At 43.6% G+C, this 64,243-nt stretch overlaps 1 protein-coding gene across 1 annotated transcript; it reads right to left on the bottom strand.

The window, feature by feature from the left end:
- Positions 1-205: 205 nt before the first annotated feature.
- Positions 206-57,712, bottom strand: gpat2 (glycerol-3-phosphate acyltransferase 2, mitochondrial). The gene is made up of 24 exons (XM_052040754.1): positions 57,675-57,712; positions 56,366-56,501; positions 44,966-45,040; positions 43,910-44,023; positions 43,327-43,400; positions 41,916-42,023; positions 41,671-41,796; positions 39,603-39,702; positions 38,897-39,033; positions 38,011-38,104; positions 32,872-33,081; positions 30,833-30,940; positions 28,565-28,650; positions 25,796-25,914; positions 23,810-23,880; positions 23,197-23,458; positions 22,503-22,651; positions 20,356-20,433; positions 18,657-18,785; positions 18,142-18,262; positions 2,584-2,643; positions 2,160-2,215; positions 1,637-1,725; positions 206-741 (listed from the first exon to the last, which is right to left on the bottom strand). The coding sequence occupies exons 1-24, from the start codon at positions 57,710-57,712 to the stop codon at positions 717-719; spliced, it is 2,565 nt and encodes an 854-aa protein (XP_051896714.1). The 3' UTR covers positions 206-716.
- Between the last annotated feature and the right edge of the window lie 6,531 nt (positions 57,713-64,243).

Raw genomic sequence — 64,243 nt, forward strand, 5'->3', positions numbered from 1 at the left:
GCTTCCACACTGTATGACTAGGACTCCATCACTGATTGTATCTGTCCTTTAAAAAGCAGAGGATTGGTTGCATGACTTTAGTTTGTTACTCTTAGCACTCAAAGCGTAAAACCTCAACATGAATTGAAAAAGAGCACCAAGTAAAACGCTCAACTTCATTATTGTGATGAAGAACGTGCACTGAGGTTGGTCTCACCAATTATACCTCACCTTGCTTTATTCAAACACTGAACAGAAAAATCAGCTTCAACAGAAAATCAGAAATAATCAAATTCAGAACAAAGGCAGGCCCAGTTTATTTTCCAATTGCATAAAAAAAAGACTTTTTTGACATACTGAAGTGTCAAAAATTTCCTCTGAAAGCTTTTCTCTCAGCCACGATTACGGACTAGTAATCTGTTCACAACCAGCCATCCTTGATGCTGGTTGAGAAACTAAGTCTTTACACCTTCATCCATCATCAATCCTTCATCAATGTGTCCACTGAGAAAATGCAAACAGGAAGCAGTTTTCGTTCTGAGCCAGACGAAAAGGCATGGAATCGTGCAGTCTGACACAACCTGAAGGTCTCTCCTGATTCTGAAGCAACTGTGACTTCTGACAGAATCAAACTGTTTACAGGCAGTACTCTTAACAGAATTGTTGAATGTATTGCTGAAGTTTCAGTCTGTTATCAGATCGCTGAAAAATGTCACTGAGTTCCAGCAATGGCCCCGTCACTCCCGTCTCCACTTTGAAAACCTACAGAAGAAAAGAAATCATGCGGGTTAAAAAAAAACAATGTTGGAAACACCCTGCAGGTCGGGCAGCACCTGTGGAAAGAGAATCAGAGTTAATGTTTCTGGCCCGAGGCCTTCATTCTGCTTCAAGGACATGAGCTGTTCACTGCTTCTCTTTCCACAGATGCTGCACGACCAGCATTTTCTGTTTTTTATTTCAGATTTCCAGCATCTGCAGTTTTTAATTTGATTTTCAGAATCCATTTGGGTTACCGCTTCCTTCACATTTGCAATATGTAGCACTAACATATCAAAGTTCAACATGTGAAAAATATAATGAAAAATACAAAGAAATTCACTAAAAACTAAATTAAACACAGTTTAATTTAAAATGTACACTCCAATAAATGAATCTGAAACAATTTCTGTCCAACCACACGAAGCTCATAATGCATCCAAGAAAATTTAAATGTCAAAACCTCCCATCTTTCCAAGTCGCTGTCACTGATCTCAGCTTGTTTTCACCATCCTGGGCAACAGACATTTAATGCTGTGTCTGGACTCATACACAGTTGATAGTTGTGAGCTGTGTACTGCAAGAGCAACTCAAAGTTCAACAAGAGTCAATGCCAAACTCTGCAGCACAGTAAAACTCAGATAATCCTCTGTTCAGATGTTTGGAAATCCTGATGGTTATCTGGCTCGCTGGGACCTTGTTTCTCCTGCTCCCTTTAAACTCGCAGAGCCCTATTTCCTCACATTCCCTTTAAACTCACCCAGGCCCAGTTTCCCATGCTCCCAAGTCTCACCAGGGGACCCATTTCTTGCACTCCATTGAAACTCACCTAGGCCTCACTTCCCACACTCCCTTAAACCACCTCCCCAAGGACCATTTCCCACAATCTCTTTCAACTCACCAGGTCTCTGTTCCTACGCTCTCTTTACATGCACTGGGTTCCCAGTTTACCAAGTTCACTGGAAAATGTATTATACCGCTGTGTAACATCTAAAGTAAATGAAATACAAAGGGTACAAAAGAAATAACATCCAATAGTGTTGAAGATCTGCCAGCCTGGCACCATGGTCCTGAGGGTGCTGGATTATTGGGGGTAGTGACCCATGCGGATATTAAATTGTGCATGAGCCCAGGTGCCAAGCCGACTGCCTGATCAGATGCATGGAGAACTGCGTGTCACCCAAATGCATTCTCGATTAATGATGAAACACTTCCACTGTCAGCAGCAGTGATCAAGAGCAGAACACCACCCCCACCCAGCACAGTTTTCTCTAACCAACACAGATCACTGAGCCAGTTCTAGAGCCGTCAGAATCTAACTCGGCATATTTGTGGTACTGAACTATGGCTCATCTATCTGCTGAATAAACTTGATATCTAGACAGTAGTAGAAAGCTCCCTTACTACAAGAACTTAGCACTCACCCCTAACTCCTTGAAGGTCCTTACAGCACTGTTAGCAAGGTAGAGTGTGGCACTTCCTGCAAAATATTAAAAACGTAGCTCGAGCCAAATTTATCTCTGCTTTCAAAGCTTAGAACTTATTTATAACATTTCAATGATCTAACAGTTTGTATACTGTTCATAGATTTTACAACTGCCAGGAACAACAACGTTCCCAAACGCTCCTCCTGAATCCTGCAACTCAGCTCAGAGGTATTACACTGAGTGAGTAATGCTTCACATCTGTTCCTATAGCCCCACAAGCCACCCAAATTAGAGTGAGCAAGTCAATATCTTTTCATTCACGCTGTTATAAGTCTTCCCCAATACTCATCCCTTCTTGTCTCTGCTTTGGTCTTTGAAATGTCCATCAATTAAAATCATTCAGTTGTTTCAACAGACTCACCAGGGTGCTCCTCTACCTGTGCCTGTAAAAACTTAAACATCTTCAACACACACTGTGGCTCTGAAAGAAAGAGCACAGAAATTAGATCATCTTCGAACATAGGCATTATTATATAATACCAATAGAAGGACTTTAATTTTATTTCAGGGGATACAAATTGAAGAACCAAGTGCTACACAGAAGGCCATTTCAGAAACAACCAGGTTAAAAGCTACAGAAGATCTTAAAAGGTCTAACAAATGGGCTACTGGAACATAGGTTCATTCACTCCGCATGACAAGATTCAGGTCTTCACACTCAGATTTCCCAACAACACAGCACTTAACTGATTGCTGGTAGGAAGAAGAAAATACTTCCATAGTTTCCTACCCAGAGCCCATTGGTGATATTAAAAAATTTGAAGACAGAAGAACAGGAAAACACTGGAGCATACCTACAACTCTGCCAATTTTTAACACATGGAATTATCAGTTTTGGATGAATATTTTCTTTACCCAATTACCCTGATCTACAGAATAAGATTAATTAACATAAATCAACTACTTCAAGTAGGCCAGGTTGGGGTCAGTGCCATGTGACAGTATGGCAGGTGAGCTCAGTCCTGTGTGTCGTAGAGCTTGCAGCATGTGTAATTCCTGAGACACACCTTGTAGTCTGGATGATTACATCTACAGTGTGGTCAGCTAGAGAATCAGGTTTCTGAAGGTGGGCACCAACTGGAGGCACTATGGTACATCTACAAGGGTGAAAATTAGCACAGTTTAGAGGAGGTTACTCTGCAGCTTAAAGAAAGGATGCCAGAGAAAGAATGGGTGACCAGCAGGCAGAGGAAGTGGAGCTCGCAGACAGCAGGGAAACGTAAGGGTATACTTACACTGCAAATGATTTCTTCATTTTGGAAAATGGTGGGGTGAATGTGTCTCTGAGGAGTCCAGCCAGAGGAAAAATCACAGCACCACAGGTGGCTCAGCTGCACAGGGAAGGAGCAAGTCCAAGGGCAATAATGGTAGGAAACTCAATGGTGAGGGGTATAGACATGCACCTCTGCTGCAACATATGTGAACCAAGATGGTGTGTTGTCTCCTTGGTGCCAGGGTCAAGGATGTCATGTAGTAATTGCAGGGCATTCCATAAGGAGAAGGTAAACAGCCGGAGGTTGTAGTCCACTTTGGTACTAACAACCTAGGTTAAAAGGATGAGGTCCTGCAACATGAATTTAGGAAGCGTGGTTGAAGGACCTCTAAGGTTGTAATCTCTGGATTACTACCTGTGCCAGATGCTAGTTAGTATAGTTCAGATGGCTGAAGGGATGGTGTAGGAGGAAGGGCTTCGATATCTGGATCACCAAGACTATTCCTGGGGAAGTACCAGCTGGAGGGGTTGCACACCAATCAGAAGGGGCCCAGCATCCTTGCAGGGAGATTTACAGGTGCTGCTGGGAAGGGTTCCAGCTAACTTGAAACGGGAATGGGACAAAGAGTAGAAGAACACTTGAATCATTTGAGCAGAGAGGGCTATAGACCAAGTGCTTGGCAATGGAGTTAATACAATCTTGAGCCAAATAGCCTGTTTCCACACTGTACAATTCTATTACACAGCACAGAAACAGGTCCTTCAGCCCATCATGTCAATGACAACCATCTCATCTATACTGATCCAAATTTCCTGCATTAATTGCATATCACTCTATGCTTTGCTCTTAAATGCTGCTACTGTTCCTGCCTCCATCACCTCCTCTGGCAACTCATTCCAGATACCAACTACTCACTGGAAAAATTTACCCCTCAGATCTCCTTTAAACCTCCTCTAGTTTAAAGCCCCCACTATGGAGAACAGACATTGCCTATCTACCCTACCTATGCCCCTCATGATTTTACATACCTCTATCATGTCACCTCTCCATCACCTTTGCTCCAGGAAGAACAGACCAGTCTATCCAAACTCTCCTTATAACTCAAGCCCTCTAATCCTTGGGAATCTTTTCTGCACCCTCTCCAGCTTACTCACGTCCTTCCTATAGTGTGGTGGCCAGAACTGCACACAGTCCTCCAAGTTCAGCCTTACCAACAATTTTTACAACTGTAACATGATGTCCCAACTCTTATACTCAATAATGCAGCCGATGGAGGCAAGCATGCCGCGCACCTTCTGCACCACTCTGTCTACCCGTGTACCCATTTGCTATGTAATTGTACCCCAAAGTCTCTTTCAACAACACTACCCAGGGCCCTGCCATTCACTGTGTCCTGACCTGCTTTAACTTCCACTTGCAGAGTTAACTTTCATCAGCCATTCCTTGCCCACTTTCCCAGTTGATCCAGATCCTGGTGTAACATGAGACAACCTTCTTCACTGATTCTATGCTAGTCAGAGATGCAGTTAACTATCAAATAACTGCAAACCTTTTTATTTGCCTTATCAACTCATTTCATTATTTATTTCACTACTAATCAAATCTACCCCTCACTTCCAGATAATTACAGCCCTAATTTACCCACTTTGGTAATTTTACTAATTCATAGAATATAGAACACTACAGAACAGTACAGGCCCTTTGGCCCAATGTTGTGCCGGCATTTTATGCTGCTCTAAGATCTAACCCTTCCCTACCATATAGCCCTCATTTCGCTATCATTCATGTGTCTATCTAAGAGTCTCTTAAATGTCCCTAATGTATCTGCCCCCACAACCTTTGCCGGCAGTGTATTCCATGCACCCACTGAGGAGGTGTAGGATTAATAAACTATAAATGTATTTATTCATATCTTAAGACGGATGAGAATTATGGCTGCTCAAAATACTGATTTAAAGTGTCCTTCAGGCCAGAACAGCCACACCACTGCTTTCCTGGGCTGGGTGCTGTGTGGTAATTGCTGTGTCTGGAACTTAATTGGATTCCCATTATGTTTGACTAGGGAGATGACAGTCAACCTTAACGGGAAATGGGAAGGCTGTCTCAAACAATGAAGGTGATACCTGCCTTTGTCTCACCCGACTGCAAAACAATGAGCTGAACCTGGGGTGTGAGGCTGCTCTTTGTCCATCTGCAGTAGCCCTTTGTCCGTTTTCTGCTCAACCCAGAACTGTGGAGCCTGGCTAACTAAAGTGTGCGTGGCAATGTTTGTATAACTAACTGCTTACTCCTTTGTACTTCGGAGAACTCCGCAGCAGGCTCCACGATAGAGTAAGGAGATTTCTCCCCAGCAATATATTGCTAAATAAACACATTTGAAGTAAACTGTGGCACTGTGTGATCTTCCAACAGACAGAAGGGGAACTTCAAAATCGGGCTAACAATTTGGCGAGCCAGCCAGGAGTCCAAGACGAGGTTTCGGAAGTGGAGTGAGCGATCGACAGGGACAACGACTACCCGAGACGGAAGGGCCGACAAGGTAAACTTCATCTTGATCCCTCTCGGGCAGCCAGACTCCTGACCGATCCCTTCGCTTATCGAAAACCCTCTGACGGACTCCTCGCGAACCTGTCTGAGTGCCACAGGTAAGAGAACTGGGGTTAAAATCAAGGTTATTCGAGGTTCATTTGCGGTTTGCATTGGGCAAGTTTTATATATTTGGGCTTGGATGCCCCTGTTAATGTCAAGGTTCATGTGGTTTGCCTTGGGCAAGTTTTATATGTTTGGGCTTGGACGCCCCTGTTAATGTCAAGGTCCATTTGTGGTTTGCCTTGGGCAAGTTTTAAATGCTTGGGCTTGGACGCCCCTGTTAATGTCAAGGTCCATTTGTGGTTTGCCTTGGGCAAGTTTTAAATGATTGGGCTTGGACACCCGTTAATGCCAAGGTTCATTTGTGGTTTGCCTTGGGCAAGTTTTATATGTTTGGGCTTGGACGCCCCTGTTAATGTCAAGGTCCATTTGTGGTTTGCCTTGGGCAAGTTTTATATGTTTGGGCTTGGACACCCCTGTTAATGTCAAGGTCCATTTGTGGTTTGCCTTGGGCAAGTTTTAAATGATTGGGCTTGGACATCCCTGTTAATGCCAAGGTTCATTTGTGGTTTGCCTTGGGCAAGTTTTATACGATTGGGCTTGGACGCCCCTGTTAACGTCAAGGGTCAATTTAAGGTTTGGGTTCGAGTCCCCAGTCAGGGTTAGTTTAAGTTCACGAATTTTAAAGTTTAGAGCTCTAAGTATTGAGATCAGTTCTCTGGTACTACCACCCTGCCTTAGACCAGTTCTTAAGAGGGGAAATCCCCCACGGAAAGGTCAGGAACCTGAAGGGGCTGAAGGAAAGAGACCGGTCATAAGATAATCGCAGCAATCTGTACCGTACGGTTAAAGAGAAAAGGAGAGCGAGAGAGAGAGCGAGAGAGGGCAAGAGAGGAAAAAAAAGGGACAAACCCTCGATAAGTCTGGGTCCAATACCCCACTATCTAAACTATGTAAAGACGATCCGAAAAATGAGTATCTTCCGCAAATTATCGGCATGCCTCAATAAAAAATTGGGAAATGAAATATGGCCATTTGGGGGGAACCTGGGATTTGGATAAGTGCCAAAAGGCAGAAAAGGCGATTTGGGAAAGCAATACTGGGGAAAAATGGCAAATATTAATGTCTACTTGGAGAAAAACGGCCGAAGACCTAACAAATAGGTCTCAACAGAATAGTTGGGAACATAATGCATGTAGGAGAGGGATTAGTGTATGTGATGAGAAAGGCAATCCCAAGAGTTGGGAAGTTCTGAGGTCTCAGTGCGGAGACCACGATGAGGAGAGAAGCAGAAGGGAAAGGGAAGGGATAGATCAGAAGAATGAGGAAAAACGTAGAAATAGTAATAAAAAGAATAATAGCAAGGAGAAAGTGGAGGTACCTCCTGACATGTTTGGTGTGCCCCTGTTGTTCCAAAATAACGATACGGACGAGAGTGAGGAGGATCGGAGGGTTCGACCCACAGCCCCTATCTACCCCCCAATTTCACTGCCGCCCCCATATAATGTGGCTAGTCCGCAAACCATTACTGCCAGCCAAGTCCCGTCATAAGAACAGTCCCTTGACCTTGTCACATCCCGAACCAGAAATCAGCTCAGACAGAGAGGGCGCCTCCGAACGGTTCGAAAGCCACAGACATACAACGGAACCTTTTGGTAGGGGACAGACTGACAATGATTACGACTCCGATTCTACCACTAATAATGACGACCCTAGAGGTCCCGACCCATCACCTATACCGAATAAGGGAAAGGGAATTAAGGCTAAAAGACAGCTCCCCAATAGGAGTGTCCCCAATCCCGATCCAGCCCGAGCGCCCGCTAATCCCACGATCCAAATTTACACCCCTTGGAAACCTCAGGAGATGTGCCTAATCATGAGTCAGGTGCCCAACCGTAAAACCAACCCGGAGGATTTTTATAGATTATGTCATTAGGACAATTCAGATGAACCAGGCGCCTGGTACAAGACCTGCGTAAGGTCAATGATATAGTGGAGCCACTGCATCCCGTGGTCCCGAACCCCGCTACCATCCTCAATAACATCCCAGCCAACTCCTGTATTTTTACACTCATAGATCTCCAGCACGCATTTTTTGCAATTCCCTTATCCCCCGAATCGCAGTACCTGTTTGCTTTCACCTTCCAAGGTCAGCAACACACCTGGACGCGTCTCCTGCAAGGTTTTACACACTCCCTGACTATTTTCTCCCAAGTTTTGCTTAAACGACTCCAAGAGTTACAACTTTCTGACGAATCCACTGTTGTCCAGTATGTCGATGACCTTTTATTAGCAAGTCCCTCGGAGCCCGCCAACATCGCGGACACCAACAGGTTACTTAACACACTCCACTCCTGGGGATACGTGATACCTCCACAGAAAGTAAAATGAACCCAGCACCAGGTAAAATTTCTGGGCACCCTTTTAAGCACCACTGAGCGGCAGCTCACCCATGAACGTATTGCTCCCATCATTGCTACCCCACCGCCCGCTACCCCGAAGGGTATGCGCGCCTTCTTAGGTTTAGTAAATTTCTGCAGGCAGTGGCTACCTAATGTGGCCCTCCTTACTAAGCACCACACACCCCTGGCTTCAAGCCAGTCCGTGGGACCTTTTGAACTTACGGAGGAACAAAAGGAGGCCTTTGATAAGCTCAAACAGGACCTTGCCAGCGCCCCAGCCCTGGGACAATCCCTATATGATCGCCCATTCCAGCTTCTTGTGAATGTTCTGGAGGACTGCGCCACAGCCGTCCTTACTCAAGCCCATGGGGACAGAAAAAGACCAGTGGCATATTACTCTACTCGGCTGGACTTGGTTGCTCGGGGACTTCCACCGTGCTCTCAGATGCTTCCAGCAATCTACTCCCTCGTAACAGCAGCCTCCAATATAACCCTGCAACTGTCCGTGGTTGTTTCTTCTTCCCATACCGTAACGGCACTCCTGACCTCCCATCAGACCCAACACCTTAACCAGGCCCGCTTAAACCAATACGAGATAGCGCTCCTGAATAACCCCCTCCTCTCCTTTGCATACTGTACCACCATTAACCCTGCCACCTTCCTAGAGACCCCACCTGAGGATCTTGAAGACCCATCACATGACTGTTTACCACGTAACCATTTTTTGACTACACCCCATCTGGACCTTTCAGATAAAGCCTTCCAGCCAGCAGACTTAAACCTGTATGTCGATGGCAGTTCCTCCGTTTCGGAACAGGGAATGCACCTTTGCGGTTACGCTACAGTAGATGACTCAGTCTCTGTCCAAAAGGCAGAACTTTTCGCCCTTACCAGAGCCTGTGTTTTAGCCAAGGACAAAGAGGCTAATATCTTTACTGATTCCCACTATGCTTTTGGAGTCGCCCATGATTTTGGTCAACCATGGGCGCACAGAGGATTTCTGACGTCTACAGGCAGCCCCATACAGAATGCGGCTTACATGAAGAACCTCCTCCAAGCCATCCTCCTCCTTAATAAATTGGCCATCATCAAATGCTCAGCCCACCAGTCAGACGCCTCCCTAATAACACAGGGCAATAACAGAGCAGATGCAGCGGCAAAATTGGCAGCACACCGGGGGACTAATATCATTTCGACTGCGGAAAAACAGGCGGTTGTTTATAAACTGACAATAGCAACGCAGGGCACCCCAGACATGGTTACTGTGCAGCACTTACAGGGGGACGCCCCTGACTTAGAAAAGCAAGTATGGAAGGTGCACGGGTGTACACACTCTGCGCCACATGGCCTCTGGACCACTCCAGTCGGTCAAGTACGTATACCTGATTCTTTGTTACCAATGCTTATTGACTGCCTGCATTCCGACACCCACCTTGGCAAGGGGGGAATGAGTAATATTTTACTACGTACCTGGTGGCACCCCAGATTGCAGGAAGCAGCACAAGGCAAAATACGATCATGTTTAATATGCCAACAAACCAATGCTGGGAAAGGGGTGAGGTGCACCGCAGGCAGAACCCCCTTGCCAGGAGGACCTTTTGAATGTATACAACTTGATTTTATTGAATTACCACTAGTACATTGCTATAACCAATGTCTTATTATTCGATGTATTTAGTAGATGTATTGAAGCTTTTCCAACCACTAACAATAAGGCCTCAACAGTGGTGAAATTATTGCTTACAGAGATCATACCAAGGTTTGGGGTACCTCGACAGATTAGTTCAGACAATGGTCCTCACTTCGTAGGGAAAATAAATAAGGAGTTGTGTGAAGCACTGCATATCAAACAGCAGTTCCATTGCACCTACCACCCTTAGGCAGTGGGTATAGTAGAACAAGCCAACGGCACCCTGAAGAATATATTAACTAAATTAGTGTCAGAAGACAGGTCTAAATTGGCTGAAGGTTCTCCCATTAGCTTTATACCACATGAAAATTACTTCCCACTCGGCCGCCGAGGTGTCGGCTGCCGAAATCGTCTATGGACACCTGGGAAGAACCCCCATGGGATAGAACATAGAATTACAGCACAATTCAGGACTTTTGGCCCACAAAGCTGTGCCGAACATGTCCCTACCATAGAAATTACTAGGCTTACCCATAGCCCTCTATTTTACTCAGCTCCATGTACCTATCTAACAGTCTCTTGAAAGACCCTATCGTATCCGCCTCCACCACCATCTCCGGCAGCCCATTCCACGCACTCACCACTCTGAGTAAAAAACTTACCCCTGACATCCCCTCTATATCTACTCCCCAGCACCTTAAACCTATGTCCTCTTGAGGCCACCAATTCAGCCCTGGGGAAAAGCCTCTGACTATCTACCCTATCAATACCTCTCATCATCTTATACACCTCTATCAGGTTCCCCCTTATCCTCCGTCTCTCCAAGGAGAAAAGGCCGAGTTCCCTCAACCTGCTTTCATAAGGCATGCTCCGCATTCCAGGCAGCATCCTTGTAAATCTCCTCTGCACCCTCTCTATGGCTTCCACATCTTTCCTGTAGTGAGGCGACCAGAACTGAGCACAGTACTCCAAGTGGGGTCTGCCCAGGGACCTATATTGCTGCAACAATACCTCCCGGCTCCTAAATTCAACTCCACGATTGATGAAGGACAATACACCATATGCCGCCTTAACCACAGAGTCAACCTGCGCCACCACTTTGAGCGTCCTATGGACTCGGACCCCAAGATCCCTCTGATCCTCCACACTGCCAAGAGTCCTACCATTAAGACTATATTCCGCCAACATATTTGACCTACCAAAATGAACCACTTCACACTTATCTGGGTTGAACTCCATCTGCCACTTTTCAGCCCAAGTCTGCATCCTACCTATATCCCTCTGTAACCTCTGACAGCTCTCCAAACTATCCACAAGACCCCCAACCTTCGTGTCATCCGCACACTTACTAACCCACCCCTCCACTTCCTCATCCAGGTCGTTTATAAAAATCACAAATAGTAAGGGTCCCAAGTACAGATCCCTGAGGTACACCACTGGTCACCGAACTCCACTCAGAATATGACCCCTCAACAACCACTTTTTGCCTTCTACGGGCCAGCCAGTTCTGGATCCACACTGCAATGTCCCATTGGATCCCATGTCTCCTCACCTTCTCCATAAGCCTCGCATGGACTACCTTATCAAACACCTTGCTGAGGTCCATATACACTACATCTACTGCTCTCCTTTCATCGATGTGCTTAGTCACATCCTCAAAAAATTCAATCAGGCTCATAAGGCAGGACCTGCCCTTGACGAAGCCATGCTCACTATTCCTAATCATATTATACCTCTCCAAATGTTCATAAATCCTGCCTCTCAGGATCTTCTCCATCAGCTTACCAACCACTGAGGTAAGACTCACCGGTCTATAACTTCCTGGGCTATCCCTACTTCCCTTCTTGAATAAGGGAACAACATCCGCAACCCTCCAATCTTCCGGAATCTCTCCCATCTCCATGTACGACACAAAGATCATCGTCAGAGGTTCCGCAATCTCCTCCCTCACCTCCCACAGCAACCTGGGGTACATCTCATCCGGTCCTGGCGACTTATCTAACTTGATGCTTTCCAAAAGTTTCAGTACCACCTCTTTTCTAATATCTACATGCTCAAGCTTTTCAGGCCACTGCAAGTCCCCACTACAATCCCCCAGATCTTTATCCGTGGTGAATACTGACGTATTCATTAAGTACCTCCGCTATTTCTTCCGGATCCATACCCACTTTCCCACTGCTGCACTTGATAGGCCCTATCCTTCCGCATCTCATCCTCTTACTCTTCACCTACTTGTAGAACGCCTTGGGGTTTTCCTTAATCCTGCCTGCCAAGGCCTTCTCATGTCCCCTTCTGGCTCTCCTAATCTCTTTCTTAAGTTCCTTCCTTTTAGCCTTGTACTCCTCCAGATCTCTAACATTACCTAGCTCTCCGTACCTTTTGTATGCTTTTCTTTTCCTTTTGACTAGATTTATTATAGCCTTCGTACACCACGGTTCCTGTATCCTATCACGACTCCCGTCTCATCGGAACATGTCTGTTCAGAGCTCCACACAAATATCCCCTGAATATTTGCCACATATCTTCTGTACTTTTCCCAGAGAACATCTGTTCCCAATTTAATCTTCCAATTTCCTGCCTGAGAGCCTCATAATTCCCTTTACTCCAAGTAAACATCTTTCTAGCCTGTCTGTTCCTATCCCTCTCTAGTGCTAACGTAAAGGAGATAGAATTAAGATCACTATCACCAAAATGTTCACCCACTGAGAGATCTGACACCTGACCAGGTTCATTACCCAATGTCAAATCAAGCACAGCCTCTCCTCTTGTGGGTCTATCTACTTACTGTGTCAAGAACCCTTCCTGAACACACCTAACGAACTCCACCCCATCTAAATCCCTCACTGTCTGGAGATGCCAATCGATGTTTGGGAAATTAAAATCTCCCATCACGACAACTCTGTTATTCTCACACCTTTCCAGGATCTGCTTCCTTATCTGCTCCTCAATAACCCTGTCACTATTGGGCGGCCCATAAAAAACAACCAGCACTGTTATCGACCCCTTCCTGTCCCTAACCTCCACCCACAGAGACTCCGTAGACAATCCCTCCACAATGTCCACCTTTTCCGCAGCCATGACACTATCTCTGATCAACAGTGCCACTCCCCCACCGCTCTTGCCTCCCTCCCTGTCCTTCCTGAAACATCTAAAACCCGGCACTTGAATCAACCATTCCAGCCCCAGAGCCATCCAAGTCTCCGGAATGGCCACCACATCATAGCTCCAAGCATCGATCCAAGCTCTAAGCTCATCCGCCTTGTTCACAACACTCCTTGCGTTAAAATAGACACATCTCAAGCCTGTCTAAACACGTCCCTTCTCTATCACCTGCCCACGGCACCGTCCTAGCCTCCTCCACTCGAGAGCCAAACACCTCCTCCCCAGTCTCTCCAATACAGATCCCACCTCCCAACAATTCTAGTTTAAACTCTCCCCAGTGGCCTTAGCAAACCTCCCAGCCAGTATGTTGGTCCCCCTGGGATTCAAGTGCAACCCATCCTCTTTGAACAGGTCATACCTGCCCCAAAAGAGGCCCCAATGATCCAGAAAACTGAATCCCTGCTCCTTACTCCAATCCCTCAGCCACGCATTTAACCTCCTCCTCATTCTGTTCCTATACCCACTGTCGCTTAGCACAGGCAGTAATCCGGAAATTACTACCTTTGAGGTCCTGCTTCTCAACTTCCTTCCTAATTCTCTATAGTCTCTTTTCAGGACCTCATTCCTTTCCCTACCTATGTCGTTGGTACCAATATGTACCACGACCTCTGGCTGTTCTCCCTCCCACTTCAGGATATCTTGGACGCGATCCGAAACATCCTGGACCCTGGCACCTGGGAGGCAAACTACCTTCCGAGTTTCTTTCCTGCGTCCACAGAATCGCTTGTCTGCCCACCTAACTATAGAGTCCCCTATCACTAGTGCCCTCCTCACTCCTTCCCTACCCATCTGAGCCACAGGGCCGGGCTCTGTGCCAGAGACACTGCCACTGTTGCTTCCCCCAGGTAGGCTGTCTCCCCCAACAGTACCCAAGCAGGAGTACTTATTGTCAAGGGGTACAGCCACAGGGGTACTCTCTAGTACCTATCTCTTCCCCTTCCCCCACCTGATTCCGATGGTCCCGGAATCAGGACCCAATTGCCTGATTCCGATGGTCCCGGCGTGACCACCTGCCTATAACTCCTCTCTATCACCTCCTCACTCTCCCTGACCAGATGAAGGTCATCGAGCTGCATCTCCAGTTCCCTAACACGGTCCCTCAGGAGCTGCAGTTCGACACACCGGGTGCAGATGTAGCCCTCCCGGAGGCAGGGAGACTCCGGGAACTCCCATATCTGACACTGAGTACAGGAAACTGCACTCATACTCCTTCCCTAACTAAAGTCACCTACCTGTCAGCTGGGATGCTGACACCCAGCTCCCCACCCAGGTTGACCTTAATATTATGGGGAATGAACTACAAAGATATTTCAGGCAACTTACGACCTCTCTGAAGTTCCTTCATTCACAGGTAAAGAGCACCTTTACGCAGCAGGAGGGAAAGGATGCGGAGATGCCTAACCTGGAAATTGGAGAGTCTGTGCTGATACGGGACTGGGAACGACCTAAGCTGGGACCTCGGTGGGAAGGCCCCTTCCAGATACTACTCCAGACCCTGACAGCGGTGAAAGTACAGGGCCAGGAACGCTGGATTCATCTAAGTGACTGTAAATGATGGCCACCAGAGGGAAAATGACACTTCTTAAATTTGGACTCTTCATCATTACCGGTACTTGTGTGTGGGTATTAGAGGACAATTTATTTTACAAAGCCCATATACAACTGCATGGCAATCGCACCACTTGCTACCCCTTGGCAGAATCAGTAAAAGGTCTTTTTGTAGCCACACCAAGCTGGAGCCCCAAGGCTCTCTTAAGTTATGAATACTCGAAAACGAAGTGCATTGGGCAGAGGGGATCTTACGGGAGGGTGCTGCCAGGTAAATGTTTGCAAGGAACCACAGCAGACCTAAGCAGCACAACTAGCCACCAGTCCTTCCCCCATTGCTTCAACAGTAAGGGATGGGGTTGTGGGCTAGCGATAGTACAGCACCCGCTATCATGTGCCACCACCACTTGTAGAGAGAGAAAGTGTGCATTAAGGGGAGGATGGTTTAGGTGTGAGTGTGCCAACACTAGGTGTGTTGAACTACTTGCAGGGGACCGATGGGTTTGTGGGGAAGGGAACGGTACCCAGGTGAAAGTGTCAAATGTCTCTTTGGAATGGCTAACCAGGGAAAGTCATCTGAGAATTCATTGGGGGAGAGTTGCTGGAATCACTTGGTATTCTCAGATGCCTAGTCCACAGTAAACGGGCAATATAACCTGTTACCGGGCCAAGGAAGGGTATGTGCTCATTTTCAATGGTACCTATACCACCGCCACCCCCACTCTGCCAGCCTGGTTCGCAATAGGAGTGATTGGGCCAGTCACGGTCCCCTGCCCCCAGAAGGCTCGTATCCGACGAACACTTGCAGCACAGTCAGTAAGTAAGGAATTCTGCAAAGAATGGATGGATCCTATGGTAGTGGGATCATCGTCAGGCTATGCGTTTCTGAGTGCTCTCTCTCAAGGGGGTTTGGCAGAGACCATGGCTGCAAACAATCGGAACTACTTCGTCTGCAGACTGACCGTCCTGGGAAACAGCATTATCAAGGGCCTGGACGCAGTGAACCAGGAAATGGCGGAACTTTGACTTTATGCCCAACAGACCCAGTATGCTGTGGACTACCTGTTGGGTCAGAAAGGGGGAGTATGTGCCATGATAGGGGATTAATGTGTCACCAATGTTAGGGATGAGACCTACAATATTTCCCATGCCATTCTGGATATTCAGAAACAAGTAGATAACTTTGGGCAGGGACTTGCAGGAGGGAAGGGTTGGTTGGGGTGGCTGATGGGAGGGTCAGTGGCATCATACCTGCTGCATGGAGCAGTAGGGCTTATAGTTATTATAATAATATGCTGTGTGGTGCTGAGCTGCCTGAATACTCGTTGCAAGGTCCTTATTAATAAAATCTCAACCCCGTTCTAAGCACTCCTCTAGGTTATCATGATATGATAAAAGGGGGGAATGAGGAGGTGTAGGATTAATAAACTATAAATGTATTTATTCATATCTTAAGACGGATGAGAATTACGGCTGCTCAAAATACTGATTTAAAGTGTCCTTCAGGCCAGAACAGCCACACCACTGCTTTCCTGGACTGGGTGCTGTGTGGTAATTGCTGTGTCTGGAACTTAATTGGATTCCCATTATGTTTGACTAGGGAGATGACAGTCAACCTTAACGGGAAATGGGAAGGCTGTCTCAAACAATGAAGGTGATACCTGCCTTTGTCTCACCCGACTGCAAAACGATGAGCTGAACCTGGGGTGTGAGGCTGCTCTTTGTCCATCTGCAGTAGCCCTTTGTCCGTTTTCTGCTCAACCCAGAACTGTGGAGCCTGGCTAACTAAAGTGGGCGTGACAATGTTTGTATAAGTAACTGCTTACTCCTTTGTACTTCAGAGAACTCCGCAGCAGGCTCCACGATAGAGTAAGGAGATTTCTCCCCAGCAATATATTGCTAAATAAACACATTTGAAGTAAACTGTGGCACTGTGTGATCTTCCAACAGACAGAAGGGGAACTTCAAAATCGGGTTAACACCACCACTCTCTGTGTAAAGATATCTTTAGTCGTCACATGTACATCAAAACACAGTGAAATACATCTTTTTGCGTAGCGTTCTGGGGGCAGCCCACAAGTGTCACCATGTTTTCGGCACCAACATAGCGTACCCACAACTTCCTAACCCGTACGTCTTTGGAATGTGGGAGGAAACCGAAGCACCCTGAGGAAACCCACGCAGACACGGGGAGAACGTACAAACTCCTTACAGACAGAGGCCGGATTTGAACCTGGGTTGCTGGCACTGTAAAGCGTTACACTAATCGCAGCACTACCATGCCTGACCCCTGACATCTCCCTTATATCTTCCTCCAATCACCTTAAAATTATGTCTCCTCATGTTAGCCATTGTCATACTGGGAAAAAGTCTCTGATTGCCCACTCGATCTACGCCTCTTATCATCTTGTACACCTCTATCAAGTCACCTCTCATCCTCCTCCTCTCCAAAGACAAAAGCCTCAGCTCGCTCAATTTATCCTCTCCAATCCAGGCAACATCCTGATAAATCTCCTCTGCACCCTCTCTAAAGCTTCCACATCCTTCCTATAATGAGGCAACCAGATCTGAACACAATATCCCAAATGTGGTCTAACCAGAGTTCTATAGAGCTGCAACATCACCACGCAGCTCTTGAGCTCAATACCCTGACTAATGAAGGCCAACACACCATATGCCGTCTTGATAACCCTATCGACCTGCGCGGCAACCTTGAGGAATCTATGGACGTGGAACCCAAGATTCCTCTATTCCTCCACACTGCTAAGAGTCCTGCCATTAACCTTGTATTCTGCCTTCAAATTCGATTTCCCGAAGTGCACCACTTCACACTTATCTGGGTTGAACTCCATCTGCCACTTCTCAGCCCAGCTCTGCATTCTATCAATATCCTGTTGTAATCTACAGAAACCTTCTACACTATCCACAACACCGTCAACCTTTGTATCGTCAGCAAACTTACTAACCCACCCTTCCACATCCTCATCCAAGTCATTTATAAAAAAATCGCAAAGAGCAGGGGTCCCAGAACAGATCCCTGCGGAACACCACTGGTCACCGACCTCCAGGCAGAACATGCTCCAATTCACTTCACTAATTTTTCAGAACAGTGTTTTCCTGGTGAATTGTTGTTGAATTTTCTCCATTCTGCACATAAGTATGGCAATATAATATTTTCCACCTCCTGGGATGACAGAGAAATGCAATGGGAATCTCATTTATACACTTTTAATAGAGGAATTAATTATTATATTTGAAGTACACATCGTGGTACATAAAGAAAAAAAGGCAACATCACAAATAAAAACTAAAGTCCTAACCACTGTAACCTGCACATCATCTGACCACCATAGTTTAGCATCACACTAACGTACCTTCCATTGGGAAGTCGAATTTGTGGAGCAGACCTGCTACCATCTCATAGGCCTTCAACACAGGCTGCAGCAAACTACAGAGGAGGATGAAAAACGTGTGGCTCTCAGCGGTTTGTCCAAGCTGGAAATGAGATGATAAGAACATGTCTGAACTGTGGGAAACACGAGTGTAGCTGAAGACTACTCTTGTTATTTCTATAAGGATTTATTAATGCCCATGAGATCAAAAGATACACTGATGAAATGTACATAACTTTTTCCAAATCAACTTCCACTCAGTGTGCCCATTAAGGGAAGTGCTCCAGTAATTCTATGAATCAAACTCTTGAGGTCATTCTGTAATTTGGACTCAGTGAAGCTGCCCACAACTGATTATCTTCGCTTTCTCTAGCATTGTCCCAATATTCTGAATTATCCTGATCAGAAACCCTCAGTGGATTCTTCGCCATACTCTGAGACCAAAACCCTCCAGAAATATTATTATTGAAGCTGTATTTCTAAATGAGACAACATACCTTGAAATAACACTTTAAGGTACCTTCACAATCACTGTCAGAGTCATCAAAATCATCCAACACCTTCCATGTCAGTTCCTTAGCAAACCGCTTCCGCCAAGTGTCACAAGTTGTTTGGCTGTTCTCATTCTACCAACAGGAGACAAAACAGGAACTTCATTCTGCTTCTATGTGTGGTGATTACAGCTGACTGATGGTGAAACTGCATCAGCCAAAGATGCTGAGCAGTATCTAAGTGCCCATCAGCCACCTGTTTAAATTGTAACTCGAAAGTCAGTCAGTTCACCGTCACTGAAGGTTGCTGGGGTCAGTGTACAATTCTCACCACCTCCGAGTTAGGTTCAGCTACTCAGCACACAGGAGTTTAAAATCAGGCCTTCAATCTGTATGGATCATTCCACACTGGGAAGTAGACTTGCTAACCAAGCCATCAGCTCAGCCAGAAAATAAAATACACAATAGAAATTGGTGCTGAGGCCAATTAGATCCCACAATATTATGTTCCACATTAAACTCCTCCCAAGCTATATACTTCCTCATGCATTTATCTAATTTTCCCTTCATTCAATCTATGCTGTTTGTCTCAGCCATTCTGGAGTATAATATTTCCAACCCGTTTGAGCAACTTTCCTGGTGCCCTCGTACTTATGGCTCCCAGTTTTAGATTATTGGTTTCGTTACCCCTAAGAGGCAACTTTCCCAACTGCACAATGCACTACCGAAATTTATCATCTAAATCACCTATATGTACATACAAAATCATGTAAACCAATTATATGCATTGTTTGGGCCCCCAAGTCCAGGATAAGGAGATAAAGAGCCTCTCACTGGCAGTACGATACAGCTCCAAGTTCAGATCACCCCACAAACTTTGTTCAGATTCATAAAATACATTCTTTCAAGTGAGCATAAAGTTCAGGACTATAAAATGGATACAGACAGGCGCCCTATTATTACGTGAACAACTAAAAGATTCCTTCAGATTAACTACTTCAAAGTGTCACAGACGTAAAACTGTTACAAACAGAAGGCCCTTCCACCCAAGGGTCTATGCTAGCTCCTTGCAGAACAATCTTTTTAACTCCACTCCCCTCTTTCCCCATGTTTCTGCAAATTTTTCCTTCAAGTGCCTATCCAATTCTGTTTTTAAAAGCCCCGACTGTTTATAAGGATGGTGGAAACGTTAAGTTCCAGATCATGTAAAAATACATTTCCTCACACCTTCCATGTTTTCTGCCCAAGACTTTGAAGCTGTAATCTTAACTTATCCATTAAATGGTAACTGCTTTTCTCTATGCACCCTAGCTAAACCCAAACTGATGTTTTACACCTCTCTAACCTCCTCTCAACTTTCTCTGCTCCAGCTTGTCCAGTCTAATCTAGATAAAATCCCTCATGCTGGAATCCATACCAATAGATCTCTTCCATATGCTCTCTAGGGCCTTCACATCTTCAAACGTTGGTATCAGAACTGGATGCAATTCTCCAGCTCTGGCCTAACCAATGATCTATAAACTGCAGGAAACCTCTTTCATTCTGGCAAGTACGAGACCGGTGTCCTGGGATGGAGTTTATCAACAGGAAGCACTCTTTATATTGCTATATACCATTAGTGAATTCAAGTTTTCCCTACCCCCTCTCTAAACAAAATAAGAGGCCCCAGTAACCAGCCTTTACACACACTACAATAAGCTCTCACCTCCTCCACAATGAGAATCTCGCAGTAGGTGAGTTTGTCCACTGCTTCCTGTGAAAACTGGTACACCGACTGGCAAGGCTGAAAGGAGTTTAAGCAAATTACAGGCAGTTATGGAAAACACAGGGCAAAAATTGAAAGCACATTTTGAAAAGAGAAATTGTTAGAAAGAGGCAAAGACCATTATTCATAAAAAGCCTGCTTCTATTTTTCCAGAGAACAGCTCTGCATACAACAAAATCTTCTGTTCTGATTTTACAGATAAAAGATTCACTCAATACTATGTGGTAGGGATAAACAAATTCAGTCGATGTAATGCATTAACCTGGAAAGAATGTCCTAAGGTGTTTATCATAGCAGTTTAATCAGACCAGAAATCAATGCTACAGCAAAGAAAATCAAGTTTGATTTGGTTAAACGTGTGGAGTTTAAGAATCTTAGAAGAGAAAAGGAATGTGGAGAAGTTTAGGGAGAGAATTCCAGATGTCAGAACCTGAACTGCTGAAGGTATAGCCACCATGAATGAGTTGAAAGAAGTGGGGGTTGCATAAGGAGGGCTGATGTGAAGAGTTGTAATACTGGAGGAGGATAGACAGAAGCGAGGCAAAGAAACAATCCACACAAGACTGAGAATATTACAATTTTGGGATTCAGGTTGAGTATGCCAGCATAGACAGAGGTGAGGTGAGAGTGACTGGCATTGACATCAAGGTAGCATTTGATCAAGTAGCTCTGGTAAATTAACAATGTGGTAAAAGTGGGCATCAAGGCGAAAACACTCTCATGGTTGGATTCACACTTTGTAGAAGGGAAAATGAAAATAGCTGTTGGAAATCAAACCTCTTAGCCCTACGACATCAATGCAGGAGTTCCTCAGGGCAGTATTTTAGGTCCAACCATCTTCTGCTGCTTTATCAATAACGACAGAAGAGGGACAGTCACTGATTTTTTTTTAATGTATTCATTTTTTGGGATCTAGGCATTACTGGCTAGGCCAGCTTTTATTAGGTTTATTTCACAGAGTTATACAGCATGGAAACAGGCCCTTCAGCCCAACTGGTCCATGCCAACCAAGATGCCCCATTTGCCAGAGTTTGGCCCATAACCTTCTAAACCTTTCCAATCCATGTACCTGTCCAACTGTCTTCTAAAAGTTGTTATTGCTCACGCCTAACTGCTATTGAGAAGGTGGTGCTGACCCAGTGCCTTGAAATGCTGCAGTCCCAGTGGTGAAGATTCCCATAGTTCTGCTGTGGTTGGAGTTCCAGGATTTAAACCCAGTGACAGTGAAGGAATGATAATATATTTCCAGGTCAGGACAGTGTGACTTGGAGAGAATTCCTCATGCATTCTCATGTGCCTGAACTCTTGTCCTTCCTGGTAGTAGGAATCATGGGTTTGAGAGGTGCTATCAGAGTAACCCAAGTGACTTCATCATACATTAGACAGTACACACTAGTGTCATTGTACACCAGTGGTGCAGCAAATTAATGTTTAAGGTGGTTGACGGGCTACCTGGATGGTGCTGAGCTTCTTGAGTGCTTGGAGGGTACTCCTGGAATTTCACCTAGCCAGGCATGTGGACAGCACTTCATCACACTCCTGACTTGTGTCTTACAGATGGCCGAAAAGTTTTGGGATGTCAGATGATGAGTCACTTGTTGCACAACACCCAGCCTCCAACCTTCTTAACTGATTTGATTTTTTTTTAAAAACAGATTTCAACACCAATCAATTTGGTATTGAACAAATCGTTGTTGTACAGTCAATGGAGTTGTCCCATTAATGAACCCTGTAGGACATCTCTAAGCTAAATGCCCAACACCTTTTGCCAATTCCCGTATCCACATAATAATCCATTTGCTATCATCCACCTATTTTCATATCCTTTAACTTTCTAGACAGTTTCTGTGTGATATTTGATCAAAACCTCTGGGCACACTACATCATTGCCTTCCCCCATCTGTCAGGTGTATTACCTCTTCAAAAAACATCTACGAATGTTTGGCTTCCATGTACAGTCCCTTTAGTGACTTCTAACTCTGTATTGACATCAAAATCAATGTTGCCAATTCCCTTCACTTAAAATCTCTTATTTTCCAAAACAACATGTGCTTTTTGAAAATCTGTAAAGTAGATTTCGCTCTTACTGGTAGAAGTAGGACTTCACTGGGCAGCAAGTGACACAACTGAACAGTTTTGCAGATAAGTTCTTCCTGGCTGATTACAACCTCCACATTGGAGTCCCAGTCTGTCACGTGCCTAGCCACTTCCCTCAAAAGGGAACTTAAAGCACAGGCTGAGAAGAAATATGAAAAACAATTTAAATACAGAAACAATCCACAGTACAATCTTGCCCTGTCAGTTGTATAGTGTATTAACCACTGCATGTTTCACATCCCCATTCACATCCTCCTTGTCAGCCAGCAATTCTCCCGTAATCAGGCAACAAAGTAGTCAACTGGGGCATCAACAGCTTTACGTTTTGTTCCTTTCCATGGGACGGCTTACTCCCACACAGCACCTTCAACCGGAGTAACAAAACCTAGCAAAGCTGTGAATTAGCATAAAAATCCATCAGTACTCTCCAGATCAATTCAAAACTGAGAAAAGTAAAACAGACAATAAACTATAATATTGCAAATAAAAAATAAGGAACTGCACAGTTGGTCAGTTAGCACCAGGTACTAGGCATAATTATGTTCTTGGCATAATCCTTTAATAGGAAAGTAGATTGAAGGTTCTTACTCAAAACGTCATTCTAAACTCTCTCAGAACCTGAACAACCTGCTGCAAATTTTGGCATTTGTATTTTTACTGAACACATAGATCAGAGTCACTTACCAGCCACAGCTTCACAGATAAAGACAGGGAGGATAGCATTGCTATAAAAACTAAGCTGTTTTACAGCCTCTTTGGTTGTCTTTGGTATCACAATGAGATTGGTCAGCGAAAAGCTCCTGAACATCACACAATCTCTCAGCAAGGAAAGGGCATGCAGCATTATGTCCTGGAGCTTCCCTGAAAAACCCACATCGAAATGTCTTGCAAGAACTTTATTCATTAGCCAGCAGAAATCCTTTGCCAACGTGGTAAGGAAGACACCCTGTGAAAAGGCACTCGGTTGAATTAACATAATGGGTATGTACAATACATAGAAAACATCCAACAGCAAAAAGCAAAGTAGCCATAAACTTGAAATCACTGCCTTAAAGAATAGCAGAAATATTTTCAATTGTAACTTTCAAAGAGCAACTGAATAGGAAGAAACCACAGAGAAGGACTGGGGAATGCAAATGATGAAACTATTCTTGAAGAGAAATAACAGGGCCTCCTTATAAGGTTTATTGATTCTATTTTGCTCACTCCAATAAGGAGGAATGCTGCAGCTGCACACCTCTCAGGATTTATTTTCAGTGTCAGTGTACTTGGTGCAACAATGGAAACAACAGCCTACCTGTTGGTGCTTGTGGAGGAGGAGGCAGGCCACGAGGGTGGTCGACATGACAGCTGAGCAGCAAGTTGCAGCTGTCGGGCAGGAAAGATTGGATGTTAGTTTCACCAAATCACAGCCCACAGCTCCCCCCACCGAGTGCTGTTCACATGGAATCAATCAGCCTAATGGTTATTCACAGAACGAGCTTGTGTCTAGTTCAGTCTTACAACTTGGATTCTGCACTAATTACCATGCAATTTCCCTAACTACCTTTCGAAAGTTCCACAGAATCCAATTTCTATCAATTTTTAACCAGATACATCTCTGCATAAAGTAATTTCTCAAATCTCCTTTAATTCACTTCCAAATTACTTAAAAGCCATGACTTTCGATTGCCAGCATCTTAAATTACCAAAGCACAACTTCCCCACTTTTGTGTTCAATTCTCAAAAATAATGTTCCATTGTGTTGCATTCTTTTAGCTTTCCCAATTACTTGCAGTGCCTACATACCAGGCTTTTGCACCTTTCCATCTTAGTGCTCTTTAATCTTCAACTATTTGGATAATGTGGTTTTTTTTTGCTTTATGCTTTTCTGCCATAATGGACTTCTTTTAGGTTTCCCCTTTAACCTTCTCTAATCAATGGAAAACAATGTAATTTTCTAGAGTTTCATCACACAACTCCACCCCTCATCCCTAGAATTATCCTGGTAATCCTCTTCAGCATCCTCTACAAAATCTTTGCAATACTTTCTCAAAGCACATACCCAGGATGTTACAGTAAACTCCAGGACATACAAAGGTTTTATTATGACCTACACGCTTCCGTAATCAATGCCCCTATTTCTAACTTATAGACTGCTGTCAAAAGTTGCTGGCTTCAGGTGTTAAAGCTCTGGCAATAATTATTAACCACATCATTGCTTCCTTGGGAACACAAACATCTTCCTTGAGAATGCAGGGTTTTCCACAACAGCTTAGTTCCCCTGCACAAGGACATAACTACATTGCATTTGTCCTGAACAGGATTATTTTGACCACCTAACAAGTAATGAATTCCTCACACAAGGTATATAAGGATACGAATTTAATGCAGGCAAATGGGATTAGTATAGATCCCAGTTGGCATAGACGTGGTGGGCCAAATGGCCTGCTTGTGCCGTATGACTCAATGACAAGCTTCACACACAAATTACAGGCTGCTTTCAGATAATCTGTTGTGCTTGTTCAAATACCCAATATTTTAAACTGATAAAGATTCCAGAAACAAGTAAAGAAATCAACTTAATGCAGCCTTAAAGAGATGCATTGGGAGTTAAGAGGCAAGCTTTAAAAACCTGGGGGGGGGGGGGGGGGGGGAGAAAGAGGGTGGGCAGGAAAGCCTCAATCTTCCAATATGACAAAAAAAAGGAATGAGATGACGTAAAGCATTTGGACAGAAAACAATCAGCACTCTGTCGAGACAGAGGTGGGCACAACCAGACACTACACCAATTCAGTTTAATGGTACTCAGCAGGACCAAGAGAATTAAGCAATTAGGTCAGATGGGATCAAGCAGCTCTTTAAGAATAACACCTCATGTAGGATTGAGGCCCATTTAATGATTCACTTCCAAACCACAGGTGAACCAACTCCAAGGTCCACTCTGGATACAATTCACAAGTTTTTTTATCCCCCATGTGAGTTCAGTTCAAGCTATTCTAACACACAAAACCTCAACCTGCTGGGAGGACAAGGACGCCATAGCAATATAATCAAGACACAACTTCATGCAGACCAGAGCCTGACTAAACTTTTGTCCCAGTCACAAGTTACATCACTAAAGTACTCACAGCCAGAATAACATATTTTCTGCACTGATATTAAACAGTGAAATTCATTGTGTTCAACAATGTGAAACGAGCAACAAATTTAATGAAATAACTGGATAGATGAAGAAACGTGTGGTAAAGTTAGTGTCCTCAATTAGCCATGGCAAGTGTTTATGAATGTCAGTCAATCTTACTGTAAAGCACGTGCTTTCCCAGATCAGCCACCAGTGCTTGGTGACGTTTGCTGAGTTGAGTCCAACCTTCATTATTCAAAAGCCAGTCCTGAGACTTCTCGCAGTACACAGAATCAGAGCTGAAATAGAATGCCTTTTATCAAGATACTAAGAACTTGTCCTACACAGCTCTGGTTTTTCCAAGTTTATTTTACAATCAACAGGGAACCAATCTCCATTGAGAAAAGTAACGTTAGGTTAGGTTAATCACAACTTTACTTGAGTGATTACTGTATTTTTTGATCTTTAACATTCAGGTTCTTATCCACGTTATCTTGCATTCCTTCACTGGGTTTCAAAAGAGTATGCAAGAAGCAGCCGGGTACTGCTGCTCTAACTGCTCTGTTCCTCAAGCTCGCATTGAGCCTCGTGATAACTGCAGGAAACCACTGACAGATAGATCAGAGTGAGAGTGGGAATAGGACTGAGAGCACTGGTATTGCCAAATCATCTGAAGGGAATGGCTTAAGAATCCCCATTTTCTCAGGTCGAATAACATCCCATCATGTTATTGTGTTTTCTGTATTAATTTAATTAAAATTGCATCTTGAATCAGAGAATTTATAACAAACCAATTACTTATCTTTCCTACAGCCATTTCTTTAAATGAAAATTAAAACTGCTGAGGCTGAAAATTTGAAATAAAAACAAAGTGCTGGAACCACGCAGCAGGTCAGGCTGCAGGTAGAAAGACAGAGGTAAAATTTCAGGTCAAAGACCACAGAACTGGGAAAGAGAAAACAAGTTGGTTTTAAGTTGCAGAGAAGGTGGCAAAGGGATAGGATAAAGAGATCATCTCTGATAAGGCAAGGCCAGGCTTGTCATGGGGAATAAGCTGTAAACAAGGTCATTTCCTCAACAGGGCAATGAGAGCGCGAGCAAAGGAACATGAAAGTTACGAAATGAGGACAGTGAGAGAGCAAGAACACAAAAGGAATGTAAAATACAGAGCTGTAGGACAAGTATGGTTGAGAGTGAAAATCGGATCCAATATCACAGCTCTGACGCAGGCAGAGAAGGCAAGTTACCTGAAGTTGTAGAATTCAATCTTGAGTTTGGAAGGCTGCAACATGCCCAGATGAGGTGCAGTTCCTTGGCCCCAGTATAACAGTGCAGGAGACCACAGACAAATAGGTCAGAGTGAGGGTGGAATGGAGCAGTATTGGTGACAGGCAACAGGAAGATTCACCCCTGCAGAGTGAGCACATATGCTCCACAGATCAGTCACCCAATCTGCGTTTGGTTTCTCCGATACTGAGGATACTACATTGTGAACACAAACATCTCACTAGGTCGGACGACAAGCAAGTGAATCGCTGCTTCACCTGGAAGAACTATTTGGGTCCCTGAATGGTGGGAAGGGAAGAAGTGAAAGGACAGATGCTGCATCTCACGTGGTTGCATGGTAAAGTGTCATAAGAATGGGAGCGGTTCGTTGAAACAGAACCACAGGCCAGGGAGTTGCAAAGTGGACAGCCTGTTCTAAATGCTGAAAGGGGAGATGGGTTTGGTGGTGGAATTTCATTGAAGATGGACAAGGGGAACTTCATCTTTGCTCTGTCCAGTGTGTGTGAACAGAGTGTGGAAAATAGATGAGGTCAAGGCTTCGTTAACTACAGTTCAGTCAAAATGAAGATGCCTCAGAGGCATCTGTGTGAATGTCTAGTCATCAGAGCAAATACAATGGAGATGGTGGAACTGAGAGAATGGAATGGAATCCTTATGGGAAGCTGAGCGAGAGGAGCTATAGTCGAGACAGCTGTGGGAGTCGTCTATGGAGCTGTGAATGGTTACGGCTAGCCTATCCCTCGAGTTGGTGGTGAAGAGATTTAGAAAGGGAAGATAAGTCAGAGGTGGAACACATGAAGGAGGGAGTAGGGTGGAAATTGCCAGCAGAAGTGATGATATATTTAACTTCTGTATGAGTGCAGGCAGCTGTACCAATACAGTTGCTGATGTATTGGAAAAAAATGTTTACAGAAGTGGCCCAAACAGGACTGAAACAGAGCGTTCCACACATGCCACAATGGATTGGGCGTAGCTTGGACCCACATGTTCCCATAGACATACCGTTGATCTGGAGAAAGTGAGTATAGCTGAAGAAGTCAATTTTAATTTTAAACCCCATTTTTCTGAAGTTTGAGGGAACTTAATGTTCTTCATTTTTTTCTTAAATTATACAGTATCTGCCTCAAAGGCCAACAGTAATTAAGCATGCCATCTTATAATATCTCAATGAAACATATTTCTTAGTTTCCCTCTTCATGTTTGTAATGCTAACCCCTAAGACAATGCCCCCAGCTTAATGATTGCTAACTAACAGAAACAATCTTCTACAGTTGACTCTGTTAAAAGCTTCACTCTTAACCTTTTCTTGTGCAGTGGAAATAAGCTTCAATTTTTATATCTTTCTAAACAATGTTCTCTTTCACATGAAATGTATTGCTTCACATTCGCTCAATGAACTGTATCTGTGACCACCATAAATAGCTGAGAGCAGACCAGATTTGAACAAGGTACCTGAAGACTGCTAATACTTACACACTGGCAGCTAACATACATTTCAAGTAAGAAAATTACGAAAAATGAAGTTGTGTTTTCATTTATTCCACAATTACCCAATAAATGGAGTCTTTTATTTAACAGACTGAATACACACTATAAGGTAGCGTTGCCATGAAGATGGTCAACCAACTCACTTGATGATTAACTCATAAGATTGTTTCTCACCTGTATCCAAGTACACATGGTAGCAAGATTCTCTGTAGTGGAATTGCAGAAGTACGGAAATGGATACCTTCATTTTCGAGGTAATCCTGGAGGACAGAAAACACAAATAAACCAGATACTACAAACAGACACCAGACTAGGCCCCCTACCTACATAAACTAATGAATCATTCAGAAGAAATTGCCACTCTCTCAAGGTATCTCTAGTAAGAAATAAGGAGGAAGCAATTTGGTCCTTTGGGACTGCAGCCATTCATACATCATCGCTGACTTTCTATCAACACCAATTTCTTGTACTATCCCCATACCGCTTGATTCCCTTAATAGCTAGAAATCTATCAGTTTTGAGTGAACTCAATGACTGAGCCTCTGCAGCCCCCCAGGTTAGAGATTTCCAAAGATTCACCACCCTCTACATGAGGGAATTTCTCCTCATCTCAGTCCTAAATGATTTACCTTTTATTCTGAGACTGTGACCCCTGGTCCCAGACCCCTCATTTCTTCATGTAGAGGGTGGTGGATGTTTCCTCAGTCAGAGGAAACATCCTTCTGGCATCCAGCCTGTCCAGCCTTATAAGCATTTTGTGTCAGTGAGATCTCCTCACATTCTTTTCAACTCTAGAGAACAAGCCTAATCTACTCAATCCAGTGAATCTTTGCTGCACTTCCTCTATGGTGTGCATCCTTCTCCAGCAAAGACCAAAACTGTTGTCACGAACCAGCAACATAAGAAACACACCGAGCATGATTCAGTGTCAAAAACTATTTTATTAATCACTACTTATGATAATACGTAAAATAGAAGTAAAAACGTTAGTATGTTAGAATTCAAAAATGTTAAACCTCGAACGTTAACCCCAAAAACTAAACTCTTCGTGTGTGTGTGTGTGGCAAAGTCCCAAACTCCAAGTCCAGGAATGGTTCTTAAAGTTCAGTTCCGCAAGCCATAAGGTGAAACATGAGCAAAGGCTTCTTCAACAACCACTGTCGTCTGAAGATAAGACGTAGACGTAGAGAAACATAGAGAGAGTAATTACGAAGTCCAAATGTTCCACGATGGAACCCAAACGACACTTCAGTGTTTACTCGGTAGTGACTTCCTCACCCCGAAAAGCATCCGAATCGTGGTCGTCCACACACAAATACCTGTTTCCTTCTACAGGTCAGCAATAAAGTGAACTCCACCGGATTACTTCCAACTTCCATACATGGATTTCAGTGGCAGACACAGTTATTGTTTCTCATCCATCGATAGAGAAAACTAGCAGGCTGGTGTCTCTTTCCCTTCTCTCTCTCTCCTTCTTCTGCTTCTTCAACAACGTCATTACGTCCTTTATCTTCTATTGACGTAAGCACGCCCCACACACACACACACACTCTATCTTAAAGGGACATTCACTGAGTCCGTAACACTGTACACAGTACTCCAGGGGCAATCTCAAAGTCCTATATAATTGAAGAAAACATCTTTACTCCTGTACTCATAATACAGACCAACATACTATTTGCCTTCCTTATCACTTGCTCCACCTGCATGTTTCAGTGACTTGAGAACAAGGACACCTATTCCCCTTTGAATATCAACATTTGCCAATCTCTCACCATATAATAAAAATACCCTGCCTGTTTTGTCCACTGAAGCAAATAACTTCATCTCCACATTATGGTGCATCTGCCATCTCACGCCCACTTACTCAGCTGGGTTAGCAAAAAGCTGCAAAAATACCTGTGTACAAAACCATGAGGATATTAAATACTTAATTCCCTTAATAGGGAAGGTTAATAATCTCAGGCAATATGCATAAGGAAGCTTGCAAAAATCCTTTCTAATCAAAGGAATTGAGAATAATTTTCTGCACCTAGGGGACAGCGAGGTGAGGGGTCTGGAACTCATTACTTGGAAGGATAGTCGAGGCATAAATCATTATCACATTTTCAGAAAGTACCTGGATATACATTTAATCTACAATTTTACAGGGAAGATGGGATCAAGCTGGATTGTTGTTTTTCAACTGGCATGAAAAGCAATGGACTATCTTGGAAATTTCAAAAGCTCTGCGATATCTTTCGCAGAAACACATTTATTAGCAGTATCCAAGGTTCCTTTACTTTGCTACACACATACTGATGAAATAATGCACATTAGACTGAAATCAGTCTATTTCACTGAATGATTTGCCAAATTAACCATTAAACAAAGAGTAACATTTGAATAGTGTTTTTAATACATAGCGACACATAGACAGACATGAACTAACCTAGACCCTACCTTCAATGAAAATGGTTGTCCAAAATCCACCCGAATGCAGCCATAGCTCTTCTGTAGAAATCTGAGCATCCAACAGATTGCTGCAAAAACTGTAGTCCTGCTGGTATCCTGCACAGTGCAACACATATACAATTTCTGTAACCACTGCTAAGGACACTCCTGGACATATACAGACTAAGAATGAGCACATTAGCACTTAACAGACTGGGTTGAGATTTTGGATGTGAGAGCGCACACATCCTCATCAATAGTTATGTTTTTCCTTAAAAATTTTCCTACCCTCTCACAAAGATGCTAACCATAAATTCCTTTCATGTCACTGTAGAACATTACGTCACTCACTTTGAAAATGTGAATGACTTTCAACTAAAAGCACCAAGCAATTTTGATAAAGGCTCTGGCTTTGGTAGCTTGGAATGCTGATATAAAAGCAGAAAATTCTGAGACAGAATATCTGCAAGTGCCGCAATGCAAAGGAGCCTAAGAGGACATGCAGGCAAAATGTAAATGTTACTATTAGGATCTTGTGTCTGGCATATTAATTGTGCATAAGTGGCATAATATGCTAAATGTAAGTTTCCTCAATGCTTTTTTTTTAAAACTCACAGCAGGGTGAATTTTGAACCATTAACTCTTGCTCGGAAAAAGGTACCAGATACCTTTCTGTACCTCTCACTCTTGGCCATTTTTCAAGTCAGTCTGGATTGCAAATATCAATAAAAAAAATGTCTGTTGTAGGTTTCTGAGCAAAGACCACACAAGTTCCTCATGTCAAATGTCATACACTTTCCAAACGTCAGAGGATACTGATCACAAGTGGAAAGGTTACTCCAAATTTTCCTCTTTAGCCAAGGAATACTTATGGTAAATATAGCACATCTTCTGCTCCCCAGGTTGAGACTGGCTGACAAAGCTACTAAAAAGAGATGACATGATCAAAATAATTCTGGCCAGTGTCACACTGCAAGTTTGGTTCAGCTGGTGCTTGAGTGTAGACAGCAGGACTGGAGCACGTGATATTAATGAACAGTTGAACACAATACCAAGAAAGAAAGGCACTATAAATTGAACCAACAAGATTAAGAGGTGTCAAACTATGGTTCTATCTGCCTGCTTAGGTGAACAGAAAGTGTCCTAAATGACTGCTTGAAGAGCAAGAAATTCACCATATTATTCCTCTCAACAAAAGGTTTGCTTTTTGTGGAATAGTGCAAAGTGAATGTCAGGTGAGCTGAGAAATACAGCTGCTCTTGAGAGTGGTCCACTGGCAGTGAAATGCTTTGAGGTGCAAGAAGTACAACCAAATTACAGACTCTTTATTCCTTTACCATCGTGTGCAATTCTGGTCACCCCGTTACAGGAAGGACGAGGAAGCTTTGGAAATAGAGCAGAGGTTTACCAGGATGGTACCTGGATTAGAGGATATGAGCAATAAGGAGGTTGGACAAACTTGGGTTGCTTTCTCTGGAGTGTCAGAGGCTGAGGGAAGACCTGGTAGAAGTTTATAAAACCATGAGAGGTATAGATGGGTAGACAATCAGAATCCTTTTCTCCTAGGGTAGAAATGTCAAATACTAGAGGACATGCATTTAAGGTGAGAGGGAGATGCGCGGGACAAGTTTTATTCCCCCCCACACAGAGAGTGATAGGTGCCTGGAACAGGCTGCCAGGGGTAGTGATGTTTATGAGGTTTTTAGATAGACACATGAATATGCAGGGAAGAGAGGGATATAGCTCACGTGCAGGCAGAAGAGATTTAGTTTACTTTGGCTTCATGTTTGACACTAAGGGCCTGTTCCTTTGCTGTACTTTACTATTGGAACAATTTCAGAAGCTCATTTCTGTTAAAAGTTGGGGTTTCAACAAAGGGGAATAACTATGAATGCATATTTGAATAGAACCAATTTCCTTTCAAGATATCCTTATTAGTCATGTACTGTACATCGAAATCTTGCTAATTAGAACACAAGCAGGCTTTATAATACAAAACCTAAAAACCACTCAACTTATTCTACTAGTAAGCAAAGAAACAATCTTACCATCTGTTCATAGCAGTTTCCCTCAACAATACGATCATAAGAGACACCCACAGGTATCAGTACAGCATCTGATATGGAACGGTTATGAAAAGCATCAACCACTCGTGCTAGCCACTCCAGTCCTGTGGGACAGGGACGACCGCAAGATTGAACCGGGTCTTCCAGATACACCAGCAGACTCTGCTGTTCATTCAGCAATTTCTCCACATACTGCAATATTGGACACAGAGAGCAAGATAGAAGAATTCCTTCTGACTGGCAATCAAATATGTTAATATTCACAAAATATCATTCAATAATCAGAGCAGTAGGGCTTTTTGCTTTCATATAAAAAAATTCTTGGCACCAGATTGCTCTATCAGACATAGAGTATAAGGAAAACAAAAATGCTCATTTCCACTGCCCTCCCCAAACCTCACACCCTCTGTGCCCTTCCCCAAACTTTTGCCCTCTTCTTCTACACACCCAAGCATATTTTTGAAAGTTGTGTGGCTGATCTATCTGCACAAGGCAAACTTTATTCCTCTAATGGTATCTAGGGAAGATTACAATCAAACCAATCCTGAACTTTGTTCAATTTCCCCATGTGCTTCTAGCAGGGGGTGACTTGACAGCAAAGAGTACGAGGCAAAGTACGAGATTAACGGCAGGATTCTTAGCAGTGTGGAGGAACAGAGAGATCTTGGGATCCAAGTACATAAATCCCTCAAAGTTGCCACGCGTTGATAGGGCGGTTAAGGCAGCGTATGGTGTGCTGGCCTTCATTAGCTGGGGTATTGGGTTCAAGAGCCGAGATGTAACGTTGCAGCTCCATAAGACTCTATTTAGACCACACTTGGAATATTGTGTTCAGCTCTGGTTGCCACATTATAAGAAAGATGTGGAAGCTTTGGAGAGGGTGCAGAGGAGATTTACAAGGATGCTGCCTGGAATAGAGAACATGTCTTATGAGGAGAGGTTGAGCAAGTTAGGGGCTTTTCTCTTTGGAGCGACGAAGGATGAGATTCGAGGTTTATAAGATTATGAGAAGCATAGACAGAGTGGTAATGGCCAATAGTAGAGGTCGTCCATTTAAGGTGCGCAGAGGAAATTTCAGGCGAGATGTCAGAGGTAGGGTCTTTTCTCCCCCCAACACAGAGAGTGGTGGGTGCCTGGAATTCACTGTCGGGGTGGTGGTAGGGGCCGATATGATAGGGTCATTTAAGAGACTCTTAGATAAGGCACATAGGTGAAAGAAATATAGAGGGTTATGGGAGGTGAAGGAGAGAGGGGGATAGATTGAATGTGGATAAGGTTTACATAGGTCAGCACAACATCGTGGGCCGAAGGGCCCATACTGTGCTGTACTGTTCTATGTTCTAATCAGCTTTATTTATCTAATCACCTGTAACCCAGAAGCATGAAGGCCATTTTAGTGCTCCAACACCAATTCAATTGCTTGACATAGCCAATCAAATAAGTCTTCCTGGTTGTCCATTTTGGTGGAGAAACATCCTGAATCATTGAGGAACTTACAATATTAACCCTTTTTTAAAGAGATATGGATGAAAGGATGTACCATCAGAAAGTTAACCATACATTTTTATTCCAGATATTTAATCTCCTTTATCGCCAAACACTTCTGAACTCCCAATTAGAGATTAGCACCCTGAGTATACAAGATAACCGATAAACAAAAGACAGGAGAGTTAGTCACTAACAACTCACGATAGGTTTGAAACAATTAAACCTATTTTGGTTATTTGCAATCTGTTATGAACCTTACATAGAGGTAGACTGAACTAACACCCATCATGTATTTGTTCTTCGGATTTGAGCAGAACGGCAAGTCTGATCATACTGCCCACCTCTAGTTGCTTTGAATTTTTGCCTTCACTCTTTGCTATCCTAGACTTCAGAGAATTCCAGGATTTTATTCTATGGATTGGCATATACATCAAAGTTAGGATCGGTGTGCAACTTGCAGGTAAGAATGTTCCCATGATCCTGGTGATTTCAGTTAGGCGATTAAGTGTAGGTCCACTGACCAGTCTGCTAGTTCAGTAAGTTTTGCTCTCAATGGTATCAAGCTTTGATATCTGCAATCATGAGTAACAAGCTTTCCATCACACCTGTGATTTGTAATTTGTAGATGGACAGATGGCCTTTTATTCCCAGAAGCGCACCTCTATCATCCAATATCAACGTGACAGCTAAACTCTGAGATAATCTGAATAGATCCTATCACTTAAGGATTTCTCTAATCTCTCAATGAGTTGACCAAGAAATAGAAAGTGAGGCACAGCCAGATTATGAGCGTTAAGCTTTAAAAAAATTTACTTCAAGATAATTCATATGACGACTATTTTTGGCTTTACCTCTCTTTGAAACAAAAAGGTTAATAATTTAACTATAAAAACAGTTATCTACATATTTCACAAATATCCACATTTTAACTTTCATCTCTAAATAAAACCTCATCGAATGCCCAAATTTTTGTTTTGCTTCATCTCCATTTCCCAGGGAAGAAAGAGGAGCATGCTTCCAACTTCTTAAATCTACAATTTCCCAATTTACTCACCCATCAAGCCAACTATTTCTTATCCAAAAAATCAGCAGAGACATGAAATACTTGCATGAATTGAATTACCTCGGCCATGAAGGATGAGGTAGTTTAAAGACCATCTGAGGGAAGACATGGATCAGCTTCATCTCCTCAGTTACTGGAGATAACACTAAGCAAGGTTGGTTCATTATTACATTTATTCTCTCCAGGTGGCTGGGCAAATTAATTTTGCTTTGAAACTTACTTAATCATAACTGAACAAAACAAGTTGGAAAAAAACCAACACAGCTTTCTTCATTGGTGAATAAATGCACATACTACAATAGTCAGCAAACGTTTCCACTCCAAATTGGATAGAGGAGGGTCATGAGTCAAGCAGCTGAACATAGCTGAGTTAATGATATTTACCCGAGGAACCCCTTCAGAAAGAGCTATGAGATGCCTTTAATGGTTACTAAATACCACTGCAATGAGAAACATACGATTGCAGCCAAGAACTACTTTACCTTTGACCTGCAAGGTTATTTTCCCAGACTCTAGATCTGCAACACAGACAGACTGAAGAACAGTAATCTATGAACTATGTGCTTTTAAACCTTGTTCAACAAGCATTTTTATTAACAGGAGATAAGGAAGGTTACAACTCAGCTCTGGGATTTGAGTACACTCTACCCCTTGCATACTAATCACTAATTCAAGTCCCTAACCTTAGAACTTTTTTTTACAATTTATTTATTTTCCAAGATGTAAAGGTTGCAGCAAGGCCAGCAAATATTGCCCAACCCCAAGTGCCCTTGAGAAAATGGTGAAAAACCACCTTTCTGAACTGTTGGTGAAGGTACTCCCACAGAGCTTTTTGCCATCAAGCGAACCCCAGAATGTAGACCCAGTGATGCTGAAGGTACAGATGCACATTTCCATGTCAGAATGGAGGGGAACCTGCAGGGAGCTGCATTCATCCAGGCAAGTGGACACTATTCCAGTATCTCCTTACTTATGGCTTGCAGACAGCAGGAAGGCTTTGTGGCATCAGAACTCTTTACAGGTGAGATACTTTCCTGGGTTGCTGATGTGCAGGAAATCCACCTCTCTGGAGGAGTTGGGGGCAAGATGGTATTGAGGCTTATCAGAAGAGTCTCGTATTATGTAGAAGACAACAATTAGTTGGTTAGATGGGAGAAGCAGACAGTATTTATGTGGCTGGTCTAGTTGTGTTTCTGGTCAAGGATGAGCCATGGATTTTGATGATAGGGCACTTGACAATATCAAGGATTAGCTGGTTAAGCTCTCTCTAATCCAAGATGCCTGGTACTTTCATGGCATTAATATTACTTGACACTTATCAGCCCATGTCTGAATGCTGACTCAGCCTGACCGCATGCAAGCATGGACTGCTTCGGCTATGAACGAAGTACAGGCAAATGGAAATAGTACAGATAGGCACTTGATATCAGCATAGTCACGGTGGGCCGAAGGGCCTTTTCTGTGTTGTATGACTCAATGCTTCATTTGCTGAGTTGTGATTCTAATGGTTTTTAAAAGGAATATGCTTGAATTTTTGGCACTTCTTCCCCATCCACCCAACCCCATGCCACATAAGAAAAAAAATACACAAATGATTAAAACTTGTATCAATCATGTGATTGATAGATGATGCAACTCTGCTAAAAATATTACCCTTTTTCTTATATTTACAAATCTTCTGAGGATTCCCAGAAGACAGTATTTGTGGCTGATCTGGTTGTGTTTCTGGCTGAGGGTTTTATTTCAACTGTGGATTTCATTCAGTATTTCTTAGTTGCAAGACTGAGAAAACCTGGTAATGTCTGGTTTTTAAACATTTCAGGAATGGGTCAATACATTCAACTGTGCCATGTGTGTTCAACTTTAGAGGAAGGAAGTTTGTGCTTGTCTAGCTTCTAGACTTCAATAGCACAGTGTTCACAGTAACAGGGCGTGCTTATATTGTTAGCCATGCTAGGGTAAGTGAAAAAAATGAAGTATGTTTGCTTGTTAAGCTGAGAGACCATTGGAGGAATTTATCTTAACCAAATTCCTGAGGTTTCATCTGTTTAAGTCTAAATTCCTTTCTTCCTTAAACAAACTACAACCCCTTCCCAAATTTTCTGCTCAGCTCCAAGCCCTGATTCTTATTGAAAACTATCAGAAAAGCCAAGTATACTTTATACAAACATGCGTGGCAAATGTTAATAGGTTGGAGACTGCTATAAAACCACAGTACTGATTGAACATTTTATCTAGACCAAGACCATTCTAAACACTGGAAAGTACTCTGGTAAAAAATCTCCATGTCATTTAAAGTGGAAAGTGGTCATTTGGCTGGAGTTACTTTACATAATAAGGGGGTGGGGGCAGGGAGAAAGAGGGGAACGCTATTCAATTCTCACAAGGAGATTTCTTCCTGATCATTTGAATTTTAAATTGACTAGTTTTATAGCTGTTGAAAGTGCCAACAAAGTTCATATCCAGGTAAGCTCATGTTGTTTGAACTAAAGTTGGCTCTGACATAAGATGCAAGAAATAGATTTTTCTTTAATAAGTGAGACAATACAAAAATCGGCTTTTCAACTAACCGTATTTAAGACAGTCTTGTACAAATTCTTCCTGGGACTGATCCTAGTTCCATGCAGTGTTGTGAAGATTCCTCCCAATCTCGGAAGCAGAGTTCTGACCAGTTGAAAGGAACCAAAACAAAGAGCATCACATATACATACAGGATCACCTTCAGAGTAGCATCAAAAACATTTTGAGACATTTCTAGCAAAGCTGCTACTACATTCACCAGCACAAGCTTCAGGCATGACCTTATGATATGCACCACAAAACTGTGACCTCTGATCCTTGGCTGCTGGCACTGAAGTACACCAGCCATGTTTGAAGTATGTTCCTGCATACTGTATTTATGCAAGTTGCAAGAAGCCATGAACTAGTTTCTTTATCTTTAAAAATAATCTTTCGACCTTAACTATTGCAACTCCTGTTTTAACTGTGACTGGATTTTGATGTAATGAAGGGGTGGGGTCAGGAAGCAACTTTCTCCCTAGCATCAACCTTGCTGACCAGTTGATTGGATGATCTGAACCAAGCAGCAACCAGCTGACCATTCGTGCCAGCACAGCTGATAAATCTAGAAGGGTGAAGTACCCCCATCACTAAAGAGCAGAGGTTAGTGATACACATGTGGCAAAGATGTCAAAGTCATGATACCTTCAAACCATGAAATTCCAAGCTATTCATTCTTAAAATATAGACAAATTCAAGAAAGAATGGGATGAGGCATATAATAGCAGACAAGAAACAAAACTTCTGTTCACATTTACTTAGTAATAGTACACGGAGCTGCAGATTAGCACCAACACCTCCATACCTGTCACAATAATACACAAAGATTCTTTATTCTGAGAAGAGCATTTTTTTTTCTGTATTCCCTCAATGGCTTGAGGACTTAAGTAGTATCACCTGAGAAATGGAAGCCGGACATCTTCCCCACAAGTAATGTACGGGACTCTGATACTGTGGCAGAAAAGGACAAAGGTCACCAGCAGGTAATCCAGACGAGATTTGCGAACAGGGAAAAAGATGAACGGACCATCATACTGCCAAAAATACAAACATATTCTACCGTATTTATCACAGAAATAATTCTTTGCATCAATATTCACCACATTATCATCTCATAATCTGAAAACATACACTACTAAAGTCAGTGCAATGACATTTTTCAAATAGGGCCATGGTTAACATGAACGTTGCTTTATTACATGCGCTAACATTTACAATACAAATACATTTCAATCAGTTCTGCTTGAAAGAACCAATCTTGAATCCAAATTGTTATTTTTCTTCAGAATAGTTCCATTAAGTAGCTGCAAATATTTAACAGTGTAGAGCTATGTGCATCCACAGCAGTTGACCACAAGGTCAGGTAACCCATTGATGACTTACTTGCACACATCTACAAGACAATACAACTACGCAGCAGCCAGTAATGAGAACTGCAGCAAAAGCTTGACTCTGTCACAAGGAAATGGTGCTGCACACATACAAAAAGAGCCTAACAGTACACAGCTTTCAATATATTCAGAAATGGCAGCATATTTTTAACCTTAAACTGAAAACCTATTCTTCTACAGTTTTCCTAACAGGTAAACAATCAACACCTTACCTTTTCCCTTGCCTTCCGTAGCATCTCAATTTGCCCTCGATGCACTTGCAGATTTATAAAAACCCAGTTAAATACTTTCAGCAGGACCCAGCTGGTCATTCTGAGAAGAGTAAAAATACTCAAGTTAAATGTCTGTTGCATCATATGGCCCTAGCTTCAACTAGATCCCATCTATTTGGACCACTGTGATTGTCTTTTCATTATATATTGACTTGTGACAATTTAAACTTGTGTAGTAAATTAAGTGCAGACTTGCACCATGGCTTATGATACACAAGATGTGCTATTGCCAAGTTACAAAATCAGTAAAACAGGGTTCACACCTGACTACAAGGACACCCCCAACTTTCCCTAACTGAGACTACCTTGGGATGGATTGGTGCAGCTAAAGCCCAAGGTTGCGCAAGTACCACGCACAAGCACTGATGGAATTTAATAACTAAAATCTGCATGGAAGAGAATCTGGGCTTAACTACAGATTGAGGCATTAGCCTGCAGGGGCTTCTGGAATTAAAAGAGGTATTCCTCATGGTTTTGTTAGGGGGAATCATGTCTGACCGATTTGATTGAATTTTTCAAAGAGATAACAAGATGCATTGATTAGGGCAGTGCAGTTGATGTGGTCTGCATGGATTTTTGTAAGGTCTTTGACAAGGTCTCAAGGGACACTGGTCCAAAAGGTCAGAGTTTATGGGATCCATGTCAAGGTGCAAGTTGGATCCAAAACTGGCTTTATAATAGAAGGCAGCAGGTGACAGTGAAGAGTTGCTTATGTCATTGGAATACTGTGACCAGTGGTGTATCACAGACATTAGTGTTGGGACCTTTGTTGTTTGTTATATATATTGTAGATCTGGAATATGAATGTAGAAGGTATGATTAGCAAGTTTGAAGATGACATGAAAATTGGTATTGTGGTTGATAGTGAGAAGGTTAGTCAGAAGCTACAAGGCGATATTGGTCAATTTGTAATACAGGCAGAGCAATGGCATGTGCTGGTAAATGGGATTAGTACAGAAAGGTACTTGATTAACAATGGACATGGAATTTCATCCTGATAAGTGCAAGGTGAAGCACTCAGAGAATAAATAAGGGTAGGATTTACACAACAAATGGTAGGGCCCGAGGAAGTATTGAGGACAGAGAGATTGACTCCACAAGCCCAACGGTCTCTAAGAGTAACAAAAGAAGTAAACAAGTTGGTGAAGATGGTATGTGGCTACCTGCCTTCATTTGCTAGGGCATCAAATGTAAGAGCAAGGAAGTTATGGTACAACTTTATAAAACACTACTTAGGCCACAGCTGGAGTACTGTGTACAGCTCTGATTGCCACATTATAGGGAGGACATTACTGTACTGGAGATGGTGCAGAGAATATTCACTAGAATGTTGCCTGGCATGGAGATTTCCAGTTATGAATAGAGACTAAATAGATTGGGTTTGTTTTCCTTCGAACATAAGAAGCTGAGGACCCAGGAGAAGTATACAAAACGACATAGGACATAAACAGAAGGAAACTTTTCCCCATTGTCAAGGTATCTAAAACCAGAGGGTGTAGGTTTAGGGTATGAGATAAGATGTTGAGAGTGGTTCTGAGGAAAAACTTTTCTGTTCAGATAGTGGTTGGAATCCAAAACAAGCTGCCTGAGTTGGTGGTGGAGGCAGGTACCCTCACAATATTTTAGTATCCAGACAAGCACTTGAATCACCAATGCACAGAAGGCTATTGACCATGTGCTGGTAAATGGGATTAATACAGAAAGGTACTTGATTAACAATGGACATGGTAGGCCCAGGGGTCCATTCCTGAGCAGGATGATTCTGTGACAAATCCATATCCTGTTCCTGGGGAGTCCCTACGAGTTGAGTTGCAATTAGTAAGCCATGTTGGCCAGTTAATAACTGACTGATTTTTAACATGCAGGTTTACTGTGACGAGCCACATGCAAGAACAGCAAGGAACACATCTTCTCAGGCAGGTTCTGAGCAGCAATGCAATGTTGTTTGTACACTGCTTCATCAACTGGTATACCTTAGGCAATATATTGTCAAAAATTCATCCCATACCTGAGTACAAGGGGCGAGATTGTAGCCTGGATTTGGTGCAAGATGCAGACCACATTCTTCAAATTACAAGGTGACTTCTGATCAGATACATTGGTGTCAGGTATGTTCTTAACAGCATCCTGCACTCTGTACAAAAAGTATCAATTGTTTTACCATATTTATCACATTCAAAAAATGCAGAGATCACAAGATGGATCATAGAATAATATTCTTGTGGAAATGGCATATGTACCATTAGCTCTCACCTGGCACTGCTGATTATTTTGTGTTCCAGGAAAGGTACATTTGGGTAAACCCTGCGCTCAGCAACAAACAGTATATAGCAGAGACGTCGAGCCAGCCAACCTTGGTACCTGCAGCAGCACGACAGTAATAACTTAATAGCACCACTGTGCCACAACGGGCAGCACAGTGGTGAAGCAAGTAAAACCGCTGCCTTGGAGCAGCAGAGACCTAGACGCCATCTGTGTGGAGTTTGCATGTTCTCCCTGTGTCCGTGGGTTTCCTTCAGTTTCATCCCACATCCCAAAGGCGTACAGATTAGTAGATTAATTGGCCACTGTAAATTGCCCCAAGTGTAAAGGTGAGTATAAGGGAAAATTGGGGGGGGGGGGGGGGGGGGGGGGGAGAGGTGAAGAGAATGTGGGGATAATAACGGAATGGGATTAATGTAGGATTAGTGCAAATTGGGTTGGTGTGCACCCACAGCCAAAGGGTTTCCCTGCTGTACTGGTGATTCAATCCATCTTCAGCTGAGTGTGAAATATGTGGAAGAGGAGAGCAAAGACAAGTATCTATAACATATGGTGTGCAACTTCAGGTTAAACACACAGAAAATCATGTAATAACAATGTAAAAACCATAACCATCAATTATTGGCATGGACAGTATTAGAACACAAATATCTTAGGCTAAAATTCATTCCGATTCATTTTGTTTGATTCGTCATCACAACCTAGCAAAACTGCATCATCCATTCTGCATGACCTATATTTTACAGAGAACAGTGTTATTTGGTGCAACTGCTTTTTTACTGTGTACCAAATTAAGCAGTCTGTAGCATGTTGAGAGCAATCAAGTCAAAGTGCCACATGCTTCCAATTCACATTAGTGCACAAGTCTTGCTAACATGCCACAACCAAGGCTTAATTGCCAGCACTGGCTTCACTACCTAGTTACTGAACAATGGCTTAGACAGTCTCTCAGTGAAGTGCAGTTATACTAACCATCACCCAACAACCAAGAGAACACTCCATACACACAAGACTTGTGTAATACTCTTGGACATTAACATTTGTCATCATTCTAGAACCTAGTACTGTGGAGTGGGGACTTCATATTTGTGCAGGCTATTGATGCAAGCAACGAAGGTGGCCAGAAGTCATATTACAAAAGATGCTATAATGCCAGTGTTATGCACATGACATGTAACTGTAATTTTCACAATCTAATCCTGAAACTCAGATATTGGGAAACATTTACAAATAGCACACTGCAAGTCCCAGGGAAATCAATGGAATCTCAGTGAGGTGGTACATTCAAGACCAAATAAGTAAGAATTTCTCACCTATTTTCCTCTCGATCAATACGTTACTGACTTGAATGCTGCCAAAGTCAAAAACAACAACTTCTCTGTAACCTCATTTATCAACATACCTTGTTTGTTTCTCAGTAACAAGGAGAGCATTTCGAAATCCCAACAAGGTTAAGTAATTATGGAAGAGCATGCCCTGAAATAAAAAGATAACTTTACTGTAGGAAGCTGTATTCAGGATATGAAGATAAAGAAGCTGCAAGAACTATAGAAGCTGTATGAAAACTGTGAGAGGGATCCTGCTGCAGAAACTGGAGGGAATAAAGTATAAATTAAAATTTAAAAATTCCTTTGTAGTCAAAATCCAATATGCAAAAATGATGCAAGAATATAGAATGCTGAATTTTAAGTCAAACATTCTATTCATATTTTAGAAAATAAGTTCACAATAGTGCAATTTTTCTAGGTCATTTTATTATCTTCGATATTGGTCAGAAGTAATTGTTCCAGCCAATACCATCAATCCCACCTCACCATCTGCTCTCACCCTGCCAATCACAACCCCAACCTACCAACCATCCCTAAACACTAAGCCTACCCCCATCCTAAATATCTGTGCCACACAAACTGCAGAAGACTAATGAGTTCAAAAGGCTATCCCTAGCCCAAGTTACAGTACCCTGTAAGCATATACATTTCTATTACCCAGCTTTGGGGAGTACAGGTGTAGCAGCAACGGCCTATGAATGGTCGCGTATTCCCCAAGAGGAGACTGACCCCTCCAGATGGTAGGCTTGATAACAGACCACTATAATTCACCTAAGAGGAAAAGAAGAGAGTTTTATTCTTTAAAGAATAACAGTTGGCTTATTTATAGTATTGCAAAATTAGAAAATATCCTTTAAGAGGACATGTTCCTTGCGTGTACCTTTTGAGGAGTATCTCTTCAAGAATGATAAAAGAAGACCCTTTTTAAAATATTAAAGTACATTTCAGAACATCTTCATTCCAATTATTTCAGCTCCTTAAAAGCTCTTCAGTGAAGGGTGCTACTGAACATGTGCCTTGTTATAAAAAACTAATGAAATACCATCTCCCAAACTGGTAAGATCAAAATTTACTTAGAAAGAATAACTCAGTTCAAAGGTTTCATTATCTTCTGATCCAAATTCAAAATGGAATGGCATTTGTAACCTCATCTCCCAACATACCTCATTTTTATCAGTAACAAGGAAAGCATTTTGAAATCCCAGTGAGGTTAGTAATTAAAATGAAGGAAATGCAAAACAAGTCTACTCAACTTGTCATCAAGATTTAACTCTTTAAACCTTTATACACTTGTGAATCTATTCAGTACCTCTTCCAAAGCTACTATTTCCTCCTTCTTCAAGCCTCTGTATAACTGAAGCACCACTTCCTCACTTTTATATTTCAAATTTCCTTGTGATAAAGGCCAATATCCCATTTAGCGTTATGAATTTTTATTTTATTTTAGTGTTATCTTTTAGCAGTCTACATACATACACTTATACCACCTGTACCTAGTCCCTATCCATTAGGAAAATATTCACTTGTCTCTATTAGATCCAAAGCAAAATGGTCATACATTTTCTTTCCCAAACTCAACTCCGTTACAGATTTTCTCGCTTTAGCCCTTCTGTAAATCTTGCTCCCATGGAATATTTGGTGGCATAATGTATAATGCTGGGAAACAGCAACATTTTCTTTAGCACATTAGAACAAAGAAAAAGAACAACTTACTTTCTTGATGAATTCAATGGATTTTATTGGAACAAATCCATCACCCTTATCTTGCTTCAAAGCCATGGTATCAGCCTAAACTTCAGGAAAATTTATGTAAGATAGTTAATTATGGATATAAATCTGCATTATATAATAACTCGAAACCTACTACTATTTCTCATGATCTTATGTCCCAGGTGGGAATGCAAATTGTGAGGAAGATGCAGAGTCTGCAAGAGGATGTAAAAAGCTGAGTGAATGGGCAAGAAGCTGCATTTTAGCAAAAAAAAATGAAGTTATTCACTTGCAGGAGAATAGGAAAAGAGGATTCTTTTAATGGCAATAAACTAATAAATGTTGATAATAATAACTGAAAAGACTATAAACCTTCTACAGGACTTCATTAAGACCACTAAACCCCATTACAGGTGCTACAGAGATGGCGAACATAGACAGACCATCGATGTCCTCTTCACCTTCTGGAATCCAGAAGATGGAGAGAGACACTGACATGATGGATGGTGAGAAGCCTTTCCTCCAACTGAAGAGCCTAGAGTCATAGAATCATCTCTCTCAGAAACAGGCTCTTCGGCCCAACTCATTCATGCCGACCTGAGCTATTCCCGTTTGCCTGCATTTGGCACGTATCCCTCTAAACCTTTCCTACCCACGTACCTGTCCAAATGTCTTTTAAATGTTGCAATTGTACCTGCCTCTACCACCTCTGGCAGCTCGCCACCCAGCACCCTCTATGTGAAAAACTTGCCCCTCAAGTCCTCTTTAAATCTTTTCCCTCTCACCTTAAATCTATGCCCTCTAGTTTTAGACTCCCCTGCCCTGGGAAAAAGACTATGACCGTTCACCTTATCCATGCCCCTCATGATTTCATAAATCTTTATAAGGTCACCCCTCAGTCCCTTTCACTCCAGGGAAAAAGCCCAGCCTATCCAGTCTCTCTTTTCTTTAATTATTCCCTTTATTGTCTTCACTTATTCCACAGGGGATTAGGATAAATGGTTGGAAATTTCATCGTCGGGTAAGGACAGAGCGGGCTGTAAATCTTCTTCATTCTCTTCTCCAGAGGGCTGCAGATACTTAATGAGTATATTCCAACCAATATTAATACACTTTTGTCATCCAAGAATACAGGGATTGAGCAGCAAAGTAAGTCAACTCAAAGGTTGGTCACAATATTGAATGTAAAGCAGACTTAAGGGGCCACAATTTTAATTAAATTCTTCTGAAGCACTCCAGTCAAACAAGAATGAAATCTTCAGAACTACTGTTTTCATAGTTTTGAGAAGACTCTAACTGACAGCATTCCATTATGTGGAGCTGGCTCCTGGTTTCACAAGGACAAAAGAGACTGCAGATGCTGGAATCTGGAATAAAAAACAGAATGCTGGAAAAACCTCAGTGGGTCAAGCAGCATCTGTAAAGGCAAAAGATTAAGTCAACATTTCGGGTCAAGACCCTGTATCAGGACTGAGAGGGAGTTTCTCACTCCCATACTGACCTGTCTGTCCTCGGCCTTCTCCTTGGCTACAGTGAGGCCAAGTGCAAATTTGAAAAACAACATCTTATTCTACTTCGGTGGTATGAACACTGAATTTTCCAATTTCAGGTAACCCACACCCTTGCTCTTCTCCCACAGTCACCTGCCCAAGGTTGCTCCTCTCTTTGTTTTCACCTTTCCCATCCTCTCCCCCCTCCCTCCCCCACCTGGTTATATCTGCTCATCGTCCCATCCCCTCCCCCATCTGGTTCCACCCATCACCTACCAGCCTCTGTCGCACCCCTTACTCATATTTCTGTATACTGACAATATTTCTTCTTCCCTCTCAGTATTGATGCAGGATCTCAACCCTAAACATCGACATACAGTTTTTGCCTCCACAGATGCTACCTGACCCACTGAGTTTTTCCAGCATTCTGTTTTTGTTCCTTGTTCCAGAAGTTTGAAAAGTCAATGATCCTCTTTCACAACAATATTTTATATGTAGGCATAAATGGCTCAACAAGAAGATAATGTTGCTGCCAAAAAGATTTTGAAAGTACTTGGAGATAATGAACCAAAGGCAGAAATAGATTTTGAGTAGGTAGATGGCAAAGGAAAGTCATAGCTGTATTGATGTATGACATAATACCAGATTGATAAATTCCCTATTGTTCATAGGTTATCCAAACTTTATATCAGTGTCTGTTGGCTATTAATGTGGCCTGTTTAAGTAGGTCAGTTTGACATTAGTAAATAAGTCGTAAATGGCGCGTAATTGGTAGGCATGTGTTCAGGAGATCTTGCTTTGCTGCTCTATTGATAAGATTGTCCGAATCTGTAACAATGTTTGGATGTGACAGTTGCACACCGAATAGAAAGCTTTTACAGAACTCTGGTGGTGCTCACAGGAGGAGATCTTGTTTACAAGGAAATGACTGTCATATTGCTACAGATAAGGAAGGGAATGTGGTTTTGGGGAAGGAGCTGTGGATTTATGTAGATTTGGGGCACTTTGGAAATAGTTAAGTGGGCTGGGCAATGTATAGCAGTGAGCTGATTGAGAGAATTGTAATTGAAAAGCCAAATAGCAAGTAAAATGGCTGGAGATCTTCCAAACAGACTGCAATTTCTCTAGTGCTTTGGTGATTACAGGGAAAAGCAAACTTTCTCCGACTTTAGTCAGAGAGATCCTGGAGTTTGTTGTTAGGCAGTATCATAACTCCATTTTGAGAAGATGAAAACTAGGCAAGTTTTCCTCTCATGGTTTAGGACACTCTCACAATCCCTCAGACGGTCAGCACAATAATCCAGCTGTTGGCACCACTGCCTCACAGGTCCAGAGACCTGGGTTCGATCCTGGGCTTGGGTGCTTGCTGTGTGGGGTTTACATGTCCTCTCAGTGACTCTGAGAATATCCCCGGGTGCTCTGGTTGTCTCCCACACACTGGAGATGTGTGAATCCGTTGGCTAATTGTCCACTGTAAGTTGTGCCGATGTAGGTTGGTGGCAGGAAAGTTTTTGGCTGGTGAGGGGGGTGTTGATGGGGATGCAAGAGGAAGGATGGGTTTGGTGTTGATGGGTATTTGATGGCTGGTGTGGATGTGGTGGACTGAAGGACCTGTTATAGTGCTGTTTGAGTATTTGACTGTCACAAAAAGGCAAAATCTTGTCAATGCTGGAAAAATGAAACAAAATATGAGATTAAACAGATAGGGACTTTTAAGAGACTCTTGGATAGACACATGAATGATAGAGAAATAGGGAGCTACGTGGGCGGGAAGGGTTAGGTAGATCTTAGAGCAGGATAAAATGTCGGCACAACATCGTGGGCCGAAGGGCCTGTACTGTGCTGTTATGTTCTATGTTCCATATTCATTTGGAAGCATGTAAGTTGACAAGGAGAAATGGCATGAAGGAGTCCATATCTCTGAAACTACAACTACTACATTGAAGAAGTCTTTTAAAACTTAACCACAAAAGATTCCTATATAACAATATGCCTAACTTTTACCAGGTTACTCTTGATTGGAATCTGGTCCCATCAACAGCTCTAATGGCATGTTCTCAGTAGATATGCCATTCCATCAACTGTGGTGATACTTGCCTGTTAAGCTCCATTCAGTGTTTTTAATCATAAAGCAGCCCATGTCAGCCAACAGAATCTGCGCAACATCCAGAGTTGGACTAGCATGTGGCAGGTAACATCTGTGGCACCAAAGTATCTTGTCATCTTGAATAAGAGAAAACCAACCATTTTTCCATGCCACTTAAGTGACTCTACAATAACACTCTTCAGCATTTCGGGAAGTCACCACTGATCAGAAGCAGAATTGGTCCAAATACATTGGCGCCGTGGCAGCAACTAGGCATTCTGAAAAGAGTGATTCACATCCCGATTCTTAAACACTAAAGCGTCATTTTTAAGCGTCCAATATTCATAGGATGTAGACATCACTGGCAATGCTGACATTTATTGACTATACCTTGTTGCCCCTCAACTGAGAAGACAGTTAAAAGTTAACCACATTAGTGGGTTTGGAGTCAGGTGGAGCACAAAGGATGAAGATGAGAGAATTCCTTCCCAGAAGGATAACAGTAAACCATATCGGTTTTTAATGACAATTGAATGGCTTCATGGCTGCCACTAGTTAAAATTGTCATTTTTTTAAAAGATTCAGATGTATTTAAGTTCTCCAGCTACTGTGGTGGGATTCAAATAAACATCTCAGGATCAACAGTTCAAAACTCTGGCAGCTGTTCCAGTAATTTAACCATTGCACAACCATACCAGAGGTGAAGATTGTTCTGGAATATTTATCAATCATCTGGTTGGGTGCAGCTGCAACATGCAAAATATAAAACAGCAGCAGCAGGCCATTCAAGCCCACTCATGGCTGATTATTCACTTGTTTCCTGGTCACACTTTCTTCCCATATCCATGGATCCCTTTAGCACTACCTTCATCCTCAATATATTTAATAACACGGCCTCAACTCCCCTTCTATGATAGAGAATTCCACAGGTTTGTGACCATCTCAATGAAGAAATTTCTCCTGGTCTATATGGTATACCCTGTATCATGGTTCTGGAATTCCCAGCAATTGGGAACATCCTCCCTGCATCTATACTGTACTGTTAGAATTTTATAAATTCCTTCTCATTCTTCTAAATTCCAGTGAATACAGGCTCGGCTGACCCAATCCCTCCTCATATGTCGGCCCTGCCATCCCAACAGTCTGTCAAATGAACTTTTGTTGTACTCACCTAATGACATGAACAATCTTAAGATAAGGAGACCGAAATTGCAGTCAAAACTCCAGACAATGCCATACCAAGACCCTGTACAACTGCAGTGAGATATCATTGCTCCTGTACTCAAATCCATTCGCAATGAGAGCCAACATACCACTTTCCCTCTTAACTGCCTCCAGCTTCTGAACACTTGCTTTCAGCGATGGATTTGTAAGGACATGTAGATTCCCCCTTTTCCCAATCACTCGCCATTCAGATAACACAATTCAGGTGGAACAACTTTCATAAATTGGTGCTCTTGCCACTGAACTCAATATCCACCACTACCTTACTTTCATTGCAGCACGCACAATATGCAAAATGCGTTCAATACCATAATCCACTCAAAGAGATTGCTGTCAAGACCTGGGCCTCTGTACTTCTTTCCTTGACTTCCTCACTAGGAAACCACAATCAGTATGGATTGGAAAGCTCATCTCCTCCTGACTGACCATCAACCTCAGGGCTGCATGCTTAACCCATGCTCTACGCTCTCTCTACCTACAACTGTTTGCAGCTATGCTTAGTCAACGCCATCTACAAATTCACTGATGACACCACTGTTGTTGGCAGAATCACAGATGGTGATGAGGCAGCGTACAGGAGTGAGATGGGTCAGCTGGTTGAGTGGTGGCTTAACAACAACCTTATACTCAACGTCAGCAAAACCAAGTAACTGATTGTAGACTTTATGAAGGGGAAGTCAGGTGAACATGCACCAATCCTCATTGAAGGGTCTGCAGTGGAAAGGGTCAGCAACTTCAAGTTCCTGGGTGTCAACATCTCGGAGGATCTATCCTGGCCCTAATCACCTCCAAGTGAAATGCCACTGTGACTTGAAAGCATATCCACCTTATAACCGCTAAATCTAATACTCTACAATTCCCAGTTCTGAACTTCAATTAAGGTGAAAGTTCACGACACCTTGGAGCAACTAGGAATGCACACTAAATACACCTTTGCCAACATCAGCCAAATTCTGAGAATTGTTTCTTCAATGATTTTTCAAATCTTCAGAAATTATACTGGCATCATATTAGGATTTGTCTAGCACAAGTCATCTATGGAGGACAGTATTTAATTTAATATTCACAATATGACGCCAGTATATTACGAATATTAAATTAAATATCGTCTTAAATATTAAATTAAATATGTTAGACAAATCCAACTCTTGACAATTAATCTCTCAGAAAAGCATGACTTCAGGATATTCCAAGGCACCTTCATAGTCAGTTGAGTACTTTTGAAGTGTTGTCAATATTGCAATGTAAGCAAAATATTGGAAAACCATGCTGAAATGTGAGAAGACAATAATGAAAGCCAAGGGTACTTCTCTAAAGAAATCCTGCAGTGATATCCTGGATGAGAAATGATTGTCTTGCAATGCCAGTCGTTAGAGGGATTTTCCTTTGAATGTTTTGTAATCCCAGTGGCTTCAGTTCTGCTAGTAATTTTTAACGTGATTGTCAGTCATACATAACCTTGAAGTTGGGGACGGTTTATCTCATTCTCCCTCCTAATCTTGATCAAAGTCTAGATCAAAGTTGTGATGATGTCTTAAGGTGAGTGACTTCCCCCAAAATGAACATCAAAAAGCAGGTGACTGTGGAAGTGACATTGCTGGATGACAAAATTAATGACTGGATCCGTTGCTTTATGGATTATTGGGAAGCTGACTGTGCAGTACCTGATCCTCAAAAAGAGGGAGAACCTGAAGCAACATTATTCAATCACAATGCTCCTCCTATAGCACCAACTAGATTGCTCTCCTTGCAAGTGTTTAAAACTGCATCAAACTGCATCCAACCTTGGTAAGTTATTGGATTCAGGTTTGTGTTTCAGAATTCAACACAGGTGCACCTCAAGGCTGCGCGCTTAGCCCCCTACTCTACTCCCTATACACACATGACTGTGTAGCTAAACACAGCTCCAATGCCATATACAAATTTGCCAACGATACCACTGTTGTTGGACGAATTACAGGTGGTGATGATTCAGCGTACAGGAGTGAGATAGGACACCCGGTTGAGTGGTGCTGCAAGCACAATCTCTTGCTCAGCGTTAGTAAAACTAAAGAACTGATTGTTGACCTCAGGAAGGAGAAAGAGGGTGAACATGCACCAGTCTACATTGGGGGAGAAAAAAAAACAAATCGGCAGTGGAGAGGGTCCACAGCTTTAAATTACTGGGCATTAACATATCACATAACCTGTCCCGAGCCCAGCACATAGATGCAATCACAAGGAAGGAGCACCAGCATCTTTTTCTTAGAAGGTTAAGGAGGTTCGGCATGTCACTGAATACTCAAACAAACTTCTACAGACGTACTGTTGAAAGTGCCCTGACTGGTTGCATATCCTGTCTGGTACAGTAATTCAAATGTGCAGGAACACAAGAAGTTGCAGAGAGTAGGGGACTCAGCTCAATACATCACAGGCAACTCCTTCCTCACCATCGGTAGTATCTACTTAAGGCGTCGCCACAAGAAGGCAACATCCATCATCAAAGATCTCCACCACCCAGGCCATGACATCAGGCAGGAGGTACAAAAGCAGGAGGTACAAAAGTCCCACACCATCAGGTTCAGGAACAACTACTTCCTTTCAATCATTTGGCTCTTGAACCAACCTGCACAACCCTAATCACTACCTCAGTATAGCAACACTATGACCATTTTGCACTACAATGGACTTTGTTTGTTCTAATTGTGTTCTTTCTTGCAAAAATTCTGTAATTTATGGATAATTTATGAATTTTTCTTGTGAAAGTTGTGTTGCGATGTACCTGTGGTGCTGCTGCAAGTAAGTTTTTCATTGCACCTGTGCATACATGTACTTGTGCATACGACAATAAACTCGACTTTGAATTCAGATCATGCCATCTCTAAGGCCATCTATTTCCACCATCATACAGGTCCACAGACTGTTTCCTGTTCCAGCTCATCTGCTGCTAAAATGATGATCTATGTTTTTGTTACTTTTTAAAGATGTGACTTTCTACTTACTGACTTCTTGCAATTCAGCCTCCATAAGCTTGAGACCTCCAAAATTCTGCTGCCAGTGTCCTAAAATGCACAAACTTATTCATCCATCACCATATACTTCCTGGTCTACATTGATTCCTAGATAAGCAAAGTCATAAATTATAAAATAATACCTTCACTTCCAAATCCATTAACTGCCTGTCCTCATACCCATAATCTTCTTCGGACATGTAACCTTCAGAAAGTTGTACTCCTCCTGTCACTAAATTTAGTTGCTCTACAATTAGTGTCAGAGTGTTACAGCACATACCCATGTCTTTGTGACATGGGAGGAAATCCATGTCATCCAGGGAAAATGTGCAAACTCCACATAGACAGTACCAAAGGTCAGGATTGAACCCAGGTCTCTGGCACTATGAGGCAGTGGTCTTACTAACTGCTCCACTGTGCCACCTTCAGAATGCCATTGCCACAATTTTTAGTAATGCCTAAACAGGAAACCATGGATGAACCAGGAGATGCACTCCCTCCTGGTCAAGGACTGCTGCACACAAATCTGGTGATCCTGACCTGTACAAGAAATTGAGATATGACCTTCAGAAAGCTATCAGGAATGCCAAGAGACAATACCGATTCAAAATAGAGTCCCAGACCAGCCAACAGTTATGGCAGGGCTTACATACCATAACAGGCTACAAGACAAAGTCAGGCTGAATAGTTAACAACAGCGCATCCCTTCCTGATTAGCTTAATGCATTCTATGCGCATTTTGAACAGAAGGGAAGTGGATTGTCACCACCCAACCTGATAGCCTCCAATGCAACTGAACCCATGGTAACCAGAGGACATAAGATCAGTCTTCCAGATAATGAACATGAGGAAAGCATCTAGCCCAGATGGCGACCCTGGCCGTGTGCTCAGATCTTGTGCTGATCAGCTGGCGGAAGTATTTGCAGACATATTTAACCTCTCCCTGCTTCAATCTCAGGTTATCATCCCGGTACCGAAGAAAAGCAAGGTAACGTACCTTAATGACTACCGACCAGTGGCTCTGACATCCACCATCGTGAAGTGCTTTGAGAGACTGGTCATGGCATACATCAACTCCAACCTCCCAGACTATCTCGACCCACTGCAATTCGCCCATTGTCGAAATAGGTCTACAGCGGTCGCTATCTCCCTGACTCTCCACTCAGCTCTGGAGCATCTGGACAGTAAAGACACCTACATTAGACTATTGTTTATTGACTACAGCTCTGCCTTCAATACTATAATCCCAAGCAAACTCGTCACCAAACTCCGAGACCTAGGACTCAACACCTCCCTCTGTAACTGGATCCTTGACTTTCTAACTAACAGATCGCAATCAGTGAGGATAGGCAGCAATACCTCCAGCAAAATTATCCTCTACACTGGTGTCCCACAAGGCTGCGTCCTCAGCCCTCTACTCTACTCCCTATATACTGATATGACTGTGTGGACAGATTCTGCTCTAACTCCATCTACAAGTTTGCAGATGATACCACCGTTGTAGGCCATATCTCAAACAACGATGAGTTGGAGTACAGGAAGGAGATAGAGAGCTTAGTGGAATGGTGTCACGACAACAGCCTTTCCCTCAAATGTCAAGAAAAGAGCTGGTCATTGACTTCAGGAAAGGGAGTGGTGTACATGCACCTGTCTACATCAACGGTGCTGAGGTTGAGAGCTTCATGTTCCTGGGAGTGAACCACCAATAGCCTGTCCTGGTCAAATCACGTAGATGCCATGGCCAAGAAAGCTCAACAGCGCCACTTTGACCCTCACCAACTTTTATCAATGCAGCATAGAAAGCATCCTATCTGGATGCATCACGACTTGGTACAATAACTGCTCTGCCCAGGACCGCAAGAAACTGCAGAGTTATGGACATGGCCCAGCACGTCACTGAAACCAGCCTCCCCTCTTTGCACTCTGTCTTCATGTCTCGCTGCCTTGGCAAAGCAGCCAGCATAATCAAAGACCGCATCCACCCAGGTCATTCCCTCTTCTTCCATCAGGTAGAAGATACAGGAGCCTGAGGGCACATACCACCAGGCTTAAGGACAGCATCTATCCCACTGTGATAAGACTATTGAATGGTTCCCTTATACAATGAGATGGACTCTGACCTCACGATCTACCTTGTTGTGACCTCGCACCTTATTGCACTGCACTTTCTCTGTAGCTGTGGCACTTTACTCTGTACTGTTATTGTTTTTACCTGTACTAAATCAATGCACTCTGTACTAACTCAATGTAACTGCACTGTGTAGTGAATTGACCTGTACGATCGGTATGCAAGACAAGTTTTTCCACTGTATCTTGGTACAAGTGACAATAATAAACCAATACCAATAGATGCCAAAGTTTTAAGATGTGGAATTCCCTAACTTCCACACTTCTGTTCCTTTAAGTCACTCCTTAAAATATCTCTCTTTGACCAAGCTTATAATACACTGCAGTAATACCTGCTTTTGTGATTCATCATAAATTGTTTGTTAGAGTTCTCCTGTGAAGCATTTAGGATGCTTTTGTTCTGTAAAATTGCTTTTAAATTTAATTATTTTGTTCTAAAAGCACTGTTCATAATTACCCCCCCCATGGGATAGCAGTGCATTCACCAGAACTGTAATACCTCAATTCCACAAGACAAAACGACGAATTTGAAAAACAGACAACTACTATCTCATCAGGTTTCTTTATTTACAAATGCCTCAGGCAAACCATTGGATTGCCTGAAAAATGACTCTCAACCAAATTTTTTAATGATTTTTTTTCAAAAAATCCTTTGAATGTGCAGTTCCCACCCTATTAAAAGGCACTATATATAGATATGTTCATGGAAATTTTATCAAATAGTCTACCGACAAACATTTTTCTCAGTTCCAATATATTTGTTACAAATTAATAAAAGAGTGCAAAGAAAAATGTAAATAACATTGTTTTCTAGCAGCACAATCCAGGATACAAATCTTTAATTCCTAGAGACTCCATGAGAATTACCAAAGGAGTTATTAATTCTACTTAACTTCTTGTGGTTTGGGTGCTGCGCAGCAAGAACCTGTAAACCCACATAACACCTCCCCATCTCTTCTTCACCAGTCCAAGCCTGGCTAATACCAGAATCTCGAATGCACCGCACAATCCTCTCATAGTTAGTACTTGCTTCAGGTTTGGCCTGGCTAAATGTCACCCTTCACCTCAGTTCCAATGTACACTCAGTTATTGCTGTCCTCTACCTCAAAGCTCGCCCTCACACCTCACCCACTACATGCTCTTGCAGTCTGCACTCACCCCAGGCCAGTCCGCCCTCTCACCTCACCTCCCAGGCTAGGATCAGTTTCTTGATGCCCCAGGCCAGTGCTGGACCCTGACAGGCAGGACCACCGCGGAGCAAACCACTGCCAGCCCCCAACCCTTTCACATCCCAGGCCTGCCTCACCCCAGGCTCAGTCCTTCACCACCCCACCCAGAGCAGGTCCGCGCCCGCCCCACAACCCACCCATCCCGGGCGTGGCGAACGCCGGCTTCTCGCTACTGACACCCCGCCCCCAGGGCGGGCCTCGCCTGTACTCGCTCCCCGCACGGCCAGTGGCCCACCCTAACTGCCCTCCCACCTCACCTGCGACCGAGTCACAGCCGAGGCCAGCAGCACAATGGCCGAGCTCAGGCCCCCGGGGCGGACACTCTGCACCTGCGTCTTGCCGCGCAACCCTCTGATTGGCCAGCCTTCTGGTCCCGCCCTCCGATTGGGCTGCCTGTTGGAGGAAGGGAGATGGGGGTAGTGGGTAGGAGGGGAGGGAGATGGGGGTAGGAGGGGAGGGAGATGGGTGGGGTGGGGTGAGATGGGGGAAGGAGGGGTGGAGGAGGAAATGTAGGGTGGGGGGAGATGGGTGGGGGATGTGGGGTAGGGGGGAGATGGGGTTGGAGGTGGGTGATGAGGGCTGGGGGATAAGAGATGGGGTTCAGGGGAGATGTGGGGTAGGGCGGGGAGATGGGGTTGGAGGTGGGTGATGAGGGCTGGGGATAGATGGGGGGTGGGGTGGGGGAGAAGAGATGGGGTTCAGGGGAGAGGTGGGGATGGGGGTGTGGGGGAGATTGGGGAGAGATGAGAAGGGGGTGTGGGGGAGATGGGGGCTGGGAGGAATGGGGTGGGGGAGAGATAGGGGTGTGGGGAGATGGGGGCTGGGAGGAATGGGGGTGGGGGAGAGATGGGGTGTGGAGGGAGAGATGGGGTGGGGAGAGATGGGGGTTGGAGGGGGAGATGGGGTGGAGGGGAGGGGGTGGGGGGACATGGGGGTGGAGAGGGAGATAGGAGGTGGAGGGGAGGAGGTTTGGGGGTGGGGGGAATGGGGAGGGATGGGGATATGAGGTGGGGATGGGGAGATGGAGGAATGGGGGAGATTGGGGAGGGATGGGGAGACGGAGGGATGGGGGAGATGGGGAGTGATGGGGAGACGGAGAGATGGGGGAGATTGCGGAGCGATGGGGAGATGGAGAGGGTGGGGGAATGGGGATGGTGGGATGGCGGTAGGGCAGTGTGGAGGGGGTATGTGGTGTTGGGGAGGGGGTGGGGATTGGGGATGGGGCTAGGGGATGAGGATAAGGGTGGGATAGGGGGATGGGGGTGCGGATGGGGGATGAGGATATGGGGTGGGGGATGATGATGGCGATAGGGGATAAGCGGGGGATGGAGTTTGGGGGATGTGGATATGGGGATGGGAGTGGCGGGATGGGGTTGGGGGATGGGAGTGGCGGGATGGGATGGGGGGAATGTGGGGGGAGGGGGAGGTTACGATAAAAAAATTGACCTTTCTGCCATGAAAACAGAAATGACAGGTTTATTTTCCTGTCACACCATTGGCCTCACAAAATGCAAACCTCCTGCAACTCATGGGTTCATTTCCCCTGTGACTGAGTTTCACTCAGACCACATAAAGTTACGCGAATGCTTGAAAACCAGTGTCATCGTGACCAAGTATAGCCAATGCCACAGAGCTGCTCAGTGAAAGGAGATGTTGAAGGTAAAATAATGGTGTTGATCATATTAATGGCTACAGAGATGACGAGAACTAATGTACGATGAGCCTCGCTATAGAGAATTTCTCAACTTTTGTCAAAGAGGCTGTGTGCTGTGGGTGGAGTGTAACCACAAGTGAACGATTCCAGCAAAAAGTTTCAGTGGAATTGGGCATGGATTACAAGACTTGATGTCTGGGGCTGTCTTTGGACAAAGGCTGTAATGAGGTCTAGAGCCGAATGTTTCTGACTAAACTCAAACTGAACATTGGTGAAATGATTATTGACAAGCGAGTGTCACCAACAACAATAACTTTCATTACTGCTTGAAAGAGAGAGGAGTGATTGGACAGTAATTAAACAGACAATTAGGCCTTTTGACGTTCATGATATAACAATGTAGAACATTCCCCAGGTATGTAAATAGCTAGCTCAGGAAAACAGGTCTTCAGCAGCATAGGCACGATGTTGTCTGACGTTACTGCCTCAGTATGACCAATATTTTATGGTTAATTCCTTGATAAAATGTTGAGTGAATCAAATTGGTGAAGACTTAAGATATTTTGGCTGAAAATGATTACAAGTGCTTCCACTTCATCTTTGGTACCTACTTGCTGAGTTCTGCTTGTTAAGGACGATGATGTTGGACCTTATTACACATGCTAGCTATTTACAATTGGATGTGGTAGGACTGCAGTAACAACATACTCATATGGTGGAGCTTCTTCAGGTATACCTGGGGCTGCACCCACAAAATTTTTCGACCTTCCAGGGTCGATCCTCTGGCTTGATAGTAATAGTTCAGTGAGAAATATGGCAAACTACACTTCACCAATTGTGGGAGAATTCGCTTCTGCTTCTACTGATTGCCCACGGTGTTTCATAGGATTGCCAGTTCTAAACTACTGTTTCTGGTTTGAATCTAGCCCATTCAGTACACTATCAAATGGAAGTTCTCCTTAGCGTGAAGATGGACATTTATCTCCATGCAGACTTTAGAATTGGTCACTCTTCCCATTACTATCATGGACAAATGTTTTTGCTGTAGGTAGATCAGTGAGAATCAGGTCAAGTGGATATATTCCTCAGTGGCTCACTTACCTCCTACCATAGTCTCGGTATGGCAGCTATGTCCTTCAGGAATAAGCCAGCTCACTCTACAGTAGTGTTACCAAGCCACTTTCGGTTATAGAGACTAAAGTCCTCTATCCAGAATACATTCTGTGCCTTTGGTACTCTCAGTGCTTTTTCCAACAGAGAACAAATTCATCAGCTGGAGGAGGTCAATAGGTGGTAATCAGGAGGCAATTTCCTTGTCCCTGTCTGCCTAATGCTTTCATGTGATCTGGAGTGAATGTTCAGGATGTTCAGGGCCACTCACTCCCACCTGTACAGCAATACGCCAGAAGCTCTGGCGAATCTATCTTGCTCGGGAAGGGACATACCCAGGGATAGCGATGGAGGAGTCTGGGACATTAATTCTTTGGGTACAATACAACAGTGTCTGGCTGTTGTTTGATTAGTCTATAGGACAGTTCCAGTTCAGACACCTTCCAGTTGTTTACAAGGGGAGCTTTGCAAATCTAACTGTGGTGAAAGCAACTTTGCTGTCCAAATTCAGTGCCGAAATCATTCTGCTTTTTTACTTTGTTTTGGCATGGTGGTTTTGATGAAACTAAATGCCTTGCTAGGCCACTTCGGTGGGCTTGAGAGAGGCTTGTCCAGAGTCACATATAGACCAGATTAAATAAAGTCAGAACAGTTCTTTGCCTGAAACATTAATGTCAACATTCCTTAGACTAGCTGTTTAAAAAGAAATGATTTAATGAAACTTTAAATTGAAATTTCCTGACCCCATGGTGAGATTTGGACTTAAATTTCAGCATTGCTCAATGAAGCCTCAAGCTTTCTGTTCCAGTGATGTAACCATAATTCCAACATTGACATTACTGAGTGGTTTTCTGAAGGATAATGGGGGAGTGTGGAGGTTGCAGAAGTTGGTAAAATAGCACAGCAGAACAGCAGTTTTTGTAAAAGGCAGAATTAGAAGCTGGGTGGTCAGGAGTTCAATTAGAAGGGAATCAAGGAAGCAGGTTAAGCAAGCATCAATGTTATAACTTTCACCCATATTTTCAAATACCCTGAGGGCCAAAGGGATGGTCGGGCTCATTGGAAACGATGAGCAGCACAGCAGCAGACTTTAGATGACGATGAGATGAATGAAGTATTGAACAAATCAACACCTGCAGACCGACTGTGGAGACTTCCTAAAGATGAGAATGTCGAAGTTGGTTGTATTTTGGCAGTGCTTTTTCCAGGGCCAGTAAAGAAGAAAGAGAAGTCAGAGGGGATATAGTTGCCAAGGAGTTAATTCTGAGATTCGGAACTGGAACCATGTATCTGTCAGACTGTGAGAATGTGGGAGAATCTTTTGAGAGGAAAGGAACTAGTTATATTTGTGTAACAATCCACAATCTTCATGGTCACTTTATCCTGCCACCAGCTTACGTTAATTAGTTTTCATTGTAGGTCATGGTGGAACTTGAATCTTTATTGTTGGATTATTGATCTAGCTTTGTAAAACAAGCTCCTTATGGTAGGCATGTCCACCAATGGCAGTTATTCATTTAGAAAATAAGATGAATCATCAGCTGAAAGTCCTCCAATGTGGTCTGCCACACCTGGTCATCCTGGGAGCCTCTGAAGTGGGGGGTCCAGATTAGTTGGAACAGAATCCAAATCCATTCTTAAACCACTTCATCCTCAGTCTTGCAATACTGACCAGAAACCATCTTAATTCATGCTTTCTGATAGATAGATTAACATAAAAGAACAAAAATAAAAAGAGACTAAAAGAGAGTCAAGAGAGCAAGTCATGTGGAACCACGTGTGGGAACAAGAAGGAAAAGAGATCAGGTCTCAGAGGACCTAATTTGGTTAACCGCACTGTTGGAAAAAAATTACCAAAAATCTGTTTGCAAAGTCTACTTATGAAGTACACTCAAGGTACTGAAAGTTGTGCTGACATCTTCCAATTTTATATGTATATTAGGAACAAGAGGGTAGCTAGGGAAAGGGTAGGTCCGCTCAAAGACAAAGGAACCAATGCCTGGAGCCAGAGGAAGTGGGTGAGGTCATTAATGAGTACTTTACATCGGTATTCACCAAGGAGAAGGACATGGATGATGGTGAAAATAGGGTGGGGAATGTTGATATTCTAGGGCATGGTGTTGGGTATCTTGAAAAGCATTAAAGGAGATAATTACCCAGGGCCTCATGGAATATATCCAAGGATACTGAGGGCAGCAAGAGAGGGGATTCCTGGAGCCTTGACAGAGAACTTTCTACCTTCTATAGCTACTTAGCAAGGTGCCAAGAGACTGTTGAATAGCTGATGTTATTCCATTCCTTTGTTTTAGAAGGACAATAGGCACAAACCAGGAAATTAAAGGCCGGTGAGCCTTCCATCTGTGGTAGGGAAATTATTGGAGAAGATTCTTAGGGACAGAACTTACTCATATTTTAAAATGCATGTTGTTATTAGGGATAGTCAGCATAGCATTGTGTGAGGGAGCTCCTGTCTCACAAATTTTAAGATTTTTGAGGAAGCGATAAAGATAATTCATGAGGGTAGGGTAGATGTTGTCTACATGGACTTCAGTAAAGCATTCGTCAAAAATCCCCTAAGCTGGTCCAAAATAAGTCATATGAGATCCACAGTAAGTTTGTAAATTGGATCCACAATTGGCTTGGTCAGAGAAGATAGAGGGTAGTGGTAGAGGGGTGCTTTTCTGCCTGGAGTTCTCCGACCAGTGGTATTCCACGATTAGTAAAATTGGTGGAGTTGTTGATAGTGAGAAAGGTTGTCAAAGGATACAGCAGGACATAGATCAGTTGGAAATTTGGGTGGAGAAGTGACAAATGAGGTTTAACAGTGAGGTTTTACATTTTGGGAGGTCGAATGCAAGAGGAAAGTACACAGTAAATGGCAGAACCCTTAGGAAGCACGGAGGGATCCTGGGGTGCAAGCTCATAACTCCCTGAAAGTGGCAACTGTAAGTGGATAGGGTAGTAAAGAAGGCATACACCTTGCTTGCCATGATCCTTCAGGGCATCGCGTATAAAAGTCAGGAAGTCATGTTGCAGCTGTTAAAACTTTAGTTAGGCTACATTTTAAGTATTGTGTGCAGTTCTGGTCCCCACCCTATAGAAAGGATGTGGAGGCTTTGGAGATGGTGCAGAGGTTCATGAGGATGTTCACAAAAGAGATTGCAGATGCTGGAAATCTGGAGCAAAATGCTGGAGGGACTCAGCAGGTCAGGCAGCATCCGTGGAGGGAAATAAACAGTCAACATTTCGGGCCAAGACCCTTCATCAGGACTGGAAAGGAAGAGGGCAGAAGCCAGAATAAAAGGGTGGGGGGAGGGGGAGAGAAGCATGAACTGGCAGGTGATAGGTGAGGGGGAGAAGGTGGGTGGGCGGAGGAGGGGGGTTGAAAGGGAACGATGCGAGAAGCTGGGAGATGATAGGTGGAAGAAACAGAGGGCCGAAGGAGGAGGAATCTGATAGAGAGGACAGTAGGCCATGGAATAAAGGGAAGGAGGTGGGGAATAGATAGGCAGGTCATGAGGGCAGGGGAGGGGAAAGCGAAGAGGTGAGGGGGACAATAGAAATTAGGGAAAACAAAGGGGGGGGGGGAAAGAAAGGGGGAAGGAAACAGAGGGGAGGGGTTACCAGAAGTTAGAAAAACCGATGTTGATGCCATCAGATTGGAGACCAGCAAGATGGAATATGAAGTGTTGCTCCTCCAACCTGCGTCTGGTCTCAATGTGGCAGTAGAGGAGGCCGTGGATGGACACGTCAGTGTGGGAATGGCAAGTGGAATGAAAATGGCTGGCCACCGGGAGATCCTGGCTGTTGCGGCGGACGGAGCAAAGGTGCTCTACGAAGCAGTCCCCCTGCGTCGGGTCTCACCGATGTACAGGAGGCTGCACCGGATGCAATGAGTGACACCCTCAGTTTTGCAGGTGAAGCGCTGCCTCACCTGGAAGGACTGTTTGGGGCTCTGAATGTGGTGAGGGAGGTGGTGTGACTAGTAGCGTGGTCGCAGGGATAAGTGCCTGGAGGGTGAAGGGATGAGTAGACAAGGGAGTCGTGGAGAGACTGATCCCTGCAGAAGGTGGGGGGGGGGGGGGGGGGGGGGGGGGGGGGGGGTTAGTGGAGGGGAACGGGGAAGAGGAAGATGTGCCTGGTGATGGGGTTCTGTTGGAGATGGTGGAAGTTGTAGAGAATGATGTGTTGGATGCGGAGGCTTGTGGGGTGGTAGATGAGGTCAAGGGATATCCTATCCCTGTTATGTCGGGGGGTGGGGAGGTGGTGGGATGCTGGGGTGATGCAGACATGCAGGAAATGGAGGCGATGTGGGTGAGGGCTGCATTGGTAGTGATGGAGGGGAAACCCCCATTTTCTGAAAAAAAAAAGCACATCTCGGATGATGGAGACAGAGAGATCAAGAAAGGGGAGAGAGGTGTTGGAGATGGACCAAGTGAATTTGAGTACAGAGGTTGGAAGTTGGAGGCAAAGTTGATGAACTCGGCATGGGTGCAGGAAGCAGCACCAATGCAATTGTCAATGTAGCAGAGAAAGATTTAGGGAGCGTTACTAGTGTAAAATTGGAACATGGACTGTTCCTCATAGCTGACAAAAAGGCAGGCATAGCTGGGGCCCATGCGAGTGCCCACGGCTACACCTTTGGTCTGGAGAAAGTGCGAGGAGCCAAAAGAGAAGTTGTTGAGGGTGAGTACCATTTCTGCCAGACCGATGAGGATGACAGTGGTGGTGGAGGGGAACTGGTTGGGTCCGTTGTCAAGAAAGAAGCAGAGAGCCTTGAGGCCTTCCTGATGGGGGATGGAAGTGTACAGAGACTTGACGTCCATAGTGAAAATAAGGCGATCAGGGCTGGGGAACTGGAAGTTGTTGAAGTGATGGAGAAAATGCGAAGTGTCATGCATGTAGGTGGGAAGGGACTGAACCAAGGGCAACAAAATGGAGTTGAGATACGAGGACACGTGTTCAGTGGGGCAGGAGCAGGCAGAAACAATGGGCCTACTGGGGCAGTTAGGTTTGTAGATCTTGGGTAGGAGGTAGAAACAGGGGGTATGGAGTAGATAGATCTCCAGAGGTGATGAGGTCAGTGATGGTGCAGGAGACAGTGGCCTGATGCTTCTTAGTGGGCTCCTGGTTGAAGGGCAAGTAAGATGAGGTGTCCGAGGGCTGCCGTCTGGCCTCAGCAAGGTAATCAGTCTGGCAGACTACAACAGCACCGCTCGTCTGTGGATTTGATTAGTACGGAGAGGAGTACATTCAGAGGGGCAGGGGTTGGGGGCAGAGGAAGGGAGGCAGTGGGGTTGAGCTACTTCCCATTCCCACACTGACATGTCTGTCCACAGCCTGCTCTACTGATGCAGGTTGGAGGAGCAAC

This window comes from Pristis pectinata, chromosome 29 (genome assembly GCF_009764475.1).
Source record: "Pristis pectinata isolate sPriPec2 chromosome 29, sPriPec2.1.pri, whole genome shotgun sequence".
NCBI lineage: Eukaryota > Metazoa > Chordata > Chondrichthyes > Rhinopristiformes > Pristidae > Pristis > Pristis pectinata.

Bases quoted from the DNA above. Each gene is read 5' to 3' on its own strand.
- gpat2 (XM_052040754.1), bottom strand. From the start codon at position 57,712: ATGACACTGGTTTTCAAGCATTCGCGTAACTTTATGTG. The intron at 39,703-41,670 runs GTATGGGATGAA...TACTCTTCTCAG, and splicing joins ATCTCGCCCCTTGTACTCAG to AATGACCAGCTGGGTCCTGC. The intron at 1,726-2,159 runs GTGAGTGCTAAG...CATTTACTTTAG, and splicing joins GGACCTTCAAGGAGTTAGGG to ATGTTACACAGCGGTATAAT.